The sequence below is a fragment of the Triticum aestivum genome, chromosome 5B, assembly GCF_018294505.1.
Source record: "Triticum aestivum cultivar Chinese Spring chromosome 5B, IWGSC CS RefSeq v2.1, whole genome shotgun sequence".
Classification (NCBI taxonomy): Eukaryota; Viridiplantae; Streptophyta; class Magnoliopsida; order Poales; family Poaceae; genus Triticum; species Triticum aestivum.
Genome location: NC_057807.1, coordinates 11,553,644 through 11,624,956, shown reverse-complemented (window position 1 = coordinate 11,624,956; position 71,313 = coordinate 11,553,644). Strand labels below are relative to the sequence as shown.

Sequence of the window (71,313 nt, the reverse complement as noted above, 5' to 3'; positions counted from 1 at the left end):
AGTGCCATTGGACGGACGTGCAACTGAAAATACCAGTCAAGAGGTTTCGGCACTATATCAATGCAGCACAGCAAGGGACGTTCGTTCCAGACAGGGAGAAGGACGAGCTCACGATGGCCCTCGGGAATCCTGGGCACCCTGGACGGACACGAGGCACTCCAGGCTCCATTCCGTGGAAGGTTGGTTTTCCGGATGCATGGGGTTACAAAACACACGAGAGGAGGAAGAAACTGGAGCAGGGACAACTGCAGGCGCTGCACGAAAGGGTAATGGGGCTAGAGGAACGAGAAGCAGCAGATCGCAGCAAACGGCCTGTCGAAGCTTCCCCGAAGCTACCCCGCCATCTCAGTGGAGAAGCAGCGTGGCTTCCACCGAGCTGCTTCAGCCGGAACATGTCTTGACAGCTCCTGCCAGCTATCCCGTGGATGCTATCACAGAGTCTCAAAATTGCCACATTATGGCGCGATGGATGAATATGAAGGTCAAGGCGGTTGTTGGCTCTGTTTATCCTACTGAACCTGGCGCAACTTTTCACTGTCAGCCGATTCCAGAAGGATATGCTAGGGTGATGGTGGATGAAATAACGGAGGGATTTGAGGACCTCCAGCTTGACCACCCTACCGGTGAAGGGGAGACTAGGCTGGGTTCTACTCTGAAGACTCCATGCCTATGGCGGAAGGAGCTCATCAACCTTCCGAACTGGACGCCTCCGCCTCCTCCTCCTCCTCCGGCGAGTCAGGGCACTCTGCCTGAAGGAAATATGCCCTAGAGGCAATAATAAAGTTATTATTTATTTCCTCATATCATGATAAATGTTTATTATCATGCTAGAATTGTATTAACCGGAAACATGATACATGTGTGAATACATAGACAAACATAAAGTCACTAGTATGCCTCTACTTGACTAGCTCATTAATCAAAGATGGTTATGTTTCCTAACCATAAACATGTGTTGTCATTTGATTAATGGGATCACATCATTATGATAATGATGTGATTGACATGACCCATTCCGTTAGCCTAGCACTTGATCATTTAGTATATTGCTATTGCTTTCTTCATGACTTATACAAAGTTCCTGCAACTATGAGATTGTGCAACTCCCGTTTACCGGAAGAACACTTTGTGTGCTACCAAACGTCACAACGTAACTGGGTGATTATAAAGGTGCTCTACAGGTGTTTCCGAAGGTACATGTTGGGTTGGCATAATTCGAGATTAGGTTTTGTCACTCCGATTGTCGGAGAGGTATCTCTGGGCCCTCTCGGTAATACTCATCACCTAAGCCTTGCAAGCATTGTAACTAATGAGTTAGTTATAAGATGATGTGTTACAGAACGAGTAAAGAGACTTGCCGGTAACGAGATTGAACTAGGTATTGGATACCGACGATCAAATCTCGGGCAAGTAACATACCGATGGCAAAGGGAACAACGTATGTTGTTATGCGGTTTGACCGATAAAGATCTTCGTAGAATATGTAGGAACCAATATGGGCATCCAGGTCCCGCTATTGGTTATTGACCGAGAATGGTTCTAGGTCATGTCTACATAGTTCTCGAACCCGTAGGGTCCGCACGCTTAACGTTACGATGACAGTTTTATTATGAGTTTATAAGTTTTGATGTACCGAAGTTTGTTCGGAGTCCCGGATGTGATCACGGACATGACGAGGAGTCTCGAAATGGTCGAGACATAAAGATTGATATATTGGACGACTATATTCGGACACCGGAAGTGTTCCGGGTGATTTCGGAGAAAACCGGAGTGCCGGGGGGTTACCGGAACCCCCCGGGAGAGTATTGGGCCTTATGGGCCTTAGGGGAAAGGAGAGAGGGGCGGCCAGCATGGGCCGCGCACCCCCTCCCCCCTCTGGTCCTAATTGGACTAGGAGGGGGGAGCGGCGCCCCCCTTTCCTTCCGCCTCTTCCCCTTCCTTCCCCCTCCTAGTAGGAGTAGGAAAGGAGGAGTCCTACTCCTACTAGGAGGAGGATTCCTCCGCCCTTGGCGCGCCCAAGGGGCCGGCCGGCCTCCCCCCGTGCTCCTTTATATACGGGGGCAGGGGGGCACCCCATAGAGACACAAGTTGATCTACGGGTCGTTCCTTAGCCGTGTGCGGTGCCCCCCTCCACCATATTCCACCTCGGTCATATCGTCGTGGAGTTTAGGCGAAGCCCTGCGCCGGTAGAACATCATCATCGTCACCATGCCGTCGTGCTGACGAAACTCATCCCCGAAGCTTTGCTGGATCGGAGCCCGGGGATCGTCATCGAGCTGAACGTGTGCTGAACTCGGAGGTGCCGTACGTTCAGTACTTGGATCGGTCGGATCGTGAAGACATACGACTACATCAACCGTGTTGTCATAACGCTTCCGCTTACGGTCTACGAGGGTACATGGACAACACTCTCCCCTCTCGTTGCTATGCCATCACCATGATCTTGCGTGTGCGTAGGAATTTTTTTGAAATTACTACGTTCCCCAACAGTGGTATCAGAGCCAGGTTTTATGCGTTGATGTTATATGCACGAGTAGAACACAAGTGAGTTGTGGGCGATACAAGTCATACTGCTTACCAGCATGTCATACTTTGGTTCGGCAGTATTGTGAGATGAAGCGGCCCAGACCGACATTACGCGTACGCTTACGCGAGACTGGTTTCACCGTTACGAGCACTCATGCTTAAAGGTGGCTGGCAGGTGTCTGTCTCTCTCACTTTAGCTGAATCGAGTGTGGCTACGCCCGGTCCTTGCGAAGGTTAAAACATCACCAACTTGACAAACTATCGTTGTGGTTTTTGATGCGTAGGTAAGAACGGTTCTTGCTAAGCCCGTAGCAGCCACGTAAAATTTGCAACAACAAAGTAGAGGACGTCTAACTTGTTTTTGCACGGCATGTTGTGATGTGATATGGTCAAGACGTGATGCTATATTTATTGTATGAGATGATCATGTTTTGTAACCGAAGTTATCGGCAACTGGCATGAGCCATATGGTTGTCGCTTTATTGTATGAAATGCAAACGCCCTGTAATTGCTTTACTTTATCACTAAGCGGTAGCGATAGTCGTAGAAGCAATAGATGGCGTAACGACAACGATGCTACGATGGAGATCAAGGTGTCGCGCCGGTGACGATGGTGATCACGACGGTGCTTTGGAGATGGAGATCACAAGCACAAGATGATGATGGCCATATCATATCACTTATATTGATTGCATGTGATGTTTATCCTTTATGTATCTTATCTTGCTTTGATTGACGGTAGCATTTTAAGATGATCTCTCACTAAAATTATCAAGAAGTGTTCTCACTGAGTATGCACCGTTGCCAAAGTTCATCGTGCCCAGACACCACGTGATGATCGGGTGTGATAAGCTCTACGTCCATCTACAATGGGTGCAAGACAGTTTTGCACACGCGGAATACTCAGGTTAAACTTGACGAGCCTAGCATATGCAGATATGGCCTCGGAACACGGAGACCGAAAGGTCGAGCGTGAATCATATAGTAGATATGATCAACATAGTGATGTTCACCATTGAAAACTACTCCATCTCACGTGATGATCGGTTATGGTTTAGTTGATTTGGATCACGTGATCACTTAGATGACTAGAGAGATGTCTGTCTAAGTGGGAGTTCTTAAGTAATATGATTAATTGAACTTAAATTTATCATGAACTTAGTACCTGATAGTATTTCGCTTGTCTATGTTTGTTTGTAGATAGATGGCTCGTGCTGTTGTTCCGTTGAATTTTAATGCGTTCCTTGAGAAAGCAAAGTTGAAAGATGATGGTAGAAATTACACGGACTGGGTCCGTAACCTGAGGATTATCCTCATTGCTGCACAGAAAAGTTACGTCCTGGAAGCACCGCTGGGTGCCAGGCCTGCTGCTGATGCAACTGACGACGTTAAGAACGTCTGGCAGAGCAAAGCTGATGACTACTCTATAGTTCAGTGTGCCATGCTTTACGGCTTAGAACCGGGTCTTCAACGACGTTTTGAACGTCATGGAGCATATGAGATGTTCCAGGAGTTGAAGTTAATATTTCAAGCAAATGCCCGGATTGAGAGATATGAAGTCTCCAATAAGTTCTACAGTTGCAAGATGGAGGAGAATAGTTCTGTCAGTGAGCATATACTCAAAATGTCTGGGTATAATAATCACTTGATTCAACTGGGAGTTAATCTTCCGGATGATAGCGTCATTGACAGAATTCTCCAATCACTGCCACCAAGCTACAAGAGCTTTGTGATGAACTATAATATGCAAGGGATGAACAAGACTATTCCCGAGCTCTTCGCAATGCTAAAAGCTGCGGAGGTAGAAATCAAGAAGGAGCATCAAGTGTTGATGGTCAACAAGACCACCAGTTTCAAGAAAAAGGGCAAAGAGAAGAAGAAGGGGAACTTCAAGAAGAACAGCAAGCAAGTTGCTGCTCAAGAGAAGAAACCCAAGTCTGGACCTAAGCCTGAAACTGAGTGCTTCTACTGCAAGCAGACTGGTCACTGGAAGCGGAACTGCCCCATGTATTTGGCGGATAAGAAGGATGGAAAAATGAACAAAGGTATATGTGATATACATGTTATTGATGTGTACCTAACTAGAGCTCGTAGTAGCACCTGGGTATTTGATACTGGTTCTGTTGCTAATATTTGCAACTCGAAACAGGGACTACGGAATAAGCGAGCACTAGCCAAGGACGAGGTGACGATGCGCGTGGGAAACGGTTCCAAAGTCGATGTGATCGCGGTCGGCACGCTACCTCTACATCTACCTTCGGGATTAGTTTTAGACCTGAATAATTGTTATTTGGTGCCAGCGTTGAGCATGAATATTATATCTGGATCTTGTTTGATGCGAGACGGTTATTCATTTAAATCATAGAATAATGGTTGTTCTATTTATATGAGTAATATCTTTTATGGTCATGCACCCTTGAAGAGTGGTCTATTTTTATTAAATCTCGATAGTAGTGATACACATATTCATAGTGTTGAAACCAAAAGATGCAGAGTTGATAATGATAGTGCAACTTATTTGTGGCACTGCCGTTTGGGTCATATCGGTGTAAAGCGCATGAAGAAACTCCATACTGATGGACTTTTGGAATCACTTGATTATGAATCACTTGGTACTTGTGAACCGTGCCTTATGGGCAAGATGACTAAAACGCCGTTCTCCGGAACTATGGAGCGAGCAACTAATTTGTTGGAAATCATACATACTGATGTTTGTGGCCCAATGAATGTTGAGGCTCGCGGCGGGTATCGTTATTTTCTCACCTTCACAGATGATTTGAGCAGATATGGGTATATCTACTTGATGAAACACAAGTCTGAAACATTTGAAAAGTTCAAAGAATTTCAGAGTGAAGTGGAAAATCATCGTAACAAGAAAATAAAGTTTCTACGATCTGATCGTGGAGGAGAGTATTTGAGTTATGAGTTTGGCCTACACTTGAAACAATGTGGAATAGTTTCGCAACTCACGCCACCTAGAACACCACAACGAAATGGTGTGTCCGAACGTCGTAATCGTACTTTACTTGATATGGTGCGATCTATGATGTCTCTTACTGATTTACCGCTATCGTTTTGGGGTTATCCTTTAGAGACGGCCGCATTCACGTTAAATAGGGCACCATCAAAATCCGTTGAGACAACGCCTTATGAACTGTGGTTTGGCAAGAAACCAAAGTTGTCGTTTCTTAAAGTTTGGGGCTGCGATGCTTATGTGAAGAAACTTCAACCAGAGAAGCTCGAATCTAAATTGGAGAAATGTGTCTTCATAGGATACCCAAAAGAGACTGTTGGGTACACCTTCTATCACAGATCCGAAGGCAAGACATTCGTTGCTAAGAATGGATCCTTTCTAGAGAAGGAGTTTCTCTCGAAAGAAGTGAGTGGGAGGAAAGTAGAACTTGATGAGATAACTGTATCTACTCCCTTATTGGAAAGTAGTTCATCACGAGAACCGGTTCCTGTGACAACTACACCAATTAGTGAGGAAGCTAATGATAATGATCATGAAACTTCAGATCAAGTTTCTACTGAACCTCGTAGGTCTACCAGAGTAAGATCCGCACCAGAGTGGTACGGTAATCCTATTCTGGAAGTCATGTTACTTGACCATGATGAACCTACGAACTATGAGGAAGCGATGATGAGCCCGGATTCCGCAAAATGGCTAGAAGCCATGAAATCTGAGATGGGATCCATGTATGAAAACAAAGTATGGACTTTGGTTGACTTGCCCGATGATCGGCAAGCCATTGAGAATAAATGGATCTTTAAGAAAAAGACTGAGAAGACTGACGCTGATGGTAATATAACTGTCTATAAAGCTCGACTTGTTGCAAAACGTTTTCGACAAGTTCAAGGGGTTGACTACGATGAGACTTTCTCACCCGTAGCGATGCTTAAGTCCATCCAAATCATGTTAGCTATTACTACATTTCATGATTATGAAATTTGGCAAATGGATGTCAAGACTGCATTCTTGAATGGATTTCTAGAAGAAGAGTTGTATATGATGCAGCCTGAAGGTTTTGTTGATCCAAAAGGTGCTGACAAAGTGTGCAAGCTCCAGCGTTCCATTTATGGACTGGTGCAAGCATCTCGGAGTTGGAATAAACGCTTTGATAGTGTGATCAAAGCATATGGTTTTATACAGACTTTTGGAGAAGCCTATATTTACAAGAAAGTGAGTGGGAGCTCTGTAGCATTTCTAATTTTATATGTAAATGACATATTATTAATTGGAAATGATATAGAATTTCTAGATAGCATAAAAGAATACTTGAATAAAAGTTTTTCAATGAAAGACCTCGGTGAAGCTGCTTACATATTGGGGATCAAGATCTATAGAGATAGATCAAGACGCTTAATAGGACTTTCTCAAAGTACATACCTTGACAAAATTTTGAAAAAGTTCAAAATGGATCAGGCAAAGAAAGGATTCTTGCCTGTACTACAAGGTGTGAAGTTGAGTCAAACTCAATGCCCGACCACAGCAGAAGATAGAGAGAAAATGAAAAATGTTCCCTATGCTTCAGCCATAGGCTCTATCATGTATGCAATGATGTGTACCAGACCTGACGTATGCTTAGCAATAAGCTTGGTAGGAAGGTACCAAAGTAATCCAGGAGTGGATCACTGGACAGCGGTCAAGAACATCCTGAAATACCTGAAAAGGACTAAGGATATGTTTCTTGTATATGGAGGTGACAAAGAGCTAGTCGTAAACGGTTATGTCGATGCAAGCTTTGACACTGATCCGGACGATTCTAAATCGCAAACCGGATATGTGTTTTTATTAAATGGTGGAGCTGTAAGTTGGTGTAGTTCTAAACAAAGCGTCGTAGCGGGATCTACATGTGAAGCGGAGTACATAGCTGCTTCGGAAGCAGCAAATGAAGGAGTCTGGATGAAGGAGTTCATTTCCGATCTAGGTGTCATACCTAGTGCATCGGGACCAATGAAGATCTTCTGTGACAATACTGGTGCAATTGCCTTGGCAAAGGAATCCAGATTTCACAAGAGGACCAAGCACATCAAGAGACGCTTCAATTCCATTCGGGACCAAGTCCAAGTGGGAGACATAGAGATTTGCAAGATACATACGGATCTGAATGTTGCAGACCCGTTGACTAAGCATCTCTCACGAGCAAAACATGATCATCACCAAGTCTCCATGGGTGATAGAATCATTACTATGTAATCTATATTATTGACTCTAGTGCAAGTGGGAGACTGAAGGAAATATGCCCTAGAGGCAATAATAAAGTTATTATTTATTTCCTCATATCATGATAAATGTTTATTATTCATGCTAGAATTGTATTAACCGGAAACATGATACATGTGTGAATACATAGACAAACATAAAGTCACTAGTATGCCTCTACTTGACTAGCTCATTAATCAAAGATTGACATGACCCATTCCGTTAGCCTAGCACTTGATCGTTTAGTATATTGCTATTGCTTTCTTCATGACTTATACAAAGTTCCTGCAACTATGAGATTGTGCAACTCCTGTTTATCGGAAGAACACTTTGTGTGCTACCAAACGTCACAACGTAACTGGGTGATTATAAAGGTGCTCTACAGGTGTTTCCGAAGGTACATGTTGGGTTGGCATAATTTGAAATTAGGTTTTGTCACTCCGATTGTCGGAGAGGTATCTCTGGGCCCTCTCGGTAATACTCATCACCTAAGCCTTGCAAGCATTGTAACTAATGAGTTAGTTATAAGATGATGTGTTACAGAACGAGTAAAGAGACTTGCCGGTAACAAGATTGAACTAGGTATTGGATACCGACGCTCAAATCTCGGGCAAGTAACATACCGATGACAAAGGGAACAACGTATGTTGTTATGCGGTTTGACCGATAAAGATCTTCGTAGTATATGTAGGAACCAATATGGGCATCCAGGTCCCGCTATTGGTTATTGACCGAGAATGGTTCTAGGTCATGTCTACATAGTTCTCGAACCCGTAGGGTCCGCACGCTTAACGTTACGATGACAGTTTTATTATGAGTTTATAAGTTTTGATGTACCGAAGTTTTTTCGGAGTCCTGGATGTGATCACGGACATGACGAGGAGTCTCGAAATGGTCGACACATAAGGATTGATATATTGGACGACTATATTCGGACACCGGAAGTGTTCCGGGTGATTTCGGAGAAAACCGGAGTGCCGGGGGGGGGGGGGGGGGTTACCGGAACTCCTCGGGAGAGTATTGGGCCTTATGGGCCTTAGGGGAAAGGAGAGAGGGGCGGCCAGCATGGGCCGCGCGCCCCCTCCCCCCTCTGGTCTGAATTGGACTAGGAGGGGGGAGCGGCGCCCCCCCCCCATTTCCTTCCCCCTCTTCCCCTTCCTTCCCCCTCCTAGTAGGAGTAGGAAAGGAGGAGTCCTACTCCTACTAGGACGAGGATTCCTCCTCCCTTGGCGCGCCCAAGGGGCTGTCCGGCCTCCCCCCTTGCTCCTTTATATACGAGGGAAGGGGGGCACCCCATAGAGACACAAGTTGATCTACGGATCGTTCCTTAGCCGTGTGCGGTGCCCCCTTCCACCATATTCCACCTCGGTCATATCGTCGTGGAGTTTAGGCGAAGCCCTGCGCTGGTAGAACATCATCATCGTCACCATGCTGTCGTGCTGACAAAACTCATCCCCAAAGCTTTGCTGGATCGGACCCCGGGGATCGTCATCGAGCTGAACGTGTGCTGAACTCGGAGGTGCCGTACGTTCGGTACTTGGATCGGTCGGATTGTGAAGACGTACGACTACATCAACCGCGTTGTCATAACGCTTCCGCTTACGGTCTACGAGGGTACATGGACAACACTCTCCCCTCTCGTTGCTATGCCATCACCATGATCTTGCGTGTGTGTAGGAATTTTTTTGAAATTACTACGTTCCCCAACACTGCCTCCTCCACCGCCTCCTCCTCTGGCGAGTGACGATCAGGGCACTGGGCCTCCTTCTCGGGCGCGTGGCAGCACTCCGCCTCCTTCTCCACCTCCGCCGGCGCGCCCGAGCAGCCAGTAGCCTCCTCCTTCTCCACCTCGCGAGCAAGGGCGGAAGAGACCCGCCGCCGCCCCGGCTGCTCCGGCGCGTCATAGTCCTTCTCCTCCACCTCGTAAGCAAGCACGAAAGAAGACAGACGCCGCAGCCGCTCCGTCTGCTCCGGCGTCTAGCAGCACAACCAGAGGCGGGAGGCAATACAAATACGGTCCACCTCTCAAGCCTCTAGAGAAGTTACCGTACAAGAGGACCGAGGAGGAAAACGCGACGATCGTGCGGACCCACGTGAAGGAGTTCTTTGAAGGGGTGAACACAAAGAGACATCCACCTCCGGAGGAGAAGGTAGATCCGGTGAAAGCAAAGCGCACTCTCGATGCCCTGAGCAAAGTCTCCGGCGAGAACCAACTATGAGCGCATTATTGAACAGACATAGCTCCAAGAGAAGCGGTCGGGAAGTACTGTCAGACATCAAAGGTCAAGAGAACGAGGAGCTGCGAAAAAAATTGACCAGCTCGGTGAACAAGCAAACCAATCGTGCCCCCCGCTCAATGTGTCTAGCGGCAATATCGTCGCTAATGCTCCGGGGATGGTGTCCGGATATGGCAATCTACAAGATTACCTGCCTGACGATCAACTTCCTGATTTCATGGAGGTGGACGAACACAGATACGAGTACGGGAAGCCTCTCGTCAAAGATGAAAAATCTCTAGCAACGATGATGCGAAGATTCCATAATTGGTACATGAAAACCTGCAGAGAGTCTGGGGGGACGAATAGTTTGTATCTGAACATTAAAGAGGAGCACGACCTCGTTGGAACTGATCTGTTGTGTGTTCCATTTTAGGAGTTCTTCGCGTTCTTCAATCAAAAGGCCCTCGATAAATTAACGGTCTTTTGCTACTGCTTGTAAGTATTATTTCGGTCATTATGTCTCTATATATAGCTCGGCTCTTTCATTGCATGTATCTATAATTAATTATCCTCAATATATTATGCAGATTGAAGATCGTCGAGTGCAGAAAACAAGAAATTTATGATATTGGGTTCATTAACACAAATATCATAGATGAATTTCTGGTTAAAAAGCACGCCAAAGAGGCCGAGGACAACTTGCTACAATCGTTGATCAAAAGTCAAAACAAAGATACCATACTATTTCCTTACAACTTCGAGTGAGTGTTATTGTCGTGTGCATATTCGGTTTCCCTTATTACTCGAGCGAGGTTATAGTAATGTAATTGATGAGTTATGCATGCGTGCGCAGCTTCCACTATGTTCTTCTGGAGATTAAGCTTGAGTGGGGACTAGTAACCGTCTTAGACTCGAGACGAAAAGATCCCGAAACCTATGCGGACATGACTAAATTGCTCAACAAGTAAGTTCAATCGATATCGCACCATATCGGCAATTTTTTGTTCATTTCCTGATATCTCAAGTAATAATAATTATTTTTTGTCTTGCAGGGTTTGGAAACAGTTCACCGCAGAAGCTCCGGGACTGCCGAAGGAGCTGCGACATACATACCCGAAAGTAAGTACTACTGGCTAGCTAGTTGCGCGCATCTCCCATTGATTCTATAGCTATACTTTCATAAGTGCCATTTATAATGCTTCATTATCAGTTTGATTGACCTCTATTTCTCCTAAACTGCTTGTGGCAGGAACAAGGGAATGATTTCTGTGGATACTACATGTGCGAGTTCATCTACAACGCGACTTTGAAAAATAAGCGGGGCTACTCTAAAAGACAATATGAAGTGCGTAAGCAATAATATTCACAATTTCATTTTATTACACCATCATTTCTGTTGAGTTTCATTCACATGTATGGATTAATTAACCCCCTTCTTCAAATTAGACGTGGCAGATGCGGAATGAACTCCTAGAACCAGATCGCATGAAAGCAATTCAAGAGGAATTGGCGGGATTCTTTCTTGACCACGTCATCAATAAAGCCGGAGAATACCATGTGGAAGTTGATTTCAATTGCTAGGGGATTGTAATTAAGATATCTTACATATTGTATATGTATGTAGCCAGTAGCATCGGATAGATAATACGAAAACTTGTTATTCGACCAATCTCTCGGAGAAGGAGAGGTCGATCGATCACTTCTCTCGGTATGCATGACGAACTTCTATACTTAATGGTTCCCTTCATTTTCTTACTATCTAGCGTGTCAAGGGCCTCTCTATGTATAGTACGCACTAGTAGAAAAGGGGCCAATGGTCCAGGCCGGTCCAGCCCATTAGTCCCGGTTCAACCCAGAACCGGGACCAATGGGGGCATTGGACCCGGTTAGTGAGCCCCGGGGGCCAGCCGGGCCACGTGGGTCATTGGTCCCGGTTCGTCTGGACCTTTTGGTCCCGGTTGGAGGGACGAACCGGGACCAATGGTCCTTGCTCCTGGCCCACCAGCATTGGTCCCGGTTGGTGGCATGAACCGGGATCAAAGGCTGCCCTTTAGTCCCGGTTCATGCCACCAACCGGGACTAAAGGGTTTGTCCTCGTTGCGGCCAGAGTTTAGTCCCACCTCGCCAACCGAATGGGAATCAGACCGATTTATAAGCCCCTCCCTCTCTGCCTTGTTGAGCTCCTCTCAAAATGAAAATAGATGCCCTTATACATGGAATTTAACCTAAATTCATACTGAATTTCTCTCAAGTTAGTAGAAATTTATTATGAATTTAGGTTGAATTTTCTCTATAAGCGCATCTATGCTCATTTCTGAGTAGTTTTTTATATAGTTTTTTTTCTTTTCTGCTATATTTACTTTTTTTTATTTCTGAGTTGTAATAAGTCATTAAAAATAAGCATCTATGCTTATTTTTTAGTAAAGTTAATCACAACTATTTTTTCTTCTATTTATTTCTGAATTGTAATAAGTCATTAAAAATAAGCATCTATGCTCATTTTTTAGTAAAGTTAATCACAACTATTTTTGCTTCTATTTATTTCTGAGTAGTTTTTTATATAGTTTTTTTTCTTTTCTGCTATATTTATTTTTTTCTTTTTATTTCTGAGTTGTAATACGTCATTAAAAATAAGCATCTATGCTCATTTTTTAGTAAGTTAATCACAACTATTTTTTCTTCTATTTATTTCTGAATTGTAATAAGTCATTAAAAATAAGCATCTATGCTCATTTTTTTAGTAAAGTTAATCACAATTATTTTTGCTTCTATTTATTTCTGAGTAGTTTTTTATATTTTTTTCTGCTATATTTATTTTTTCCTTTTTATTTCTGAGTTGTAATAAGTCATTAAAAATAAAAAAGAGGCGCAATGCTCATTAATTTGCTTCAAGCCTTTCGAAATAGTGTCAACTGCACTGCACATAGCTCTGTGCACTCTACCCTATTCCTCAAGGCTTGAAGCTAACCAACATGCAGGTGAGCATTGAGCCTCTTCTTCATTGTCTCTGCACTCAGGGCTTATAAACAGCTGCGAGTGCCTCTCGCTTGGCGAGGTGGGACTAAAAAAACAGCTGCAGAAAGAATCAACTAAAAAACAGCTGAAGAAAATAAAAAATTAGATGGGTCCATTGGTCCCGGTTTATGGCAACAACCGGTACCAATGCCACTCTTTGGTACCGGTTGGTGGCACCAACCAGGACCAATGCCCCTCTTTTGTCCTGGTTGGAGCCACCAACCGGGACCAAAGGTCTTCGTTTCCCGCCCTTTGGGCTGCCGAAAAGAGGCCTTTGGTCCCGGTTGGTGGCTCAAACCGGGACAAAAGAGGGGCATTGGTCCCGGTTTGTGGCACCAACCGGGACCAAAGCCTTTGCTATATAAGTAGCACTGCCGCCCCGCCCCGACTTCGATCTCTCCCGACGCCGCGCGCCGTCCCCTGCCACCATCTCGCCGTCGCCGCCCCGCCCCGACGTCGTCGCCGCCCGCCCTGCCGCCCCGATGCCGTACGTCGCCGTCCCCTGCCGCCACCTCGCCGTCGCCGCCCCGCCCCGACGCCGTCGCCGCCCCGCCCCAACGTCGTCGCCGCCCGCCCTGCCGCCCCGACGTCGTACGTCGCCGCCCCGCCCCGCTCCCGTCGCCGCCCGCCCTGTCGCCCCGACGCCGTCGCCGCCCGCCCTGCCGCCCCGACGCCGTCGCCGCCCCGCCCCGACGTCGTCGGCCACCCTGCTGCACCTCGCCGTCGCCGCCCGCCCTGCTGCACCTCGCCGTCGCCGTCGACGTCGCCGTCGCCGGCCGTGAGCAACTTTCTTTTATTTTTGTTAGATTTTTTTTTAGATTTTTTTGTATAGTTCATAGATTTTTTTTGTATAGTTCATAGATTAGATTTGTAGTAATTTAGATATGTAGTTCATATTGTGTAATTTAGATTGTGTAATTAATTTGTTCATATTATGTTAGATTTTTTTCTGTTCGTAGATTTTTTTGTTAGATTAGATGTGTAGATCTTTTTGTTAGATAAGATGTGGTGTAATTTAGATATGTAGTTCATATTGTGTAATTTAGATTGTGTAATTAATATGTAGTTCATATTTTTAGTAAGTACTATTTTATTTTATTTATAGTAAGTGCTTCATATATATATATATATAGTTGAACTAGCTAGTTGATTTAATAAACTAATTTATTTTACTATATATAGAAGTAGTTTGTTTTTAGTAATTAAGTAGTACTTTATTTATTTATAGTAAGTGCTTAATTAGTAGTTGAACTAGATAGTTTATTTAATTAATAAAACTACTTTATTTAACTATATATAGAAGTAGTTCCCGCATCGACGTCGGCGATGCCTATCCCGCATCCTCGTCGTCGTCCATTCGGCGGTGGAGGCTTGCTTGATCAGGGCCATGTTCGGGATTGGGCTCCGCCGGGCTGGTATTGGGAGGTGCTACCTTCCGGGGGACGTAGGTTGGTGAGGAGGCAGCCCGTTGTTGACCCGATCCTTGTTTGGTGGCGGTCGCGTGGGCCAATGACGGTGCCGAGGCTTCCGGACACCGCGGAGGTGGTACGTCACCATGTCAGCGAGGAGGACGAACACGTCCGTCGCTACATGGTTGCATTAGAGGGCGGGTTCGACAATACCTGGCAGGTTCTTCAGGGATCTCACTGGAGCTATGATCCTGTGATGGTTCCTTATCTTTGGATGTCCACCGCCCACGTCGATACCCGCCGGGCGCTACGGTTCTAGTTGTATTGGTGATAATATTCGACGATGTACGGACACCAAGAGATGATGTACTTTTGCTTATAATTATTGAATGCATGCTAATTTGAATACTACTTTATTTTATGATTTGGCTTTGCTTATTTTATGATTTGGTTTTGCTTATTGAATGCTCATATTGGATAAGTTCTCCTTCATTCCCGTGTGCTAGACAATTTGGTGTAATAATGCACTCGGGAATGAAAGGAGGAGCTACGTACATCACCAATATTCAACCCGTGATTAATAATCTAGTTTAATATTTGAATTATGAACATAGGCCGGAAATGTCGTACTCGGACGACGAAAACCGCCCGGGGGAGTGCGACTGGTGCCACGACGACCGAGGTATCTGCGACAGGTTCATTGAGCTGGATGAAGATCGTCGCTTCAGCATTAAGCTCGAGGAGACCTTCGATGTTCATACGGTACGTAACCGACGACAATAGTTTTTTTCGTAATTAATCATGACTTCAACTATTTTAATCATGACAATATTTTTCATCTTTTCCAATTCGACTAGCTTATCCCATGCTTTGCAAGACGCTATGTCTTGGAGAGGATGGGTTTTGAAGACCATGAAAGTTTTGAAACCAAAAAAATTATCCTAAGTACCCATCATGGTGTGGATTTTCAAGTAAAGTTGTACAATGCTCAGAGTGTAACCCATTTTGGTTGCAAAAATTGGGAAGCACTTTGCAAGATGTATGGTCTTGATGAGGGTATGCTTGTCACCATGGATCTTGGTGATCCTACAATCGAGCAAGAGAGACCTTCGATTTGGGTCCTTGTGGATACACCTCCAATTCTTCCCCCATGTGAGCTTAACATAGTTATTAAGTAATTTATATTGTTTATTTCAAAATAGTTGACAACTTATCTCCATTGACAGCTTATTTTCATTCTTCAAAGAATGTGTGGAAGATGGTAGACAGAACCTACTACACCGAAGGCTCCGAATTAACTTATCAGGAGAAAAATCATCCGGTCGCATTTTGTACTGATCTTGAGAATTACAATATCTACAATCAAACTCCTCAACATTATGGTCAATACGTGCCACTAGTGCACGTGTTGAACTACGGTAACTACCATGGAGATACCCTGGTAAGATTATTTTTTACTATTACAACATCCGTGCATCTTTTTGCACAGTTCTAAAACTAGTACATCATTGCTAACTACGAAGTTATTACTATGTTTTTCAACAGATAATTCCGAATGATTGTGTGCCTCATCTGATGTATACGCATGGTAGCCTTCATGTTTTGAACATACAACCAGGTCGTCCTACGAATCTCAACTGTCCATACCAGGTTTCTAAAAGAAGTGGAGACATAACAATCAAAGAATAGAAAAAATGTATGGACAGTCGTAAGGAGCTTCTTGGAAGCAAAAAGCAGCGAAGGGCAAGAATTGGAGACAGGATGATCGCCATTCTTCATAATGGATAGTCAGGGTCTATATTGTTTTCTGCTATTTTACCTTAAGGGTGTTTAGGTCCTACCTGATACTGATGATCATGTGCTAAGAACAATTACGTAGGGTTGGGTTCGATGACTATGAGGATGATGATCGTATGACTTATTATTAATAACGAGTAGAAGTTGTATGATGATGCATGATTAGTAGGACTTGTTATTATATATGATGATGTATGATGCGAGCATGCATGAGCATGTTATATCAGTGGGTGAAATGAACATAGCAGCAGTGTTGATAAACCAAGGACGAAGATATAAGAGAGGACACTTGTCTCTATTAGATAGCTAATAACAACCTAAAAATAACCCCCAAAACCCCTAAAGCATCCACTTTTGTAAAAAAACATGGACTTTTGGTCCCGGTTGGTGCCACCAACCGGGACCAAAGGCCCCCCTGACTAGGCTCGGCGGACCGGCCACGTGGAGGCACATCTGTCCCGGTTCATGTTTGAACCGGGACTAATGGGTGGAGGTATTTGTAACGACCCATTAGTCCCGGTTCATGAACCGGGACTAAAGGCCCTTACGAACCGGGACTAATTGGTGTTTTTCTATTAGTGACGTAGCGTCGACCAAGCACGGACATAAGAGAGGACACTTCTCTCTATTAATTAGCTAGCTAACACAATATATGAAACACCTAAATTAACCCCCCAAAACCCCCCAACCCCCCCCCCCCCCCTCAAAAAAAACAAAAACCCCAGCCACTGGAATGCTGACGCGTGGATGCCTTTTGGTCCCGGTTGGTGCCACCAACCGGGACCAAAGGCCCCCCTGCCTGGGCTTGGCGCACCGGCCATGTGGAGGACCATCTGTCTCGGTTCGTGTTAGAACCGGGACTAAAGGGGGGAGGTATTAGTAACGACCCATTAGTCCCGGTTCGTGAACCGGGACTAAAGGCCCTTACGAACCGGGACAAATTCCCCCTTTTCTACTAGTGTTCAGGCGCATTGCAGAGAAACTAGCGAGCCATGACCGGTTTTTTCAGCAAAGGAGGAATGCCGCCGGAGAGCTCGGGCATAGGACCTTTCAGAAGGTGACAGCCGCTTTGCGTATGTTGGCATACGGTATCCCGGCTGATCTAGCTGATGATCACTTGGCTATGGGTGAGAGCCAAGCCATCATGTGTGTCAAGCGCTTTGCAGTGGGACTTGTGCAAGTGTTTGGCGAGGAGTATTTGAGATCTTCCAATGCTGAAGACGTCGCAAGGCTATTGGCGATGAACAAAGCTCACAACTTTCCTGGCATGCTTGGCTCAATAGATTGCATGCATTGGAGTTGGAAGAATTGTCCAAAGGCATGGCACGGGCAATTCCACGGCCAAAAAAAGGGTTCCACTATAATCCTTGAAGCGGTGGCCGATCAGAAGACTTGGATTTGGCATGCATTCTTTGGAATGCCTGGATCTTTGAATGACATCAATGTTGTCAACCGGTCACCACTAATGAATAAGATTGCAAATGGTGAGTTGCACCGGTGCAGTTTGTAGCAAATGGTCGTACGTACAACTATGGCTATTATCTAGCGGATGGCATCTATCCAAAGTGGCAAACCTTCGTGAAGCCGTTGAAAAAGCTGGAAGGTAAGAAAAATCTTGATTTCCACAATGCTCAGGCGGCGGCTAGAAAAGATGTGGAGAGAGCTTTTGGGATTTTGCAAGCCCAATTTGCTATTGTGAGAGGACCGGCTAGATTTTGGGATCAAAAAATGCTTTGGTACATCATGCACGCTTGTGTGATCATGCACAACATGATCATCGAGAATGAGCGTGGCCAAGATTTAGACTACTCACAGTATGAGCTCTTGGGACATCCCATGCGAGTGCGGCGGAGGGCTGAAAGGGTAGCCCGTTTTGTTGCCTCCTATCATGTCATTCGCCGTCCCGCAACGCACAATGATCTTCAGAAGGATCTGATTGAAGAGTGGTGGGCATGGCATGGACGACAAAGAGCATGATTTCTGCGTTCGACATTGTATTGTTCATGAACTATTTATTGTGTTTATTGCAGTATTTGTTGTACTGAACGATAAAATATTTGTTTGGGTTGTAATGATAATGAAATTGAACTATTTATTGTTGATTTATTTTATCTAGTTTGATCATTTTTGCTTCTATATGAAATGTATATGTGGTTTGTGCGTGCCGCGCGCGCTGTATTTTTGCGCGCTGCATTTTAGCGCGGCTGTTGGAGCCAGCGCTGGCGGCCGCGCTAAACCAGTCGAAGCACGCGTGGCATACTAGTTTTTAGCGCGCGGCGCGAAGCGCGGCTGTTGGAGATGCTCTAAGGCCCAAACACATCCACGGGAAGCAGATACCTCACGCTGTCTCGAACGATCCCGAGTAGCGCAGTCACCTGATCTGGTGAGCCACCGGTGATTGATGTAGCATGGATGATCATGTCCGTTTCTTCGTGTTGCAGATGCGGATGGGTTATTTTGGGACGCTTTCTGCCGGGGCAAAAATTCTTGCCGAGTGAACCACCTCGCTTGACACCTTCCCTAAATGGATCAAAGGAAGTCATTTACGTTAACCCAGAGGATCTTCTACGGGACTGTATGATTTGATATGACAGCTCTCTGCCGGAAATTATCGTGGACGCAGGGGTTTTAGTGAGTGAGCGAGTGGGGGAAGACTAAGAAGATAAGGGAAGTAAGGGAACCCATTCTCACGGATGCCTGGTTGGGACGAACGCTTTTGAAATCTATCATGTCAACCAGCGTTGCTCCAAGATTTGTGCGCTCCATCTGACGGCCAGCAAGGTGTTCGTTTGTGATTGCCAAAAAAATAACATCAGATTAAGGCATATCGATCACTCATGTTCCAGCCTGGCCTCTTTTCTCATGTAATTAACTGACTTCTTCTTTATCGTAGAATTTATTTATGGTATGAAATAAATTGTTGCCTTTTATACCGAATAGGATATTAACTTTAAGATTTTGTTTCCATTTCTAAAAAGAGATAAATATTGGAATTAGGGGGGGTCTCCTAATGCAATGTATCTTAAGATGTATCATATGCATTAAAATATTTCTTTAGATACAATTAAATATTCCACCACAAAAAAGGATACAATTAAATATTCCCTGCAAAAAAAATTCGTGTAGATGCTCTCATTGGCGAACCCAATGGAGGGAAACCGGCGACACAAGTCTAGCCACAGGAGTGTATAGACACAACAACAGAAAATCATAATAAAATTAGAGGAAAATAAATGATACATTAATTTTTTGAAAACCGCGGTCCCATAGTCCCCCGCGCACGGCCCTATATGAAGGCACCCGTCAGACGCGTCTCCAACAGTCACTCACCGGCGCCACCAGTAGCACCCCCACCCACCCCACACCCTCTGCTCGCTCAGCACCGGAAAGCAGATCGGCTAGGTAGCCATGGCGCGCGCCTCGAGCCTGTCGCTGCTGCTTGTGCTGCTAGTTGCGGCAGTGGCAGGAGCCAGGGTGCCTATGGATGCGGCCAGGAACACAACATTGGGCGAGCTCCGGGTACGGCACGCGCTCCTCGGCAGGAAGCCGCAGATGGGGTATTTTCACGCTGCCATCCAACTCCTCTTGTCTTTTCCTCTCTTTTTTTCCCCGGCTTTAGACGACGAGAAATTTGATGTTAAGATGAGGGATTGAGCCATTGAGGTGAGTAGGATAAATGCTTGGGCACACATGGGTGCTGGGCGTTTTTTCTGCTTCCCTCGTCCAGTCATAGATCTAAAAGAATTTTTTTTCCTTTCCTAGCACTTATATTGGAACGATCATGTATCTACTCCAGATTTCGCATGGATCCAGTATTTATAGTACCACATTGATCCAGCAGTGTTTCTTACTATATCGATCAGTAGACTTCATCAGTAATGCAAAATCTACAGTGATCTTCATCTATATAATTGAAAGCAAAGCAAAACTGCCATATTTTTCTCAAGACGAGCCTCGTCATGAGTCGCGATTTTCCTTTTGACCTATATACTTCGTCATGGGCCGCCATTTTCTCTTCTACTCCAGTTTTATCCAATCTGGTTTATTTAATCCTGACCCATGATGAAACATTTCGTGTGCTAGGTGGAACAGCTGGAACCACTTCTACTGCGGGATCAGCGAGGAAGTCATCAGGGAGACAGGTACGACCGTACGACCGAACGCTACCCTGTAACAGTACTACGCTTTCAAAATTTCATGAAGGCTTTGCCTCGGTGATGCTGACCCAGGGACAACTATATATCAGGAAACAAGTTAGTGCTAGAACCACCGAGTCACTAGAGTTGGGTTGTTGGTGCTGGATCAACGCCAACACCTCTTGATGATCTCGCTGTCTTACTACAACGATAATGTCATGAGTTTGATGTGGTGTCAAATTGCACTATCCTAACAATTGTGTCTTTGTTTTCCTTTCTTTCAGCTGATGCATTGGTCAGCACTGGCCTCGCGAAATTGGGCTACAAATATGTTAACATCGGTATGAGTTGCTCTCTGGACCATATATATTTCCCATGACATGTTGGACAGAACTACTAGATTGTTTTTAGTAGCATATGTTTTACTCCAATATGTTTCCCATCTCTTGTTTCAGATGATTGCTGGGCAGAATTGAACAGGGATTACCAGGTACGGAGATAAACTTGAGCTAACCATCCCTATCATTTTCAATATAGGGCAACTGCGGAATTATGTTTTTAGTACAATTAAAGAAATCAATCTTAACATTAAAAAACAATTGCTTCTGCATCCTATTTTCAAGATATTATTAAACATTTTAGAAGCAGAAGATTAGGCATATGTATACCATTTTTAATATTTTCTTTCAGTACTGATAATGTTGTATCATGATTTTTCTCAGGGTAACCTGGTTCCAAATAAAAGAACATTCCCCTCTGGTATCAAGGCGCTTGCAGATTATGTGCACGCCAAAGGGTTGAAGCTCGGAATCTACAGTGATGCTGGGTATGCTAACTATCCAATTCATCATAAAAATAACACTAATTTGTTCAATCACTGTGTGGAAAAACTGTAGGATGGCTAATATTTGTGTTGTGTATATTGTATTGATCTGACCCTGGTAGGGGTATATATAGAGTACATGAGGGGTAGAGACTTGGAGTGCAAGACAAGTTACATGTGGTTTAAACCAATCCTATCTCTAACTCCTAATCTCTAAATTAAACATAATTATACTTCTAACATTCCCCCTCAGTCGTAGCGGGAGTGAAGCGGACGATGACGACTAAATTTGAACTCTTGTGCTTTCGTCGTCTTCTCCGCCGCACCATCATCAACTGCGTCTCTGATGGGTCGGCACCTAGGGCGGTGACTGCGTCCCCTTCTGGTGCCTTCCTGCCTTCTCCTCTATTCCCTCCCGCAGTCACAGCGGGAGTGTCGTGGACGCAAGTGACGAGGCGGACGCTGTTGACTGGAGTTGTTGCCGATGAGTTGTTGCAGACGTAGCCTTTAATGTCGAGGTAGCCGATCATGATGATGTAGCCGTGGTCGAGGTAGTCATGGTCGATGGTGTGGTCGTCGTGGATGATGAAGCCGCACAAAGCCGGAGGCGCAAAAAAATGCGCTATGACAGAGCTGCAGATGTGGACGATGCACCTTGCTGATGTCAGAGGGTGCCGTCGGCGATGAGTCCACCGATTTTGCCAAGATCGGAGGAAGCCCATCGAGCACACATCGGTTTTGCCAGAACCGTGTGGCCGTGTAGGGTCGTCACTGTAGTGACGCCGTGTCGATGCAGTCGTGTAGTTATGGATGACGCGGTCGATGCCGTCGTCGTGACGCGGTCATTGCCGTCGTCGAGGTCGCGTCTTGCAGACAAGTCTGTCAGAGAACGCTAGGTGCCCATCTTGTGGACGAGGCGGCGGCGGTGTGTTGATGAAGATGTTGGTGAAGACGACGTTGATGAAGACCTTGGCGATGAAGTGTCGGCGATAACATTGCAGCGGCATGTCGACGATGATGCGTCGCTGGAAGGCGTCCCTCCGCGTGACGAAGTGTCGATGTCGCGCCATGCTGAAGAAGTATGTTCGCTCATAGCCCGGCGTAGTCGTACAGGTTGATGTCGTTCGGCTCGGGGTCAATGCAGATGAAGATCGGTTACGTAGATGCATGTCGTTGGTCTGGTTCATGCAGATGTAGATCCATAGCCCGGCGATGCAGAAGTGCTGATGTAGGTGCCTGTGACCCGTTGTTGAAGGCGAGGCGTCGAGTAGCTGAAGCCGAGTCGATGGATGCGCATGGACAGGAGGTGTGCGGTTGCACGTTCCGCCCTCCAGGTCTCGATGGTCTCGCATGAGTCACACATCAGATGCATGCTCGTGGAGTCGACGCAGTTGGCGCCGGTGCGTACCGGCCGGCTAGATCAGTGTAAATTGCTTTGCTCGGCGTAGATCGATCGGTGCAGTTTGCCCGGTGCTTCATGTTGAAACTAGGGCATACTGCCGGTACAGGAGAACTCGATGCAGACCTTATTGAAGCCTCATCTAAGTGCATGGACGTACCTGGGTCTGCTGGTTGCTTCGTGTTTCGCCGGATGGATGCTGATGGAGCCCGGAGTTGTGGTTGGTTCGTGGGTATCAGCCGGGCAGAGATCGGGATGGATCCGGCCAGCGCTCATATGACTCCATGCAGGCGACGCGTGGGATCTGCTCCTGCCGAGAGATCTCGTGCGTGGTAGTATCACCCTCCCGTGATCAGGAGGTACGCGTCTTTGTTGGAGAAGATGGCTATGGCTGATCGGAGCGGCGCCGGCCGGCTGTGTGTCGATGTAGATCCGCTCGAGGCGCACGACGATGGATCTCGCACTGATTATCACCAGATTTGCAGATCGCTGGATTTATTTGGTGGCTAAGAAAAAATCAATCTACTATGAAAATTTGGAAATTGATCTAATCTAAGGAATTGATCTAAACTATGAGCCGATCTTGATTGATCGGGTGCCGCACCCCCGGGAAGAGGAGATTAATCTCCCGGGGGCGGCATGCCGCGGAAGTCGTGGAAGGACCAAGGATCGAGCGACGTTGGTCTAATGGCTCTTATACCATGTGGAAAAACTGTAGGATGGCTAATATTTGTGTTGTGTATATTGTATTGATCTGACCCTCATATGGGGTATATATAGAGTACATGAGGGGTAGAGACTTAGAGTGCAAGACAAGTTACATGTGGTTTAAACCAATCCTATCTCTAACTCCTAATCTCTAACTTAAACATAATTATACTTCTAACACACTGTAGCAAGTAAACTCTTCATTAACCCAAGAAAACTAGAATTTGTAAATACTGGCCATGCACTGAAACTAACTATCACCATGTATTAATTGCAGGACACAAACATGCAGTAAACAAATGCCAGGATCGCTCGATCACGAAGAGCAAGATGTGAGGACGTTCGCGTCTTGGGTATACCCCTTATAATTACTACTTACCTCATGCATGGCTCATGCCAAACCAACACCGACACCATAAATTCTAATGTTCTTGTAATTCTTGCGTTCTCTCCAGGGAGTTGATTATCTGAAGTACGATAACTGCAATGATGCTGGCAGGAGCGTAAGGGAAAGGTCCGGAGAACAATACCTCGAACTTCAGCACGACCAGTGCACTGTGTCTTTATGTGTTCGTTTGTGAAGTAATTTGCCATGGTTGATGCAGATACACTAGGATGAGCAACGCCATGAAGAAATACGGGAAGAACATCTTCTTCTCACTCTGCGAATGGTGAGTCTGCTTGTCATAACATTTTAGGATGGAAAGGGGAAGCATTGGTCATTCACTCTTCTGCGTTTTTGCTGTTTAGGGGAGTCGAAAACCCTGCTACATGGGCACGTGGCATGGGTGGTAATAGTTGGAGGACAACCGGCGACATTGCTGACAACTGGGACAGGTGCTGCCCAATTGAACAACTCTGGGATTTTGGTCAAGTACAGCTATACTAGAATTAGCAGGACTGATCATTGTTATCTTTTTACTTCAGCATGACATCACGCGCAGACCAGAATGACAGATGGGCCTCCTACGCTGGACCTGGTGGATGGAACGGTAAGTGTCCCAGTATTATTGCTGATTGCCTAACGATTTGTTAGCTTGGAAGTTGGAACTGATCGATAGACAATGTTCTCCTCCGATATCAGATCCTGATATGCTTGAAGTTGGAAATGGCGGGATGTCTGAAGCTGAGTACCGCTCGCACTTCAGCATCTGGGCACTTGCAAAGGTACTATCCATTTTGTTTCGATTCTCAAAAAGGAATTTTGCATTTCCTCACCGCAACCTGGTTCTGAGTTGTGTAGGCTCCTCTTCTGATCGGGTGCGACGTGCGCTCGATGAGCCCGCAGACAAAGGCCATAATCAGCAATACGGAGGTCATCGCTGTCAACCAAGGCAAGCACTCTCTTACACGTGTTTGCGCATGATAACTTCTTCATATGGGATTTTCAATGTACTCATACTACTGTTGTATGAACAGATAGACTAGGCGTGCAGGGAAAGAAAGTGCAATCCGATGCTGGTTTGGAGGTATTTGTCAGTTCAAATATCTTACCAGTGGCTTCCATCATGAGATTTCTGTAACTAAAACCGGGGAGATATTTTTCTAGGTTTGGGCCGGACCGCTCAGCGGCAACAGAAAGGCGGTGGTTCTATGGAATAGGCAGGGGTACCAAGCAACCATCACCGCACACTGGTCAAACGTCGGGCTTCCAGCATCTGCCTCCGTTACCGCTCGCGATCTATGGGCGGTAAGCTTGTTTTCTTCAGAGCCCAGTGCTTATCCTTAACAATCCACTACACATTCCAGGATTTCATCATCACAAAAACTTCTGTCTTGTTGTGCAGCACTCGTCATTCTCTGCTCAGGGGCAGCTATCTGCATCAGTGGCGCCTCATGACTGCAAGATGTACATCCTAACAACCAAGTAACTGTACACGCAAGCATAGCAAGTCGATCGATCTAGTTCAGGAGAAGGGTTTGGAAGAAAGGATAGATAGATAGAGCAGAGATGAGGTGAATTGAGGAATGACATTTGGTTATATGACGTTAGACATAAGCTGCAATAGTATGTAAATTGCGGTGAAAATGTCGGTGCGTTTGTTTCTGAAGTTTGCAAGTTGTAATGAAAGTTGCTGCAATAAAAGTGGGTTTCATAGCACTATCTTCTACTCCCTCCGTTCGAAAATACTTGTCATCAAAATGGACAAAAAGAGATATATCTAGAACTAAAATACATCTAGATACATCTCCTTTTATTCATTTTGATGACAAGTATTTCCGGACGGAGGGAGTACATTGAGGTTTCTCCCTGAAATTCTTAGGTTCAGCCAACCGAATCTCTATTACTGCATGACGGCAAAAGGGTCGTTGCTATCTGAACTGAGAAGAATGTTTTTGTTTTTCTCCATGAAATGTTTGGAGCTTTAATTCAACAAAAGCGTTCCTAGGGCAGTCAACCAAGAGGGTGCTGAGTAGGAACGAAGGTTCTGAATCTGGCCAGCTGTCGGTGACCATCAGCGTCCAAGCACGCTTCGCAAAACATGGGCTAGTAAGTTTGCTGATGTAGTTACATGTTGAATTGTAAAGCGGTTAAAACATAGCTACCCAATTTCAGCAAGGGTAGGTGCCACAACAGAGAGATCACTGTGGCGAGAATTCCAGAGGTTGACCAAAGCTAAACAATCGGTCTCCAATATCACATGAGTTGAGCCTCTCATATTTGCAAAAAGAACACCTTCTCGAAGTGACAATGCCTCTATGATGAGGGGGCCAGTCACCCTTAATGTGGTTTGCTTTAAGCACCTAGCAAGCATGTCGATGAGCGAGCAATACCGCAGCCCCTTCCTTCCCAGAATCGTGACTAATGGCACCATCTACATTGATCTTTATGAAAGGTGCATCAAGGGGTTTCCAACCATGTCCGGGTTACACATTCACCTGCTGCTCCGCCGGTATCTCCAGAAGCGCCAGGTCTTATTTGATCCTTCATACCAATGCAGCAGGGTCCAACTTCTCTTCATCATGTGTACATCTATTCCTTGGCGTCCATATCTCACATAACATAGACAATTTTTGCTCTCCCCCGATCATAGAACCGGGGATCACATAAAATATCGCGAGGCCACGTGTTAGGATGCAGTCTTGGTAGCCTGAACTTGAACCAACTCTGAGCTTCATCCCAAAGCCATTTTGCATGTGAGCAATAGAGTGCATGCTTAGGTCTTCCTCCATAGCAAAACAAACATTGCATCTATCACTCTCCATTATATGCCTGCGCTTTAGAGTAGCTTCATCTAGAAAAATACCAATTAGCACACGTCACGACCGAGAAACAGCCCCGCTTCCCCGCGTCGCCTGCACGTGGCGACACGGGGGAAACCTGGACCGCCGGCAGAAGCCCCGCCCTCCATAACCTCCGCGGCTTCGCCGCTGCCGGAGGGCCGGCCGGGGAACCTGCACCGCGCCTGGGGATGGCGGCGGCGGGGAGATTTCTGATCTCCCTGGGGTCGGAGGTCCCTTCCCCGCTGCCCTCCTCCAACAACTGCCCTATTCCCTGCTGGTCCGGCCTGGCGGCACAGTCACGCCCTTGGTGCTCCTCCCCGCCCACACTTGCCTACATCTACAGGTGTGAGGTCACGGGTTATTGGCACCGGTTGAAGCTTCGCGGTGGATCATTGCTGGCTCCGCTTCAGTCCCGGCGGTCCCGGACCTGCATTCTCCGGTGTCCATGGCATGTCGGCGTCCTACCGGCGCGGTTTCAGCACCGACGCTTGGGTTGCTGCGTCCCTTCCAGCTTCTTTGACTCGTCGGTGTTCTGGCTACTCCGTCCTCGGTAGCTTGGAATTATGCTTCCCTTCCGGTTCCTGGCTCGCTGACGTCGCCGGTCGTGACCCCTACCCATCCACGTCGGCTCTCTACCTTGCTGCCTCCCCGGCCCCATCCTCCTACAAGCCATGTCGGCTCCACAACTCGTGTTTTTCGGCGGCAGATGCAGCCCCACCCCTTCCCCCCTAATGACATGGCGATCGATCGGCGGGCGGGCAGCGGCAACACTCATGGGTGTCGTTTTCCTTGTTGGAGGCCCTGCCATGGTCTCTCCCCGTGCCCCTCTTCTAGCTTCGGGGGAAACTCGAGGTCTGACTTGTCGGATCGGATGGTGACGACGTCACAATGTCGTTTCCCTTCTTGAAGGCGTCATCTTGCTTGCTTGCGGTGTCCCCTATGTTGGCTCTGAAGATGATCGATGTTGTGCTCATTCGGTCTGCCTCTCGAGTTTTAGGCTTGGTGGGTTTTGTTGTGTCTTTTCTCTGGTCGGGCCGAGCATCCCTCTCTCTGCTCTAGGTTCCATGCTCTTGTGTGTTCATGCCATGTGTTGTACCCTATATTGTAATCATTTTCTCTTCTTCCATCAACGAAAAGATCTGCAAGCTTTGCGTATTCGCGAAAAAAAGTACATGTCACGACCCTAATTTTTGGCATAACTTTGAGATTACATAGGGATATCCATACCTGTTGTCCACCTGTCGAGGTACTTGTAGCCGTCCCTTCCTCCTAAGCTGATTTCTGCCTATGAGTCACTAGAGCACGGCACACCAACTTAACAATATAGAGACCTAAGTTTTCAAGAGACCGAGCTAGAAAATCATCTCCACCACCAATTTGAAGAGCAATATTCAGAATTGCTTCAACATCCGGTGGCAAGAAACTTCATGAACTAGTTCATGTTTCCAAGCCCAAATGTCCATATCTATCAACTCATTCACATGTGTTAGCACTGTATTTGCTGGTTTGAACATTGACATCACTTCAAGTGATTCCAGAATCCACCGATCATCCCAGATGAGATCGTGGTAACTCCAGCCTTCAGAGCTTCATGAGCAGTTAAAATAGCCCAACAAACTACGGGCAAAGTAAATTATCGTTGGTAAGTTCATGATACAGGTAGCCACGAGGATCGATGCAACCGTCTAGAGACTACGGGCGAAGAGTGCACTACGATTTGCGAGGAGCATGCCCAGAGAGTACTCATACCTAGCCTAGTGAGGGCGGTACGTAGAGATAACAGGACGACATACCCAGGCACAGCGATGGTGGTGCGTGTGACCCATTGGCTGGGGCAAGTTCCCCAAGCTTATATCTTTCATCCTGTTAGTTGTAGTGGTTTGGGCACTAAGAACATCTGGATACAGACTGATGTATTTCCGTTGATTGCGAAATTAATGGAAAGGGGTTTAGAGCCCGATTGAAAAAAAAAAAAGCTCGAAATCATGGCTCGTAAAATTAAAGCGACATGGGTTGAAGGCCGGGAGGAGAGAGAGGCAGAGCAACTTGGGCTCCAGCACTACGGATCGAGCGGTTTTTTTTTGGACGGCACTATTAGTTGAGCAGTCAAGTGTGGACTGTGGAGACACGTAGAGTTAGGTGTTTGAGAGCCCAATAGCTTGTTTGTACTTGACTAGAGTGTGGCGCGCGCCTTGCTGCACGGCTATTCACCTGTGGGTTAAGTAATTTTTGTGTGTACGGGGTCTATTACGCTTAGTTGCGTAGATAACTAGATATGCGTAATTATTAGTCTGAAAAACAAATTGTTGAATGTAAAATTTGTCTATACAACTGAGCTCAATTTTTTGCTCATTGTTAAATGGATGAGAAAATGAGAATGGAAAAACATGAGTAGTATATTTAAACTCATTTCCGTCTTCAGATTATGAAATGCCTTTCCCTAATATGAACATAAAATCGAAATGCATAGCTGAACTAAGATCCATAAATCTACCAGCTCATGAATAATGGCATCAGAAAGGACATATGAGTAGTACTGGGCACAAAACACTCACATGCAGGTTGATATGTCAATTCACATTGACTACAACCAGCTCATGAGGCAAACGGCTAGAGTGCATGAAACATACAAAATTCCCAAGTTTAGAGATGGAAGTGCTTAAACTCTGACACTAATAGAAAAAACCTCATTCGTCCCGGTTGGTTACGGCCTTTTGTCCCGGTTCTTGAAACGGGACTAAAGGGTCGTTACTAATGCCCTAGACCTTTAGTCCCGGTTCTAACACGAACCGGGACAGATGGGCCGCCACGTGGCCGGTGCGCGGAGCCCAGGCAGGAGGGCCTTTGGTCCCGGTTGGTGGCACCAAACGGGACCAAAAGGCATCCACGCGTCAGCATTTCAGGGGCTGGGGTTTTTGTTTTTTTAAGGGGGGTGGGGGTTTTGGGGGGTTAATTTAGGTGTTTCATATATTGTGTTAGCTAGCTAATTAATAGAGAGAAGTGTCCTTTCTTATGTCCGTACTTGTTCGACGCTACGTACTATACATAGAGAGGCCCTCGACACGCTAGCTAGTAATAAAATGAAGAAAACCATTAAGTACAGAAGTTCGTCATGCATACTGAGAGAAGTGATCGGTCGACCTCTCCTTCTCCGAGAGATTGGTCGAACAACAAGTTTTCGTATTATCTATCCGACGCTACTGGCTACATACATATACAATATGTAAGATCTCTTACAATCCCCCTAGCATTTGAAATCAACTTCCACATGGTATTCTCCGGCTTTATTGATGACGTGGTCAAGAAAGAATCCCGCCAATTCCTCTTGAATTGCTTTCATGCGATCTTGTGGTAGGAGTTCATTCCGCATCTGCCACGTCTAATTTGAAGAAGTGGGTTAATACATATATATGAATGAAACTCAACAGAAATGATGGTGTAATAAAATGAAATTGTGAATATTATTTCTTACGCACTGCATATGGTCTTTTAGAGTAGCCCCGCTTATTTTTCAAAGTCGCGTTGTAGATGAACTCGCACACGTAGTATCCACAGTAATAATTCCCTTGTTCCTGCCACAAGCACTTTACGAGAAATAGAGGTCAATCAAACTGATAATGAAGCATTATAAATGGCATTGATGAAAGTATAGCTATAGAATCAACGGGAGATGCGTGTAACTAGCTAGCTAGTAGTACTTACTTTCGGGTATGTATATTGCAGCTCCTTCGGCAGTCCCGGAGTTTCTGCGGTGAACTGTTTCCAAACCCTGCAAGACAAAGAAAATAATAATTATTACTTGAGATATCAGGAAATGAACAAAAAGTTACCGATATGGTGCGATAATGATCGATTGAACTTACTTGTTGAGCATTTTAGTCATGTCCGCATAGGTTTCGGGATCTTTTGTCTCGAGTGTAAGACGGTTACTAGTCCCCGCTCAAGCTTAATCTCCAGAAGAACATAGTGGAAGTTGCGCACGCATGCATAACTCATCAATTACATTACTATAACCTCTCTCGAGTAATAAGGGAAACCGAATATGCACACGAAAGTAACACTCACTCCAAGTTGTAAGGAAAGAGTATTAAATCTTTGTTTTGATTTTTGATCAACGATTGTAGCAAGTTGGCCTCGGCCTCTTCGGCGTTCTTTGTAACCAGAAATTCATCTATGATATTTGTGTTAATGAACCCAATATCATACATTTCTTGTTTCCTACACTCGACGATCTTCAATCTGCATAATATAGTGATAATAACTAATTATAAATACATGCAATGAAAGAGCTGAGCTATATATAGAGACTTAATGACAGAAATAGTACTTACAGACAGTAGCAAAAGACCGTTAATTTATCGAGGGCCTTTTGATTGAAGAACTCGAAGAACTCCTCAAATGGAACAGCCAACAGATCAGTTCCAACGAGGTCGTGCTCCTCTTTAATTCTCTGATACAAAGTATGCGTCCCCCCAGACTCTCTGCAGGTTTTCATGTACCAATTATGGAATTTTTGCATCATCATTGTTAGAGATTTTTCATCTTTGACGAGAGGCTTCCCGTACTCGTATCTGTGTTCGTCCACCTCCAAGAAATCAAAATGTACATCGTCAGGCAGGTAATCTCTAAGATTTCTATAACCGGGCACCTTTCCTGGAGCATTAGCGACGATGTTGCTAGACACATTGAGCGGGGGTCACGATTGCTTTGCTTGTTCACCGAGCTGGGCAATTGTTTTCCCAGCTGCTCGTTCTTTTAACCTTTGATCACTGACAGTACTTCCCGACCACTCCGCTTCGAGATATGCCTTTTCAGTAATGCGCTCATAGTTGGTTTTCGGCGGAGACTTTGGTGGTTTCCTCAGGGTGCGCTTTGCTTTCACCGGATCAACCTTCTCCTTCGGAGGTGGATGTCTGTTTGCTTTCAACCCTTCAAAGAAGTCCTTCACTTCGGTCCGCACGATCTTCGCATTTTCCTCCTCGGTCCTCTCGTACCGTAACTTCTCTAGAGGCTTGAGATGTGGACCGCATCTATATTGCCTCCCGCCTCTGGCTGTATGCTAGACGCCGGAGCAGACGGGGCAGCTGTGGATGTCTTCTTTCGTGCTTGCTTACGAGGCAGAGGAGAAGGACTATGACGCGCCGGAGCAGCCGAGGCGGCGGGTCGTCTCTTCCGCCCTTGCTGGCGAGGCGAAGAAGGAGGAGGCTGCTTGCTGCTCGGGCGCGCCGGCACAGGCGGAGAAGGAGGTGGAGTGCCGCCACGCGCCGGAGAAGGAGGCTAAGTGCCCTAATCGTCACTCGCCGGAGGAGGAGGCGGTGGAGGAGGCGGAGTGCCCTGACTCGCCAGAGGAGGAGGAGGGGGTGAAGGCATCCAGTTCAGAAGGTTGATGAACTCCTTCCGCCATAGGCATGGAGTCTTCAGAGCAGAACCCAGCCGAGTCTCCCCTTCACTGGTAGGATGGTCAAGCTGGAGGTCCTCAAATCCCTCCGTTATTTCGTCCACCGTCACCCTAGCATATCCTTCTAGAATCGGACGACAGTGAAAAGTTGCACCGGGTTCAGAAGGTCGAACAGAGCCGACAGCCGCCTTGACTTTTACGTTCTGCCATTGCATCATAAGGTGGCAATTTTGAGACTCCATGATAGCATCCACGGGGTAGCTAGCAGGAGCCGTCAAGACATGCTCTGGCTGAAGCAGCTCGGTGGAAGCCGTGCTGCTTCTCCGCTGAGATGGCGGGGTAGTTTCGAGGGAAGCTTCGGCAGTTCATTTGCTGCGATTTGCTTCTCGTTCCTCTATCGCTTGTACCCTTGCTGGCAGCGCCTGCGGTTTGGTCTGCTGCACTTTTTCCTCCTCTCCTGGCATTTGTAACCGCCTGCGTCCAGAAACCCAGCCTTCCACGGAACGGAGTCTGGCGTGCCTCGTATCCGTCCAGGGTGCTCAGGATTCCCGAGGGCCATTGTGAGCTCGTCGTTCTCTCTGTCTGGAAAGAACGTCTCTTCCTGTGCTGCATCGATATAGTGTTGAAGCCTCTTGACTGGTATTTTCATTTGCTCGTCCGTCCAAACGCACTTCCCTGATACAGGGTCCAAGGTTCCGCCAGCCCCGAAGAACCAAGTCGGGCAACGGTCTGGCCAGTTCATTGTCTCTGGTTCGATCCCTTTATCAAGAAGATCATTCTCAGCCTTGGCCCACTTAGGCCGGGCTTTGAGGTAACCACCTGACCCTGTGCGATGGTGAAGCTTCTTCTTCGCAGCATTTTGCTTGTTTGTCGCCGACATCTTCTTACTCTTTTCCGATGTCTTGTGGGCCATAAATGCGGGCCAGTGATCTCTGATCTTCTCATATTTGCCGATGAATTCTGGTGTCTTTTCTTTGTCGACAAACCTTTTCAGCTCATTCTTCCACCTCCTGAATAGGTCTGCCATCTTCTTAAGAGCATGAGACTTGATTAATTGCTCTTTAACTGGCTTCTCCAGATCCTCCTTTGGCGGTAGGGTGAAATTCGCCTTCAGCTCAGTCCAAAGATCATTTTTCTGCATATCATTGACATAAGACACCTCAAGGTCTTCGTTCTTAGGCTTATACCATTGGTGGATGCTGATCGGGATCTTATCCCTAACAAGAACCCCGCACTGAGCAGCAAATGCTTCCTTTGTCTGGATGGGTTCAATCGGTTGGACATCGCGCGTGATTGATGTGATCTCAAATCTTTCATCCGAGCGCAACTTTTTCTTCGGGCCTCTCTGTACCGAAGTTGTGCTCGATCCGGAGGGCTAGAAAAAAGAAGAAATATGAGAGTTAATTAATATGTGTACATATGCCAAAACAATGAATGCATCAATTAGCTAGTCAGCACATGCTTAACTAATATATATACCTAGCCGGACTCGGTTCGGTCACCGGAGCCGTCATCACGATCTCCTTCTTGCACCGTCATTGGGTCACCGGAGCCATCATAATCATGTCTTTCCTCCTCCATTCTTCGATCACCGTAGCATGCTTCTTCACCCTGTTCTTCCAGACCATATTGTCGTTAAGATACGACAAGATATCACCTTCGGCTAAGATTATTTCCCCCAACACCTCTCCTACTTCCTCGTCTCGTATGTGCTCCATTGTTTCTGCAAATATTACAACATGGAAATTATAACACAAACATGACAGCAGGTGGATATATTAGTGGCAAACGTAGATCGAGCTTATTCCGGGTTTGGGGTGGCCTCGGCAACGCTTCAAGGGTAGGGGCGCGGCGGCAGGGGTAGGAGATCGACATCATTTTTTTTCTAGGGTTTGGGTATCCTTGAGAGTTTTGGTCGAGCGAGAGGGGGTGGCCTCGAGAGAGTTTGTCGGGTAGGGGCGCGGTGGGAGGGGGTAGGAGACCGACATCATTTTTTCTAGGGTTTGGGTGTCCTCGAGAGTTTTGGTACAAGTTATCACAGTCGAGAGGGGGTAATATCGACAACGACGACATACATACACGGGAAAATAATGTTATCGGGGAGGGGGTATATCGACCCCCCCCCACACGTGTTGAAGTTACGGGAGGGGGTTATATCGACAACAACGACATACGTACATGGGGAAATAATATTATCGGGGACGGGGTTATATCGACCCCCCTCGTGTTGAAGTTATCGGGAGGGGTGTATCGACGACGACAGACCCGATAAAACATAAGAAAACGAAGAAGAAATAAAAAGAGGAGAAGAAGAAAGGAACAGAGGAGAAGATCGAAGAAAAAAAAGAACAAAAAAGAGGAGATTTTTTCTTCTTCTCCTCTTCCTTTTCTTCCTCTCCTCTTCTTCTCCTTTTTCCTCTCCTTCTTTTTCTTCTTCTTCCTTCTTCCTAGCCAGATATATAAAACTTCTCTAAAAATGTAACTTTTGCATATATAAAACTTTTTCTTCTTCTTCCTTCTTCCTTCTCTTCCTTCTTCCTAAATATATAAAACTTATCTAAATATGAAACTAACCTTAAATGTACTACATCAGAGAACATATATAGATAAAACTTTTCTAAAAATGTAACTTTTGCATATAAACTTTTTCTTCTTCTTCCTTCTTCCTTCTCTTCCTTGTTCCTAAATATATAAAACTTTTATAAATATATAAATCTAACTTTTGCATATATGAACATATATACACAGAGAACATACAAATATATATACATTTTTATAAAAAAGCAAAATACAAATCATCATATATATGAACAAAAAATCTGAAAAGAAGGCGTATATCATATATACACAATACATATACTCACATATACATACATATATATATATATATATATATATATATATATATATATATAATCTGAAAAAAAACAAGCATATAATATATGAAAAAAACAAGGACATGGGAGAGGCGCCGGCCGGACCAAGGTGAGGAGGGGTAGGGGCGCGGGTTCGGCGGCGAGGACGGCGATGGGGTAGGGGGCGCGCGCTCAGGACATGGGCGACGGCCGGCGAGGAAGGGGGTGGGGCAGGGCGACGACGACGACAGGGGCGGGCCGGGGCGACGCGCGTCGGGGCAGGGCGGCGAGCGGCAACGGCGTCGGGCGAGGGCACGGGCGACGACATCGGGGCAGGGCTCGGCGGCGACGGCGTCGGGCAAGGGCGTGGGCGACGGCGTCGGGGCAGGACTCGGCGGTGACGGTGACGAGGAGCAGCGCGGGGCGTCGGAGCAAAGAACAAGTGAATTTTGGAGAAACTGCTAAGTGTTTGCTTATATAGAAAAGGCTTTGGTCCCGGTTCGTGGCATCAACCGGGACCAATGCCACCCTTTAGTCCCGGTTGGTGCCACCAACCGGGACCAAAGGTCTCTTTTCAGCAGCCCATAGGGCGGGAAGCGGTGGCCTTTGGTCCCGGTTGGTAGCACCAACCGGGACTAAAGGGTGGGCATTAGTATCGGTTGGTGCCACGAACCGGTACCAATGCACCCCCTTTAGTCCCGGTTGGTGCTATCAACCGGGACCAAAGGCCCCTGTGTTGCCTGCGTCGCGGCCAAAGTTTAGTCCCACCTCGCTAGCTGAGAGAGCTCGAGAGTGGTTTATAAGCGCTGTTGCACCCACCCTCTCGAGCTCCTTTCAATTGTAGGATTTCGGGCCTAACCGTACGCTGTGTGCCTGTGGGCCTACTGGGCCTCCTGCGGGCCTGAATCCTTGCCCATGGTAGGGTTTGTAGTCATATTCAGGCCATGGGGGCCCAGTAGGTGGCACTTTTTTTGTTTTTTTGTTTTCTTTGTTGCTTTATTTATTTTATTTTGTTTCTACTAACAACAAAATACTTACTGTTGCTATTTTTTACTTATTTTATTAAAGTTTATTTTTAATTATTTTTCTTTTAGGTCACAAAAATTATAAACTTTCTGTTAGTGCCATTAGTTTTCAAATTTGAATAGTTAAAATTACTGTGTTTAATATTACTTTGTTTAAAATTCAAAGTTTTTTTTCAGTTTTTTGTTTTGTTTTTTGCATTATTTAGTTTCTTTTGTTTTTTGCTTTATCTTTTAATTATTTTTGCTTTTAGGTCAGCAAAATTATAAACTTTCTGTTAGTGCCATTAGTTTTAGAAAAATTATTTTGTTTTTTTGTTTTCTTTGTTGCTTTATTTATTTTATTTTGTTTCTACTTACAACAAAATACTTATTGTTGCTATTTTTATTTATTTTATTAAAGTTTATTTTTAATTATTTTTGAAGTCACAAAAATTATAAACTTTCTGTTAGTGCCATTAGTTTCAACTTTGAATAGTTAAAATTTGAATTCTTTGAAATTTGTGTGAATCACAAGTTTGTGATTAATTTTACTAAAAAAATGAGCATAGACGCACCTATAGAGAAAAGTCAACCTAAACTCATAATAAATTTCTATGAATTTCAGTGAAATTCAGTTTGAATTTAGGTCAAATTCCCTGTATAAGGGCATCTATTTTCACTTTGAGAGGAGCTCAACAAGGCAGAGAGGGACGGGTTTATAAATCGGTGTGAGCGCCCTTCGGTTGGTGAGGTGGGACTAAACTCAGAGTGCAACAAGGACCAACCCTTTAGTCCCGGTTTCTGGCACAAACCGGGACTAATGGTCATGGGCCAGGGGCGAGGCGCATTGGTCCCGGTTCGTGCGTGGAACCGGGACCAAAAGGTCCAGACGAACCGGGACCAATGACCCACATGGCTGCCCTCTTGAGTGTTCTTGGTGAGAACATAGTTGACAAGGAGCGAACCGGGATTAATGGTATTACGAGGGCCGAACCATAAGACATTAAAGCATTTCAAATGAACTCTGAAAATTTTGAAAGTTGGCATGGTATCATAATTTCACCCACATAGCATGTGCATGTACAAAACGGACAATGGTATCATACTCGTCTGTTACAGAGTTGGCATGGTATCATCATAATAGTTGCGGGAGAAAGTCTTCACTTTTTCTTCGCTTGTGTCATTTGCTTATTGCGCCGTAACCATGGATAATCTTCATCGTTTATCAGGATGCTTGGATCAGCCTTGACTTTGAAGGGAGGAATTTCATGAAACTTTTCATAATCTTCAGACATGTCTGTCTTGCCCTCCACTCCCACGATGTCCCTTTTTCCTGAAAGAACTATGTGGCGCTTTGGCTCATCGTATGATGTATTCGCTTCCTTACCTTTTCTTTTTCTCGGTTTGGTAGACATGTCCTTCACATAGATAACCTGTGCCACATCATTGGCTAGGACGAACGGTTCGTCAGTGTACCCAAGATTTTTCAGATCCACTGTTGTCATTCCGTACTGTGGGTCTACTTGTACCCCGCCTCCTGACAGATTGACCCATTTGCACTTAAACAAAGGGACCTTAAAATCATGTCCGTAGTCAAGTTCCCATATGTCCACTATGTAACCATAATATGTGTCCTTTCCCCTCTCGGTTGCTGCATCAAAGCGGACACCGCTGTTTTGGTTGGTGCTCTTTTGATCTTGTTCAATCGTGTAAAATGTATTCCCATTTATCTCGTATCCTTTGTAAATCAATACAGTCAAAGATGGTCCCCTGGACAACAAGTACAGCTCATCACAAACAGTCTTGTCACCTCTGAGACGTGTTTCCAACCAACTGCTGAAAGTCCTGATGTGTTCACATGTAATCCAGTCGTCGCACTGCTCCGGGTGTTTGGAGCGCAGACTGTTCTTGTGTTCATCGACATACGGGGTCACCAAGGTAGAGTTCTGTAGAACTGTGTAGTGTGCTTGAGACCAAGAATATCCGCCCCAGAATATTATTGAGTCCCCTCCAAGCGTGCCTTTTCCAGTCAGTCTCCCCCATATCGCGATTTAGGGAGACCTATCTTCTTAAGGCCAGGAATGAAGTCAACACAAAACCCAATGACATCCTCTGTTTGATGGCCCATGGAGATGCTTCCTTCTGGCCTAGCGCGGTTACGGACATATTTCTTTAGGACTCCCATGAACCTCTCAAAGGGGAACATATTGTGTAGAAATACGGGCCCCAGAATGACAATCTCGTCGACTAGATGAACTAGGACGTGCGTCATGATATTGAAGAAGGATGGTGGGAACACTAGCTCGAAACTGACAAGACATTGTGCCACATCACTGCTTAGCCTTGGTACGATTTCTGGATCGATCACCTTCTGAGATATTGCATTGAGGAATGCACATAGCTTCACAATGGCTAATCAGACATTTTCCGGTAGAAGCCCCCTCAATGCAACCGGAAGCAGTTGCGTCATAATCACGTGGCAGTCATGAGACTTTAGGTTCTGGAACTTTTTCTCTGGCATATTTATTATTCCCTTTATATTCGACGAGAAGCCAGTCGGGACCTTCATACTGAGCAGGCATTCAAAGAAGATTTCTCTCTCTTCTTTCGTAAGAGCGTAGCTGGCAGGACCTTCATACTGCTTCGGAGGCATGCCGTCTTTTTCGTGCAAGCGTTGCAAGTCCTCCCGTGCCTCAGGTTTATCTTTTGTCTTCCCATACACGCCCAAGAAGCCTAGCAGGTTCACGCAAAGGTTCTTCGTCACGTGCATAACATCGATTGAAGAGCGGACCTCTAGGTCTTTCCAGTAGGGTAGGTCCCAAAATATAGATTTCTTCTTCCAAATGGGTGCGTGTCCCTTAGCGTCATTCGGAACAGCTAGTCCCCCGGGACCCTTTCAAAAGATTACGTGTAAATCATTGACCATGGCAAGTACGTGACCACCGGTACGCATGGCGGGCTTCTTCTGGTGTTTTGCCTCGCCTTTGAAATGCTTGCCTTTCTTTCGACATTGATGGATGGCCCAGGTACACATTCTTCATGCATTTGTCCAGATATATACTTTCAGTGTCATCTAAATAGTGTGTGCATGCGTGGTATCCCTTGTTTGTCTGTCCTGAAAGGTTACTGAGAGCGGGCCAATCGTTGATGGTCACGAACAGCAACGCCTTTAGGTCAAAAATTCCTCCTGTTTGTGCTCATCCCACATACGTACACCATTTCCATTCCACAACTGTAAAAGTTCTTCAACTAATGGCCTTAGATACACATCAATGTCATTGCCGGGTTGCTTAGGGCCTTGGATGAGAACTGGCATCATAATGAACTTCCGCTTCATGCACATCCAAGGAGGAAGGTTATACATACATAGAGTCACGGGTTAGGTGCTGTGATCGCTGCTCTGCTCCCCGAAAGGATTAATGCCACCGCGCTTAAAGCAAACCATACGTTCCTTGGGTCACTTGCAAACTCATCCCAGTACTTTCTCTCGATTTTTATCCACTGCGACCCGTCAGCGGGTACTCTCAACTTCCTTTCTTTCTTATGGTCCTCACCGTGCCATCGCATCAACTTGGCATGCTCTCCATTTCTGAACAGACATTTCAACCGTGGTATTATAGGAGCATACCACATCACCTTCACAGGAACCCACTTCCTGGGGGGCTCGCCGTCAACATCACCAAGGTCATCTCGTCTGATCTTATACCGTAATGCACCGCATACCGGGCATGTGTTCAGATCCTTGTACGCACCGCGGTAGAGGATGCAGTCATTAGGGCATGCATGTATCTTCTGCACCTCCAATCCTAGAGGGCGTACGACCTTCTTTGCTGCGTATGTACTGTCGGGTAATTCGTTATCCTTTGGAAGCTTCTTCTTCAATATTTTCAGTAGCTTCTCAAATCCTTTGTCAGGCACAGCATTCTCTGCCTTCCACTGCAGCAATTCCAGTACGGTACCGAGCTTTGTGTTGCCATCTTCGCAATTGGGGTACAACCCTTTTTTGTGATCCTCTAACATGCGATCGAACTTCAGCTTCTCCTTTTGACTTTCGCATTGCGTCCTTGCATCGACAATGACCCGGCGGAGATCATCATCATCGGGCACATCGTCTGGTTCCTCTTGATCTTCAGCAGCTTCCCCCGTTGCAGCATCATTGGGCACATCATCTGGTTCCTCTTGATCTTCAGCAGCTTCCCCCGTTGCAGCATCACCGTATTCAGGGGGCACATAGTTGTCATCGTCCTCTTCTTCTTCGCCGTCTTCCATCATAACCCCTATTTCTCCGTGCCTCGTCCAAACATTATAGTGTGGCATGAAACCATTGTAAAGCAGGTGGGTGTGAAGGATTTTCCGGTTAGAGTAAGACTTCGTATTCCCACATTTAGGGCATGGATAACACATAAAACCATTCTGCTTGTTTGCCTCAGCCACTTCGAGAAAATCATGCACGCCCTTAATGTACTCGGAGGTGTGTCTGTCACCGTACATCCATTGCCGGTTCATCTGCGTGCATTATATATAATTAAGTGTGTCAAAAACCATTACAGAACATCATGAATAGATAATTAAGTGACTAAATTAATAGAAGTTCATCATCACATTAAAACCAAAGTACATACATAGTTCTCATCTCACAACATAAAGCTCTCCAGAGCATCTAAATTAATTAAACCATACATTGAAACTATGTAAAACATTTCAATGCGAAAACAAATGCGATCATAATCGCAACCAAGGTAACAATTGATCCAACGGCATAATGATACCAAGCCTCGGTATGAATGGCATATTTTCTAATCTTTCTAATCTTCAAGCGCATTGCATCCATCTTGATCTTGTGATCATCGACGACATCCGCAACATGCAACTCCAATATCATCTTCTCCTCCTCAATTTTTTTATTTTTTCCTTCAATAAATTGTTTTCTTCTTCAACTAAATTTAACCTCTCGATAATAGGGTCGGTTGGAATTTCCGGTTCACATACCTCCTAGATAAATAAAATTTGTCACGTTGGTCGGCATAATTTTTGTAAACAATAAATGAAGCAATAGTTATAAAGATAATATATACCACATCTGAATCATAGACAGGACGAGGGCCGACGGGGGCGGATACCAAAACCATCGCACTATATAATAACAAGCACTAAAATAGTAAGAAAATTAGACAAGTATCTATATAAAGCAAGAATTTTTTTCTTTCAGAAAGAAGATAAGAACAAGAGGCTCACCATGGTGGTGCCAGCGACGAGATCGGCGCGGGCGATCGAAGACAGTGAAGACGGGGATGAGGCGTGACGGGCCACTAATATAAACCTAGACAAATCTCGGGAAAAATAGAGTTCGGAGGTCGTGCTTCGAGAGGAGAAAGCTTAACTAGTGTGGCTCAGGCATTTCATCAAACACCTCATGTGCATAGGAGGTGAGCTAGAGCACCACAAAGCCCTCCCCTCCCCTGACAGAGAAAAACAGAGCAGTGGAGTGCTCTGCTCGCGGGCGAGGGATATATATAGGCACCTCAATGGTCCTGGTTCGTGGCACGAACCGGGAATAAAGGGCATCCTGTTGTCCCGGTTCAAGCCACCAACCGGGACCAATGGTGGTGGGCCAGGAGCCAGGCCCATTGGTTCCGGTTCGTCCCACCAACCGGGACCAAAAGGTCCAGACGAACCGGGACCAATGGCCCACGTGGCCCTGCCGGCCCCCTGGGCTCACGAACCGGGACCAATGCCCCCATGGATCCCGGTTCTGGACTGAACCGGGACTAATGGGCCGACCCGGCCTGAACCAAAGCCCTCTTTTCTACCAGTGTGACATGCGAATTAAAGTTGTCACGATTGCACAAGTACTAAACCTCATAGAATCCGATGGAAGCATTGCTTTCAACAGCAGTAAGCCTCACATGTCAGGCAAAATACTCCCTCCATTCTTGTATACAAGGCCACAAACTCATATTACAAGTACCAAGGTAAAATTAATGTCTTGCTTTGTAAACTCACTTTTCTTTTCGTTTAGTGGGATCATTAATACATCACATGCATGCAAGGAAGGGATAGAAAGCTGATTGGAGTGTCATTATGACTGCATGCATGCAAGCATTAAATAGACTACTAGTTCAAAAAAATATCATTAACTTTCGTCTCGATTATTGTTGGTGGCCTTGTATAGATGCAAAGTATATTTTCCATAGTGGCCTTGTATAAGTAAATGGAGGGAGTATTGGAGATATGTGTGGCAGTGGCATGGTCCACTGGAGCCTGTATAGGTCTGCTCGTTTGCGCTGGTCGATTGGGCATATTCGGTTGGGACTACTTCACCAACACACAAGCTGTGGTTCAGTGCAACGCCTCAAACAGACATGAAATTGGAAGGGGAATGCTGTTTTTAGTTTAATAAACAATTGTTTAAGTTGTATAAGCTGTACTGGATATGAAATGACTCACAAATGATTTTTTATGCAAATGCAAAATATATATGGAGCATTCATATATAGCACAATGCAGCGATTTCACACCTCCCAACCATGCAAATTATGATGATCAGTTGTTCTTGGAAAGCTCAAGCTGTTCCTAGCCCAAGCGATGCCGTAACCAAATTCTCCGAAGAGTGCTAATTCTAGTTCACCATGTCACCTAGATCAATACACATAACTTCGTGCCTATAGTACATAAGGTCAAGTCACTGAGCAAAAATATCTGGCTGAAAACAAATTTTTGCCATAGGGGAAATTAATTTTTTCCATTGTGCTTCAACTGATTGAAAAGAAACTGACATATTTTCCCATACCTCTTTCCTGGGAGCAACACCAATCACCACCGTCAAGATACATAATTGCATGAGTGGAATCACCATCATTTACAAATTAGAACGAATCAGCGTCACGATGAGAAAAAGACTTGTCTATTGAAAATCTTACAAAAGCCATAATCGCAATTCTGATTCCAGGACTACCTCCGTAAGATAGAAAGTGACACCACTCTGTTACACAGAAAGGAAGCTCTCAATATTGTGCATGTATTTAAAGGGAGTATGCTAAACATTACAGCTCAAGATTATTTCTGAGTTTGTTCAACAGAAAAATCCTTACTTGAAAAACGCATACACCCGATGGTGCAAATTTGAAAATAAGAGGACAACTGAGATCCGAAGTGTCAAGCATCGAACATACAAACCGAGAGAAAATGTAAAGACACTTGAATGTCTTTGTCACCAAGTCTGGCCTGGTAAGTTACTTAAAAACTTGATCCAGTACATATATAACTGAAATATCAGTTATGCACATTCACTAAGAAAACTCAGTTTCTAACATTCGCAAGTTAATTTCAACGATAGTAACTTGACAAATTGAGCAAAAGGGTCATCATTTTTTATATTCAACGGAAAATAGAGCAAAAGGGCTTCATGACTGGAGGTACACAAATGGTCTTGCATCTAAGCTATATAATTTCAAATATTGTACTGAACCATTGATGTCCCTATGAATAGAACATTTATTGAGTCAATATGTTAGAATATTATCCAAGAAACCAATTCCGGGAGTACTAAAAAACTGATAAAACCTATACAAACTACATATATCGTGTACTATAGAGGTAAGTGCAAACTTGCCAAATTTCACTGTAGTAGCAATATCTTGCGCAAGTACATATGTTGCAATCTAGAAATGGTAGCATCAATCCAATACAACAACTGAATAAGCAAGAATCACCCGGACATGAAGAGAAGCGAAAGAAGCAGGAAATATGAATGGATTAACTATATACCACAATCGTCGTCACCGCATTTTCCACCCAGAGCTCGCCGTGCTCATCCATTTCCTCTTGGCATTGCCCTCAGACACTTACATGGGAGGACCGACACCGCTGCCTAATGCCCTAATCAACCAGGAGGCCTCCTTTCAAGGGACATTAGAGTTTTAGGAGATACTCAGAGAACACTGATGGAACATGGGGGCAGTCGGGACTTTTTTCGGAGCCAGGGTAAGGAGCCAATGATATCACTGTCTTGTTCCTTAAGTCAATAGCGACGACCCATGCTTGGTGGGTATTGGTCTTCACCAAGGAGTTCATGTAGACAACATCATCACCAAAGATGCTCAGGGTGGGAAAATTTGGTAACAAGTTGATCAATGCTGCGGAGTCATGAACGACATTGCCGTCTCCTAGGTGGGCCAGTAGAGCAAGATGGTCCGGATTCTCGACCAATATGTCGCGAACGTGAGCCTCGCACCCTTTGCGCCAAAACTTCTCGGAAAGAGCCTTGTTCCATATGACAGCCCGCCAACCAGTCCAGGTCGGTCGAGTGGGCATACTATCGGCCAAATCGTCCGTGTCGGAATCCAGACCTTCATAGAATATGTCAGGATTAGATGGCACAGCAGGAGCACAATCCTCCTGTGTATACAAATCTTCGACTTCAACGAACTTGAGCGACCCCCCGCTACAAATGACATCCCTGATCTTCCATGGGCTTATATATTCAGATTGGTTTCCTGTCATCCGGTCAGGAAGACGGATGAAAGAAACTGAAGCAACATTACCCTCAGTGGCAACATTGCATGTGAGAACACCCTTGAGAAGATCGATCCATGCCATCATGGTGCCTCCCAGAGACACCACCTTGTGCGCTGAAGCTGGGAGAAGCTCCTCCCTTTTCGGTGGTTTCTCCAACCGAGCGGGTTTGACAGTCCAATCAACCGACTTGGATGTGAAGGTGTGGAGTTCATATCCGTCACCAATACGAGGAACGGAGAGAGCAGCTAGGATATAGTCATCGGCGTCAAGGCAGCAAATTCCGATCTTAGAAGGGCTTAGGCCTCGAGGCTTGGGAGCCAGAATCCATCGGAGCGACGGCTTCGCCGCTGCGTGTAGAGAAAGTACTCATTGCGCTCATCCTCCCACGGTGTAAATCGGGGGCCGAAGGTGAGCGGCAGATGCAGCAGGAGGAACTGCTTCTCCGAGCGGACAACACGGGGCTCCTCCGCGAAATTGGCCTTCTTGAGCTCGGGGCAGTGGACGCAGACGTAGGAGAGGTCCGGCGGGGCGGCAAAGCGGATCGAGATCTCTACTTTCTGACCTTTGCTGGTCGCCGCCTCGGCCCTGGTGCACTCGTCGCCGCGGTCGAAGTAGACCCTCGTCGCCACCAGGATACGGCCGGGAAGGTCGCCGGCGGAGGCGTGCAGCTCCGGTATGGAGGGTGGCCAAAAGGAATCAACAAGCATCGGATTGGATTCACTCATCATCTTGCGAAGCTCGGCTGAGGCGCAGATCTGCCGGCGATCTGGGTTGGCTGCGCGAGATCTCTATTCCTAATGGAGCAGTTGGTAGTCTCGCTTCCAGATTTTTTTTCGTCCCACCTCACATGGTTTTTTTTGGTACCTCCTCCCACCTCTAACTTATCCACCAGAAACCGAAAAAACCTTCTCCTGAGGCCCCAACCCGCACCCATCCACGTACAAAAAAATAGACCTACGAAGGTTAACCAGCGACGAAAAAACCTAAACCTATCGCCCGCTCCCTCGCGCCCCTGTTGCTCCCTCCTCAATCCCGATCTGGATCGAGGGGACGAGGAGCTCCTGCCTCCCCGACGGCCGGCCTCCTCCTCGCCCCGCCGCTGCATCCGGCGCCGCCACGGGCTCTCGAGCCAGGGAAGCCATGGCCTGAGCTCGGCCTCGAGGTCCCCCCGCCGTCTCCTGCAGCTTCTGCCCCGCCGCCTCAACGCCCGAGCTCGCCATCACACCAACCTCGGCGCCGCGCCGCCGCCGGCTCTGGTCGCCTCCACCTCCGCTCCAGGCAACCCTCGGTCGCCGGCTCGCTGGAGCACGACGGCAGACGATGGATGCCCTGGTTGTGTGCGACGGTTGCAGTTCTTACGCGCAAGCTAGGGTTGGAGCCGCCAGCTCTTCATCCTGCCCGCCGGCGGCGAGTCTTCCCGTCCCGCACTGCCGCCTCCCTGTTATCACAGGTATCTCCACCCCTTCCTCTTTCCCCCTCTTCTCTCCTCTCCCTTCTCCCTCCTCCTTCTCTGTTCCCTTCCTCCTCCCACCCCATTATCTGTTCATGTTGTTGGCACCTGAAGAAGTTGGTGGCATGGTGAAGCCCCTGAGCAAAAGTTGCAGGAGTCTTTGAAGGAGTTGGAGAAGTCTTCCTTGACAAGATTAGATTAATTTCCCCACTCTGTGATTTGGATTGATTTCTTGAATTTAGCCAAACACCTTTGCTTGTGCTCCTAATTTCCCATCACTCTTTTTGTCACAGCATGGTCAAAACAATGGTGCCTTCACCCTTTCTCGTGCCTCAACCCACATGGTCATCTTTGAGACGTGGTATTCAGTCACATGACAGAGTTCTCTTTGTAAGTGATTAGATGATTTGGAACTCGCTCACTTGATGCACGTTCTGGAAGCTGCATCCACCACTGATTCTTGATATCACTCGTGTGGGACTCTCTGTCATTTACTGATTTGAGCATATGTTGTGGGTTGATGTGTTGCAGATCCTTGAGGTCAGGTGCTGCAACTAGTGACATGTGCTGGAACTTCTGGCTTCGCTGGCGGCGGCATCACCTGCATCGACCTCTCCCTGGTCTCCTTCGAGAGTGTGTGCGGCCGACCATCAAGCTTGTTATGACGCACTTTGAATTTCCGAGCAAGTCGCAGCCTTTTCAGATTCATCAACACAGGTTACATCAGTAGTCAATATGGTTCAGATGCATAATAGTACGTACTTCATTTCCTTTTTGTTGTGTACGGTGTCCTACAACATGGATCATATATATCGGTTATCTTTCAGGTTCAGTTTGCTGTGGCGAATTCTTCTTGAATTTGTTGCAGCAAACTTGTGGTCATGTATGGTTTTTAGTTTTGCAAGCATGCATAGTTTAGAAGTTAGAAAGCTCGTTCATGTATTGTTCTAAACTGAAAGTTTAAGTGGCTTTTCCACCCATGGTATTGTGGTGGTCATAATAGCACACCTCACAATTATTATGGCCAGATCTACAAGCACTGAGCGTTGTGTTTTTTAGCCCCCTCTGTTTCTCCTGGGCATCAATCTATGCGCAACAAGCTCTTCAGTGCTTGATGACAAATAAAGGTTGCATCTTAGATATTTGCTTGATTTGAATGAGCCATTTTGCTGTCAGCTAAACTGTTAAAAGCCAGATGTAAGATTATGTTTCTTGGCACATGAGTTATTTTTCAGTCAATGCGTGGCGATTCCACTTCGAACTGATATATGCACTTTTTATTTGAAACTGAACCACCATGGTTTAATTTTATTTTCATTTGGACAAGTTACCCCAAGTATCATCAGTTCATGATGACTGGTTTGGTGTGATGAATTGATCCTGGTGCTGATTTAAGAGTTTTTTATGACGCTGTCTTGTAAGGGAGTAAGGTCTGGTATCTATATGGCTGTTATTTTAGCTCTTACAGATTGCCATATATGACATGCTAATTGTTTTTAGCTCTTGATATAGTTAAACTTTTTTTTTCGAAACGGAGGCAAAAGATTTGCCTCATCCATTAAATGGGAGGAGAATAGAGTTAAACTTTGGATGCACCAGTGCCTGATGCATATGTTTGTTTACTTGGTTTGAACTCTGAATGATATGTTGTTATCCTGCACGCATGCCTGATGAGTTGGTGCTGCTGGTATTTTGAGGAGGCAAGTTGTGGTTTTACTCCTGGCCCTGAGAAGGGTGAACTAGGCCATAGCGAGGGCGCCTTCAGGAACATCGAGTCAGGGTGCCTCACTTTCTATTTCAGTCTGCGAGGTAATGAAGGCAAAAAAAAGTTTCTACTTGCCCTGTTCTTGCAACTAAACAGAGAAAAACTGTGTGGTTACTGAAGCATTATGGTCTATAGTTACCGAAGCATTGCATTTGTTGAGAAAGTGTTCCTTATACCATGTAAGTAGGGACAATTACTATTTAACTAGGTACAATTAATATTTAACAAGCCACAGTTGATCAAGTAGTCAATGCTTAAATATGCCCGCACTCTGTCGTATCCAGGATGGAGCTTTGCTAGCTTTTGAGTTGGATTCTTTTGACTGCACCTAAATATGACAAGCCGACAGTAAATGAGCTCATTTTAAAAAACTGCAGTTTAAAGGAAATTATTACAATATGTATATCAATTCCAACATTGCTATCTGAAGGATGATTTAAGGACTATTTGTCTCTGATGGCTTTCCCTGTTTGGCTCCCTTTTATGTGAGTTGACTCTACAGTTCTAGGATCTTCTCTGTAACCATAAATTCACAGCTTAGCAAAAGTATATATATACTTGCTAGACCTTCTCATTACACTCTTTCACTTTTTTGGACTAATACTATCCTGTATAGACCTAATAACAGAAGACATGGGAAATGCTTTCGTAACATGATGTTTTTTTTTGTTAGATGCTCTGTTTATTTAGTGTCGTTGATCCAAAAACCTGAAAGTGTAGAAATGTTCATGCATGGGACTATAGAACCAAGTATTTCTCGATTTGGTGATGCTTAATTCAGAGTTCTTATGCATCAGATTGGAGTGTTAACACAAACCTGTTATTTATTTCACTTCATATGAGTTAATGCCAAGGCCTTTTTTGTGTCCCCTCTAATCATTGCATCTGTATCTTGATCATTGTATTACGAGAAGCAAAATATTTCTCATGTTTTGCTCAGTGTGTCTACTTATCTTATTTATTATATTAACTATTTTTTGATGATATTTCACAAGAATGACATTGTTAGATTTAGATTCGTTAGGTTTCAACACATTTGATGGTAGGCCATTTCAATAATTCTATTTGTTTCAGGCATTGGTAGATTGTGTTACAACTGAAGAGTTTCTTGTGCTAATACTTGCAGATCTCGACACACCCTGAACAATGAGCACATGTTACCAGCCACATTCCACACAGGATGTGTTCTTTTCAAAACAAAGATACCCTGATACATGATTATTCCTCTTTCAAGTTCTTGATCCTTGAAGATACTTGCTAGGTTTCTAGCTGATTTTTTGGTAGTATAAGGCTATAAGCTCGATGTATATGGCCTGAATATGATCTGATTCAGAGTACATTGTGTTCTGAAGCTTTTTGCTGTATGGTTCTCTCTTGAAAGAATTCAAGCCATTGTTCAATGGGAGAGAATAGTTGTAATCCTCAAATAACTGTCGTACCTATTCATCAGCTGACACAATTGCCACCGAGATCATTATTTTCCTTTTTTTTCAGGTTTTCAACATCACGAATTTCATACTTATGGAGTGGAGCTACCAAAATATCTATTGAGGTAAAATCACTATATACATATTGTTTTCCCCACATTGCATCAGGCGACACACATCTGTTGCAAAGAAATAGGCATCACCTGTGTGCTTGCTTTTGTTCGCTTCTAGACGGAGGGAGTACTACTAGATAGACACATACTTCTTTATGCAATTCTTAATTTATAGAAGCAGACGAACTGATTATGTGGATTGAATATATAATCCCATGTGTAGGTGCTATCCAAGTGTTGTGATTATTTAGCACACACAACTTGCAGGGAGATAACTCTATACTATGAAGACTCTAAAATACGAGTGCGTGTCGTTGGTGTTTTTGAAACCATCTTCCATCACGTCTAATATTGTTCTATTTCATAATAGTAATTGTTCAGCCTTTGACTGACATATGGATGATTTTTGTAATATATTTCTTTCTTCCATATTACCAGGAAATATGTCGAAGCACAGAATATATTCCATATGCAGTGGACTAACAGAACGACACAACACATAAAAAGAGGAGCATAAGTGGAAACCTTTCTTTCTCTTTAAATTCTTGAGGACTGTAACATTATGATGAAGGTGGAACCATAGAGAGATGTGTATTTTTAATTGAGATATTTTCAGGAGTACCTTTGCAAAGCTGATATATCTTTCTTTTACAAGATATGGTTGCACTTGCTTCATCTACATAGGCCGTCTGGAATGCCATGAGGCCGGGATTTGTGTAGGAAATTTTCAAAGCTATTATATTGGTCTCAAGAAACTTGCAATACATCAATGCATTTTTATTTTTATTTTTTTGCTGACACCACAGCTACCACCTCTTCACTAAATGACAGAGGTTGCCAGCAGCTGCACATGGAAAGATTGAATGTTATATTCTGTCTACTAATCAATAAGGAGGGAGATCAAAATTAATGCTCTCAAATATTCGCCTGATCATTTGTATGTTTCTGCAATTTTCCTGCTTGTTGGAACATGTTTGATGTACTTACACATTAACAAAAATGATCTGTAACATTCATGAAAATATTTGGGTTTGGTCCTCTGCTTTTTTACTGTTTATTTACTCATGAAGATAGCAGATGTCCCTGTTTTTAAATATAGTTATCTGTGCTTCCAGTTGGTAGAGATCAAAGTATTAACTCGCCGATGTAGGGGAAAAGAGCTCTTTTATAGACACTACTAGCAGTGGATACAGGGTGAGCCGTTTTGAAATTGTTTCATAGAATAACTCCCGTATAAGGTCTGGTCTTTTGGGTATACAATCCTTTCTTGAGATGAGCATTGGCGGCTCACATAAGTATACAGTAGTATATTTGACAGATGATGATCATCATTGGCAGCTCACATAAGTATACAGTAGCATATTTGACAGATGTGCATTGGCAACTCTTCTAAATCTGTGTTTTACCATTTAACAATGAACTATGTAATTTAATCAATAGACTCACTTCACTTGCCATGCTAACTGAAAATCTATATGTCAAATGATGCGACTGTCAAGTGGGAGTTACTTATATTTTCTTACGTCACCTGAGAAGTTTCTTTTTAGCAAGCTTGTTTAAGTGCAGCCAAAGTGTACTCTGTTTTTTAGACGATCTCCATGTTTTCTATTGAGATCAGAGAGCAGCTGAAGTAGTGATGGGACTATACCATTTTTAGGTTCTGAAGGCAAAGCTTCTTACAGAGTTAGTCACATTTGTCAGTTCTGTGAGTAGAAAAAATCTTGATAGCTTGTTGCTTCTGCTCAGTGTGCTTGGTGCATAAATTGATTGCTTGCTGCAAATGTTGTTTAGTGTCCTATTTCATGGTAGCTTCGGATGCTATATATTTGGAGATTTTGTTGCCGGTATTTGGAGTGCTAGGAGAGTTTCTAAACTACTGTCACGACATCATAGATAGGATAGTGAACCAATGTGACATATGTATAACATTTCATGTGAGATTCTTTGCAGCAAACTGCATGAGCGAGCGGTCCATAAGTATCGTGTGAAAGAGAGAGGGCACCATGGCGAAGATGAGGTGAGCGTTATCCGGTTTTAAAGGAGAAGACCCCAGCGAGAAATCACCTGCTAAGATGGGAAACTGAGCGGTAAGGCAGGAAAGGGAAGTGTGCGTCGTGGGGTGGGGTTTTCGTGTTGGGACCGCATATTGGGATAACATATGGGTTGGGATTTGGGGGCATCCGGAGTATCCATACGGTTAAATTTTGGGGAGCTCGCTTAATGTCCTAACATGTTAGGACATATGAGGGGGAAATAAGATTTGACATTGGATATGACCATTTGTGTGATTTATTTGTATGGATCGTAGCCCGTAGTAACGCACGGGCGTTCTACTAGTCGTTCGTAATTATTGAAGATCTTTGCCTCTCCTCGTCGACTAATTAGGCCCAGCTTCCATGTGGGAAACCGGGCCGGGCAAGTCTTTTCCTTATGACCCCTAAATAAAGTCCGTTAAGTTAATTAATTAAGCCCTACCTTAGGTAGCAAAATCGCTAGCCTTTTATATCTTCCCTGGAAACGCAGTGGTATGTTTTCCGTCTCCGATACTAAAAGGACAAGGATTGACTGCCACGAGGGGCGAGCTGCTTCATCAGATCTTGGTGCTACACATAGACAATCACTACTGGAATCGCACATTTTGCCGAGTGCCAGAAACACTCGGCAAAGGGCCTAAAACCCTCGACAAAGGCTTTGCCGAGAGTTGCATTCGGCGAAGGTCTCCCTACGTACACCTCTCAGATAAACAGTAATTTGCCGAGAGTCAGAACACGGGCACTCGACAAAGAGTTTACTGAGAGTAAAATAGTACCTCATGGCAAAAAAAATGTGACTTCACGGTGGTTGGTTCCATCAGTTCTTTGACGAGAGCCACGCTCGGCAAAACTGTCACAGCCAACTGCTAGCTACTCCCAGCACATGCCACTTTGCCAAGAGCTACACTCGGTAAAGATTCGTTCCAAGTTTTTTTTTCTTCCGCTTTTCCCTCGGTTCGCTGCAGCAATAACAGATATACAATTCACAAACATGCATTTGTAGTCACAAAGTCCAACAACGAACTCACATAAACATTATATCAATAGTTCACAAAAGCTTCATTTGAAATCACATAGTAACTCTTCAATACAAGTGCCTACTTACTAAAAAATAAAGTGATCATTGCATGTCTACATGCGACCACATGATAAAAACAACACCACAATTATGACGAACTGAAGGAGAATTATGGAGTTCGTCCATCCAATGAACCCGATAAGTTGTTTCTGTCTTGCACCATTGCCTAAGCCTAATTCAGATTTTCTCTTCTGGTTAAGCACATACTGATTGTAATGATACTCTGCATTCTCTCTGCTATTCAATGAGTCGTGGGAGCTGCCTTCGTAGTGAAGCACTTGTTCATTGCATTCAGACCATGAATCGTAGACTCCTGGACAACTACCTATGTACACCGCATACCACTTCATCTACAAAGAAAGAGAAAAAGAGGCAGAGAAGAAATGCAAGGTTAAAATATCACATCATACATAATCCACATAAGTATTCATCACCCATCCAATCAGAAGCATCACAAGTGGAATCCAAGTCCTTCTCAGCAGCTACATGACCATATCACTAAATCAACGCCAAACTATCTAGGTGGACTACTCCGAGGTGTAGTCGGTGAAACCGGTGATCGTGGAGTCAGAGAACGTGGGGGCATCCCCCACAATGGAGGATCAAGCGTCGTCAGGAATGAAGGTATGTGGAATCAATGGCACTGGGTCGTCATACTCTTTATGTGGTGGGGCCTTCCTCTCCATAGCTGGCGGATTCTTCTTGGCCGGATGCTCAAAATACTTTATTAGGGTCAGCTGCGGGTTCTTCTCAATGAGCGTCACCAAAAGGTCCTTGGCGCGCTTCTACTTGACCGGGGAGTCGATGCTAATGGAAGTTACGTCTCCGGAGGAAGCCATAGCCGCGAAATCAATCAGTGCTAACACCTTTCATCACACAAGGAAAATAGCATAAGAATCAAACATCAAAGATTACTTCTAAGCAAATTAATCACGATGGACACTCTCTCACGGATATTTTGACTTTCGGTGATGGTCGAGTTGGGCGAGTCCATCGTGCATGAAAAATGTATATCATAGGACTAGGGATGAAAACGGTGCGGAAACGGACAGAACTGGGTGCTACCATATTTGTTTTCACATTTTTTTGCAGATGCGGAAACGAATACAGAAACCCCAAAAACGAATACAGAAACAAATACTACTGGAAACAAACACAGAGCGAATACACAAAGAACATGGAAACAAAACTATTTGTTGACCGGAACTTAAAACCCCCTTGAATCATAAAGAAATATAGACAAAAAACAAACAAATTGATGGAATTGTTAACATGGCTACAAAATAATATGGTTGTGTTGGCATAATAGGGTAGTATTGTAGTAGTACATGACAATTCCGTATAGGGTCTAGTTGAGTATGTGTGCGGTAGTGAAACTTGGTACTCAAATAATACATTCTACTCATTTTACTCATTGTGTCATTGTGTATTGTTTGGTAGTTGGGCTACAAAGCATATCGTAGAAACGAAAATTCCATATTAATGGAAACGGAAAGTTCCGTTTCCACGTGTGTTCCACCAGAAAACACCATTCCGTTTTTTTTCCGTTTCTGCATAAAAAATCCATTTCCATTTCCGTTTTGTAAATTTCCGTTTCCGTTTTCATATTTCCTCTCCGTTTCCATTTTTCCTCTGGAAAAGCGGAAACTTTCCACTCCATTTTCAACCCTACATAGGACGAACTCGCCCAGATCGAATCCCATCGGTAGACGTTGATTTTCTTCTTCCAAGAACAAATCTCATCGACACTCTCACGTATATATGGTCGACACACTCTCTGGTGGTAGTATATACGGTGGAGACTCTCTCACGGGTATTCTGAATTTCGGTGATGGTCAAGCTGGGCGAGTCCATCGTGCGTGACAAATGTATATCATAGGACGAATTCGCCCAAATTGACCACGATCAGCAAAAAGCAAATTTTCTTCCTTCAAGAACAACTCTCATCGACACTCTCTATATATGGTGGACACTCTCTCTGGTGCTGGTATATATGGTGGACACTCTTTCACGGGTATTTCGACTTTTGGTGATGGTCAAGTTGGGGGAGTCCATTGTGCATGACAAATGTATATCACAAGAAGAACTTGCCTAGATTGACCGCCATCGGCAAAAGTCGATTTTCTTCCGCCAAGAACAACTCTCATCGACTGTCGGTGATGGTCGCTCTTCCTCCGTTCCTCGCGCTTTCAAAAGATCACAGAGGAGGAACAAAGGAAGCGTGACCCCCTACGACAACAATCGGTACCATTCCTCTGAAAACATCTCTCGCATCTGTCAAACATGGTCGTTACTCGCTCATGATAAAAACTAGTGCATAAAAACTACTACAAAAAACTACTACGAAAACCACTAGTCCCACTACTAGATAAAACTACTACATAAAACATCATAAAATTTATCTACATAGATGCAAACAACAAAAAATCCATTCATACTTGCACACATAGCATCCATGCATACAACATCATAAAAAATTGTCTATATAGCATCCATACAAACAACATAAACTCCAAGATAATCATGTACTCCTATATATATGCCCACGAGGCTCAAGCAATAATCAATGATTCCACCAATCCCTCTTTATTCCTTCTAACACTCGGCGAAGAGCCTGGCACCTGGCGTATACGAAAATCACAATAGTGAATGGAAAAACATTGTGGAAAACCAAGGTTCCGGGAGTGATAATTTTTTGCATAGAGGCTTGCTCGAAGCTCAGTTCCTACTGATACGTCAAGCGGAAGAGGAATATGGTGTTTTCACAAAAGAAATAGGGATATTGTGGGCATAGACATTTATGTGATATGTAACGGGGAGAAAGATGCACGGCGTACCACATGGAACACGTTGATTTGCAATCCAAACTTTTATTAAAAAAAGATACATGACATCATTTCTTTATGAAAAGGACGTTGAACCCCCGGGTTATCAAGTGAGTGATGCACACTATAATTTTTATTATCTTATTCAATAATGTCTTACAAGATAAGACAATAATCCTTCTGAATTCACCTTCTAGGTGACAAATGTCGCTCCGCCTACAATTTGATAGTTGTTGTCATGATCAAGGCCGCTTGCACTGTCTTTACCCCTACGCACATCTGACGGTGCAGAAAACAGTCAGATCCTTCGATAGGGTACCTTGCGTAGCTAGAAGTCACAGACAGGTGGTTACACGGGTATTTTAGCCAGGTTCAGGCCTCCATGATGGAGCAGTACCCTATGTTCTGCTTGTCATTGTTTATTCATGGTGGGTATACCTAGTGCGAGGGGTTACAGAGAGATGTATGAGTCTATCCATAGTTGTTTTCTGCGGGAATATATGGGAATGGGAGTCCCCTAGTCCCCCTTATATACATGGTGGGTCCTAGGGTTTTACAAAGAGAAGTGCTATCTAGGTCGCCGCGCCGTGATCATCTTGGGGACCAAGATGATCCAGATATATGTATCCCTTTCTCCGGGCTCCCTTGTTTCGTTGAGTAGATGGTTAGCCTTGTGGGCCTACCGTCAGTCCTTCTGTCGGGCTCCTTGCTGGCGAGCCACCCTCGGTGTATGACCCAATCAGTAGCCCTTCTCTTCATAGTGCTGGGTCTTCAATATGCCCTTCGGCGAGTCTGGCCACTGTCAAAGCCCTGTGATGGGCAACCCGTGGCGAGGGCTTTGTTGGTAGGCTTCCTGAGGATTGGAGCATCGCAGATGCGTCCTTCCCAACTTAGCCGATGCCTTTTGGGAAACCGTTGGGCGGACAACGATGATGGTGCTTCATCATAATGATAACTCTGGAATTTGCGTGTTCTCACTTTGCGGAGCGGGAAACCGCAGGACGCATGGAGCACGTGTCACTTCGTGATCTCCGCCCGTTTGGTTTCAGGACGTTTTATAAGAAGGGGGAAATGGGGAAGGGTTTTCCTCTTCCCTTGCCTCCTCCGTTTCAGCCTTCCACCTCTTGTTTCTTTGCTTGTGCCGCCGTCGCCATTTTCCCACTATTCACCCAAGCAATCCTCGATCCTTTAGCGCCGCTATCATCATGATCAAGACCAATAGCAAGGAGAAAGCTCGTTCCTCGAGCCAAGATCTGCCCACCGCCGCGACAAAGAAGAAACGCAAGAGTGCTGCCACCGGAGATGGGAAGAAGAAGCCGCCACTGTGTACTAATTGGTATTTTGCCCATATGAAGCTCTAAAAAGCAGGCACATAAAGGAGAGTGATAGATGCAACGTTTGTCTTTTTATGGAGGAAGACCTGATAAATGCACTAGCCCACTGCTCACTTGCAAAAATGTTTTGGGATGAAGCTCAGAATTGGTTCAATTTCAAGCTACCAAGACTGCATCCTAACACGTGTGGGCTTGCAATATTTTATGTTATCCCCAGTTCTCAGATCGGGAGAGAGCAAATAATTACTATGTTATGTGGGTGATATGGAGGTCAAGGAATAGATGTACACATCATCAAGAGAAGTTGGACCCTGCTGCATCTGCAAGAAGGATCAAAGAAGAACTGCGGCTTCTGGACATACCGAAGCAGCAGGGGAATGTGTTACCCGAACATGGTTGGAGCACCCTGATGCACCTTTCATAAAGATCAATGTAGATGGTGCTATTAGTAACGGTTCTGAGGAGGGACTGGCTGTGTTCCTTGCTCATCGAGAGGCTTGCTGGGTGGTTGCAGCAAACCGCAAGCAGGGGTGACTGATCCCCTCATCATGGCGACATTGTCACTTCAAGAATGTGTTCTTTTTACAAATCTGAGAGATCAACTCATTTCATAATGGAGACCGACTATTTAGCTTTGGTCAACCTTTGGAATTCTCGCCACAATGAACCCTCTATTGTGGCACCCAGCCTTGCTGAAAATTTGGGAGCTATCTTTATACCCACTTTGTAATTCAACATGTAACTAGATCCGCAAATTTACCAACCCATTTTTGTGCAGAGCATTTTGGACACTGATGGTCACCGGCAGTTGGCTAGATTTACAACTTCCATTCCTGCAGCACCCTCTTGGTTGACTTCCCTAGGAACACTTTTGTTGAATAAAAGGCAAAAGCTCCAAAGGGTTTCACGCAAGAAAAATGATGTTTTTTCTCAGTTCATATAACGACGGCCCTTTTGCTGTCATGCAAATAGTAAAAGGTCTCATAATATACATTTGGTTGGCTGAACCCAAGAATTTCAAGGAGAAACCCCATTGTAGAAGATAGTGCTACGAAACCCATTTTTTATTGCAGCAACTTCCATTACAACTTGCAATTTCAGAAACAAACGCACCGACATTTTCACAGCACTTTACATACTGTTGCAGCTTATTTCTAACGTCATATAACCAAATCGATCGAGTTGCTATGCTTTTGTCTACATTTACTTTGGTGTCAGGATGTACATCTTGCAGTCATGAGGCGCCACTGATGCAGATAGCTGCCCCTGAGCGGAGAACGACGAGTGCTGCGCAACAAGACGGGAGTTTTTGTGATGATGAAACACTGGAATGTGTAATGGATTGTTAAGGATAAGCACTGAGTTCTGAAGAAAGCAAGCTTACCGCCCATAGATCGCGAGCGGTGACGGCCGCAGATACCGGAAGCCCGACTTTTGACCAGTGTGCGGTGATGGTTGCTTGGTGCCCCTGCCTATTCCATAGAACCACCACCTTTCTGTTGCCGCTGAGCGGTCCGGCCCAAACCTAGAAAATTATATCCCCAGTTTCAGTTTCAGAAATCTCATCGTGGAAGTCACTACTAAGATATTTGAATTGACCAATACCTCCAAACCACCATCAGATTGCACCTTCTTTCCCTGCACGCCTAGTCTATCTGTTCATACAACTGTAGTATGAGTACACTGAAAATCCCATATGAAGAAGGGATCATTCGCAAGTATGTGTAAAAGAATGCTTGCCTTGGTTGACAGCGATGACCTCCATATTGCTGACTATGTTCTTTGTTTGCGGGCTCATCGAGCGCACATCGCACCCGAGAAGAAGAGGAGCCTACACAACTCAGAGCCAGGTTGCGGTGAGGAAATGTAGAATTCATTTTTGAGAATCGAAACAACATTATTAAATATACATGGGACAAAATGGGTAGTACCTTTGCAAGTGCCCAGATGCTGAAATGCGAGCGGTACTCAGCTTCAGACATCCCACCATTTCCAACTTCAAGCATATCAGGATCTGATATCAGAGGAGAACATTGTCTACCGATCAGTTCCAAGCTAACAAATCGTTAGGCAATCAACAATAATACTGGGACAGATTCCTCTGAGACACTTACCATTCCATCCACCAGGTCCAGCGTAGGAGGCCCATCTGTCATTCTGGTCTGCGCGTGATGTCATGCTGAAGTAAAAAAGATAACAATGATCAGTCCTGCTAATTCTAGTATAGCTGTACTTGACCAAAATCCCAGAGTTGATCAATTGGGCAGCACCTGTCCCAGTTGTCAGCAATGTCGCCGGTTGTCCTCCAACTATTACCACCCATGCCACGTGCCCATGTAGCAGGGTTTTCGACTCCCCTAAACAGCAAAAACGCAGAAGAGTGAATGACCAATGCTTCCCCTTTCCATCCTAAAATGTTATGACAAGCAGACTCACCATTCGCAGAGTGAGAAGAAGATGTTCTTCCCGTATTTCTTCATGGCGTTGCTCATCCTAGTGTATCTGCATCAACCATGGAAAATTACTTCACGAACGAACACATAAAGACACATTGCACTGTTCATGACGCATGCAGTTCGAGGTATTGTCTCCGTACCTTTCCCTAACGTTCCTGCCAGCATCATTGCAGTTGTCGTACTTCAGATAATCAACTCCCTGGAGGCGAGAAGGCAAGAATACAAGAACATCAGGATTTATGGTGTCAGTGTTGGTTTGGCATGAGCCATTAGGTAAGTAATTATTCTAAGGGGTAATACCCAAGACGCAAACGTCTTGACATCTTGCTCTTCGTGATCGAGCGATCCTGGCATTTTGTTACTGCATGTTCGTGTCCTGCAATACATGGTATGGTGCTAGTTAGTTTCAGTGCATTGCCATTTTATCATATTTACAAATTCTAGTTTTCTTGGGCCAAGAAGAGTTTAGTTGCTACAGTATGAGAACAAAATAGTGTTATTTTTATGATGAATTGGATAGCTAGCATACCCAGCATCACTGTAGATGCCAAGCTTCAACCCTTTCGCGTGCACATAATCTGCAAGCGCCTTGATGCCAGAGGGGAATGTTCTTTTATTTGGAACCATGTTACCCTGAGAAATCAGGACTCCACGTTATCAGTACTCGCAGAAATAAAATAAAAAATGGTATACACATAACTAATCTTCTGGTTCTAAGATGTTTAATAATATCTTCAAACTAGTATGCACAAGCAATTGTTTTTTTTACTAATGTTTAGATGGTTTTCTTGAATTGTATTAAAAACATAATTCCGCAATACGTTGCACTATACTGAAAATGATAGGGATGGTTAGAAATGCTCAAGTTTATCTCCTTAATTACCTTGTAATCCCTGTTTAATTCTGCCCAGCAATCATCTGAAACAAGAGACGGGAAACATATTTGAGTAAAACATACTCTGCTAAAAATAGTCTAGTACTTCTGTCCAACATGTCATGGGAAATATGGTCCAGAGAGCAATCCATACCGATGTTAACATATTTGTAGCCCAATTTCGCCAGACCAGTGTTGATCAATGCATCAGCTGAAGGAAAGCACCGCAAAATTAGCTAGTGATTCGGCCGAATGTACATTGAAGAAGTGAAAGGGAGGTCCAGAATTGCAGGCATAAGGAGATCCATATACATGCATGACATAGGATTTGAGGCTTGAAATGGGGGTTGGGTTCAACTGTTTGGAGATGGTTGCACAGGCATTATTCAACCGGTTTGGCTGGCATGTCACTAATAGATTATGTTATTAAGTCATGTAATATTTCTATTATACACACCGTTTGTGATGTTTTCTTTTAGTTTTTGCCGTGTTAGTTGAGAGGATCTACTTTTAAGACCTTTTTTTATTTAATAAAGATGGTTGTGTGCGTCATGATGATGCAGAGGCCGGGGTTTTCCCGTTTGGAAACAAAATAGTACAAGGAAGGAAGGAGGCAGTGTCCAGGCCTTACCTGTCTCCCTGATGATTCCCTCGCTGATCCCGCAGTAGAAGTGGTTCCAGCTGTTCCACCTGACACACAAAATGTTTCATCATGAGTCAGGATTAGATCAGATAAACTGGAGTAGAAGAGAAAATGGCGACCTATGACGAAGTATAGCTGTATACATCAAAAGGAAAATCACGACTTATGACGAGGCTCGTCTTCAGAAAAAAAAATTGCAGTTTTCTTTTGCTTTCAAGATCACTGTAGATCTTGCACTATTGATTAAGTCACTGATCGATATAGTAATGAACACTGAACACTGCTGAATCAATGTGTTAATATAAACACTAGCAGCCAGCTGTTTGGTAACCATTGGGTAGGGGAAATTATATCAAGATTAGACATGGGAAGTAGATTTTTACTCCTATTTTTTTGTTTGGTATAAGTTGAGAATTAGTTGGGGTCGAGCTCTACCCACGAATTAACAGGTACCCCGTGGGAACAAAACGGTGGGAATTGTCCCTCTCAACTCCCATTCCCCTTCCCAATTAAATTCGCATTTCTTCTAATCAACCAATAGAATTTAAATCTCCTCACCCCTCAACAACTCCCATTCTCCACCTCTAAATCCCATGAACCAAACACGTTGCAGATCTATGCAAACTCTGGAGTAAACACATGATGGTTCCAATATAGATGCTGGGAACGGAAAAAAGTCTTTAGATCTACGAATGGACGAGGGAAGAAGAATAAACAAAGAGTAGACAAGAGCAGTTGGAGGGCAGCATGAAAGTACCCCATCTGCGGGGTCCTGCCGAGGCTGTTCTTGACGCGGAATTCACCCAACGTTGCGTTCCCGGCCGCATCCACGGGCAATCTGGCTCCTGCCATCGCCGCCGCCACGACGAGCAGCACGAGCAACAACGACGGGCTCGAGGCGCGCGCCATGGCTACCTAGCTGCTTTGCTTCTGGTGCCGAGCGAGCCAAGGAGGTGGGGTGGGGGGAGGGGGTACTGGTGGTGCCGGCGAGTGACTACTTGAGATACGTGTGACGGGCGCCTTTATATAGGGCCGCGCACAGGGGACTGCGGGACCGCAATTTTCAAAAAATTAATGTAGTACCATTTATTTTTCTTCCAATTTTAATTTGATTTTTTGTTGTTGTGTCTATACACTCCTGTGGCTAGATTTGTGTCGTCAGGTTTGCCTCCATTGGGTTTGTCAATGAGAGGATCTACAAGATTTGTTTTCCGTACCTTCTTTTTTCGGTGGAATATTTAATTGTATCTAAAGCAATATTTTAATGCATATGATACATCTTAAGATACATTGCACTGGAGACCCCTAATTCCAAGATATCTATCTTTTACAAATGGAAACAAAATCTTAGAGTGAATATCCTATTGTGCGTAAAGGCAACAATTTATTTCATACCATAAATAATTCCGCGGGAAATAAGAAGTCAATCAATTACACGAGAAAGAGGCCAGTCTGCAACAATAGTGACCGATTCGCCTTAATCCGAGGTTAGCTTTTTGGCAAGCTCAAACGAACGCTTTGTTGGCCGTCAGATGGAGCGCACGAATCTTGAAGCAACGCTGGTTGCCTTGATTCTTTTCAAAAGCGTTCGTTCCAACCGCACATCTATGCGAACAGGTTCCCTTACTTCCCCTTATCTTCTTAGTATCTCCCCCCCCCCCCCCCCCCCCCCCCCCCCCCCCCCCCACACACACACACACGACAATTTCCTGCAAATGTCTCATGCGAAATCCTACAATCCCGTAGAAGATCCTCTGGAAAAATGTAAATGACTTTGTTTGCTCGGCTCAAGGAAGGCGTCAAGCGAGGTGGTTCACTCCGCGAGAATTTTTCCCAGGAAGAAACCATCCCAAAACAACCCAGCCGCATCCACAACATGAAGAAATCGACATGATCATACATGCTACATCATTCACTGGTGGACCACTAGATCAAGGGGCTGCGCCACTCAGGATCGTTCGAAAAAGGGTGAGTTTGGTGCTTCCCCGTGGATCCGTTTGAACCTTCACTAGGATTCAAAGCATCAAATTCATAAGTTTGGATTAAGAGTTTGGTGTTTCTCCAGGATAATGATTGGCATCTTTAGGAGAGAATCAGCCCTTGCGCTAAATTCATCACTCAAATGTTATGATACATCCCCTACTCGGATTATTAGTCAGCCCCTTCTGATAGATATGGTTGAGTATCACCAAACTTTTCCGAATTAACGAACCCACACCAAAAACAGAAATCACAAACGTCTATATCTAAGAATCCATCAGGATCTTTCCTTTGAGTAGATTCATGGGACTACAAATCAGTAAACAACCGTAATACTTTTCCATGAATGTTTAGTCAGATTCAATGGATTACCAGACTTGGTTCTGAAGATCCTGATGAATTCAGGGGACAACGACGAGGTTATTTCCTACCGAGTAGGCCCACGGTAACTAGAACCAAGGAAAGCCCATGGGGCCAGGCCCACATTCACCAAGTAACAGAGTACTAGTCAGCATGTGGGAGTTCATTCACTCGGCAGCCACCCGTACAGAGATCCACTAGGATGCAGAAGACATGAATCCGCTCCAGTGATTATTCACTCGGATAGAAGCTCGATGACAAGGAGCATTGATTAGGACGTTACCATAATCATAGGAGCATGGCGTTACAAGTGTTTTAAGGTGCACATTAGTCCTGTAGTGGCCATGAATAATAGCTATCTTAACCCCTTTGTAACGTAGTAGGTGAGGGGTAGAGCACAGTACTCTATATAAGCCACCACTCAGAACTTCGATATGGGTTCACATCATTTGTAATCAGATACCATATGCAAAGTAACACTCCTCGGTGTACATGATGTAGGGCTTCTACTATGATGACGTAGGGATGCCATCACACTGCCTGACTAGCTAGATCAAGGGTCATCGCTGAGCTGCCCGCATGGCGTATCGGGCGCACATATCTAGTCCAGCAGACAATAAGCGCGCATCACACGCACACACTCTAGAAGCCACCACCACCATCAAACTGTTGACCCATCTTCAGGGTCGGCCGAGATCCGCATGATCCTTGCGAGGCCAGCCATCAACCTCACCATGGCGCCAAACACTACCAGCGGCATGTGCTTGCCAATCAACATGGGTCCGCCACAGAGACCCCGTTGTGCCAAGCCGCTGCGACCCTCCGTTACCGATGCAGAAGATGGTGTGCCACCTCCTCGAGCACCATCATCTGTGACTGGTAGTACAAGCCAGGTTCAACTCCCACATGTTGCCCCAAGGGGGAGGACGTTGCTAGGCACTGCCAACGCAGGACTCAGAACAAATATAGGGTTTCCCCCATAGTTATTTGGACGGGATTACAAACTACGTTGCCGACGCCTTCAACAAGGTTATGACAACCACGACTCCTGTCGTCAATGGCTCCAACCGCCCCTAGAGCTTGATGGCAGTCCCACTCACCCACCTTGATCTGGACAGGCTTCTCCACCTAGCAGTCCACTCTGGGACCACTCTGCCACAAGGGGCCAGGCCTCCATATGCTCGCAACCAAAGTATTTGAAGATCCAGATACATGGCGTCAAAGATCCCTGGAGCTGATCCACAAGGATGTCCCGACCGCCATCGAGCCCGCCTCGTTCGACGTCGTGTCACACTGACCAGACACAGGGAGGAGCAACCTGCCATAGTGCCGCAGAACCCTGAGGGGAAGCCATCGATGGGGGATTGTCGTCCTTGCCAAAAGGCCACTGGGAGGAAATGCATGGGCGCTCGCTACGAGATTACGCTGCGGCCGCACCCTAGAGACGGATGGAGGAAGGCCGCTCCGCCTCCATCATCCCTCACCCCGGCTTTGTCCAGCGGCACTCCAGCGGTGGCGGCTAGGGTTAGGAGCGGGTTAGGATTTGATGATGGTACATTTCCATCAAATCCACGGGCAAAGGACTTGGTAGGGCGAGGTCTGAATATGATCATTGAAAATATGCACCTAAGTGAGTCAGCTTGTCCCATTCGGCGTGGCAATTTATGCATTTACACAAATATTTAGGATTTATGCATCAACGATCGTTTAAATGCTACTAACAAGAAAACATAAGCTTTATCCTATGTTCATCCTTGGACCCCCTTCTTTCATGCTAATGGTCACAATCAGTGCAAAAAATATCCATGTTACATAAAATAAAAACGTACTTGGTAGATATATATGAACATGGGAAATATTCTCCTAGGTGAACCAGAGCATGTCCCACTTGTTGTGGCTCAGTCTGCTCTGGCTACGTATTATGTTTAAAATAGCGTTCGGACTCATGTGCCTTCCTGAACCAAGGGAGTTCCCTTGCTCCTGCTGCGTACCATTAGCCTTGGTCATTTATTGTTTTTTAGCCTCTTTGACAAAGTTAGTAAGAAGAAAAACCTCGATCTTCAGTACACTTGACACCCACACAATCTCTATTTGAAACTAACACTCCATTTCCTGATAGCAAGGGATCGCTCAGCAATGATACCGCGCCGGACGAAGTGCCTATCCCTGGGAACCACGCTTTTTTTACTTGTTTCCTTTTTTTCTATACGAAATTCAGACGACTTCGTTTGTGTTCATGTTGGCGATTTCAGATGTGAATGAGGCTGATCGTCTCCCCTTCCTACGGGTTCCCCAGTGACACATCAACCACGCCCCTTCCTTTTCTCCGATCATAAATAACCTGATCTCTTTCTTTCTAATTCATCCCCTTCTTTCTAATTCAAAAAAGAAAGGGGGGCGGTAAGGCAGGCTCGCAACTTACAAAGGGCACTCGCTGCTCGCAGGCCTGCTCTTTCCATAATGATTTCTATGTCTATGAAAGCTCCTTTGACTCCAGCCCCATAAGCTATTCTTTCACCTGCACCAGCTCTTGGTCTTTGTCCAGGACAAAGATATCGCAATAGTGGAATAAAGGAAGTGCAAGTTGGCGGTCGAAGCAAAGGAAAGATCAAGCCGAAGAGGATACCTGGGGCCATCTAAGACGACTGTAGTAAATAACTTACACGACTGATCAGGCTCATCAACCTATGGAACCTCACACTATGTTGCTATGGTTCTTTTATCACGAAAGCATGTCAGGTGAAGGAATAAAATGCGTACAACACTAGCAAGAAGAGACTTGCCGAAGAATTCGATGCCTCACAGGATCCTGCAAAAGCGGAGTCCAAAAAAGCACGAGTCGGGTCGGTGATTTCAGATTCAGATAGTTCACTTCAATCATCATCTGACACCTTTCGGTGCCATTCCTTTTGAAACTGGCATTTCTTTTGTAAAAGAATTCGATGCCCCTGTGAAAAACCGAGTCAAGAAGGAGGTAAGGGCCGGGTCAGAGGCGGAATAGACATTAAAAGCAACCGAACGACAGATCCAGCTTTGCAGGACAAGCATAACGAAAGTAGGCATTTGGCCAGACATTCAAATAAACCCTATATCTAGAAATCCATCATCCCTGTCTGAACGGTCTAAGCATCATATCTTTTTCTTTTCCCTTCCGCTGCATCGTCCGAACATCAGAAATAGCTGCATTAGCAGCATCTCGCTGCAACTCCCTTGGCAACCCTAGCACCAAAAGGAACAACTCAGTTCAAGCTAGCAACAACTAACAATTTCTACTTCCTCGAACAAGAGCTTGCTTTTAGTTCACGTTAGCTACATTCATTTTAATAGAAAGATGGGAAAGGCTAGGTTAGCAGAAGACTATGCTTGTGCCACAAAATTATTGCTTCGGAGAAGCATTTCTTTAATGAATCTTACTCAATACAGTATTCATAAGGGACCTGTATCTAAATATTTTGTTCTAACATTCCTATTTTGGTTGGAAGTTTCTCAAATGAAAGAGCACAACCCTTTCCATCACTTCTCTACATACTGGCATTCGGAGCTAGGAGCAGAGAAGAGAAGTCAATCGGAAGAATTGTAAAAGCCTGGAGCTCAAACATTGCGTTCTACACTTTACTTTTCTTTTGTATCTCTGAAACAGGAGTGAAAAGAAATCAGCTCATCCACCGCTAACTAAACAGGGTGAAACTAGCTCTTCTTTGGTTTCCCTGGGTCCAAGTTGGGGCAAAACCTGCTCTTTTCCCGCAAAAAGTCTATCATACTAAGTGGCGCGACACGCGACATAGGTAGTAAAGTAGTGATTTTGGGCCCAATTTTCATACTTCTTCGTTGATTGGAATTCTTATCCTAGCTCGGCCTACTCGCGAGATATTAGCCTTCAGCCTAATTACATAAAGCATAGCACTTCTGATCGATTTGAATATTCCATTCCCTATTTCCTTGAACGCTTTCACCATTAACCAATGGGTGCCAAGACCATCCCCCTTTGCTCTTTCTTCTTCTACTTCATATAATAGAACACAAGGATTGAACCTACTTTGCTTTAAGTCTGTTTACTTTTTAACGCCGTCTACGGAGAGACAAGATGAGAGAGGAGAGAGGAAGCTGAACGACAAGAGCTGATGAAGTCCAATCAAGCTGGGGCCTGGAAAGAGTTAAGAAAAAACACTTTCTACCTGCATTCATGGGTGCTCAACGATAGATTCCACATCATGATAGGCAAAGCGGGATACAGCTCATTTATTACCTCAAAGAAAACAAGAAACATGTCTTTTCTAATCACGGAACACGAGAATAGCATGCACGGGAGAAGGATTTAGGGAAAGGTACACGCTGCTTTTTCGGAGTGTATAGGGGAAAGGTACATGATGATTTTTCGGAGTCTATAGGGGAAGATTCCAGCAGCCCCAATTGCTTTGGGTGAGAGATCGAACCTCCATTCATTTTTGGGTTCTGCTTTCTCCCAAGGGAAAGAAGATATGGTACTTTTCAAAGAATGCAATCCCCGTATTCCGGCCCTGCTCTGCAAATCAACATCTGAAGATCTACGGGTCACCATAGTCTTTTGATCCACTAATAAGATTCCGTGCTCGAGATGATGTGATCTGAACGAAAAGATAGATACATCCGAGCTGCCCAAGGATATGGTATGGGTACCGATCTGCTAGGATCAGAGGGAGACTATGGTGAGCTTAGATATAATACGTAGAGCTTAGATATAATGGCTTGATAGTGAAATCCATTGTAATATCATAACTTTTATTTGTGTTGCCCAGCTTAAGTCGTTAAATCGGCTGCAGTGTGCCCATTTACGGTCTTGTATTCAAGGAAGTGAGGTTTCTTCAGTGGCATAAATGGAAAACATATAATAAGTTTATGCCACTAAACATATCAAGCATTCAGCTGAGAAGTGAAGAAGGGTCATGCAAACACTAGAGTCTTCAACATACGTTCAGTACTACTCCCTACGTTCCTAAATATTTGTCTTTCTAGAGATTCCAACAAGTGACTACATACGGAGAAAAATGAGTGAATCTACACTCTAAAATATGTCGACATACATCCGTATGATGTAGTCCATTTGAAATGTCTAAAAAGACAAATATTTAGGAACGGAGGGAGTAGTTGCTGTATACCTGAACACACATCAAATATTCAGTTGCAGATCATCTCATCTCAATGCAAACAGGGAAGACATGAAAAATACCTCTGCCACTGATAGACGCAATTGTACTATACAATCAGAAATTTTGTGCACTACTGAAAATACAGCGGAAAATATAAATATCTGAATAGAATCTACAGCAGAAAATCATACACAAATTCAAATACTAGGAAAGCAAGAAAAAATGAGAACCATATAGAAATCAGACAACCTATATAGCAAGTATCAGATAAATACTTCACAATTTCATAGATGAAATGAGTTCAAAAAATGCCTTCAAATTAAGCACATACAGCAAACAGGATACAGAAGTTTCAGTTACAACGATAACCACATCAACGATGTAGAAAGTATATACCGCTATAAAACCCATCAAACAATCAGCTGAGAAGTCAACAAGGGTCATCTATAAACACTAGAATCTTCAACATACAATCAGTACTAGTTGATATCTCTACACCTGAACAGACATTAAATATTCAGTTGCAGATCATCTCATCAGATATTTTGTTCATACTAACGGAAACAGGGGAAACTTGAAAAACACCTATGCGCCGCAGACTGCAACTACTGAAAATACGGCAGAAAACATGAAAATCTGAAGTCGAATTTACACTAGAAATTCATACACATAATTTAAACAAGATATATGGCTGGTAGCAGTATAAATAGTTTACAATTTCATATAGATCGATGAAATGAGTTCCAAAACAGCCTCTGGATATGGATTTTCCAGTTTCCCATAATATAAGAACCACATCGACGACTACAACAACAAGAAACACTGACAAGGAGCAAACACAAACAACAAAGACTCTAATTAAACAAAAATCTCTATGATTCCTCAAACTCAACCTGCTGGGTAATTAATGGTGGTACCAAATCCACGTCGAGGTGTCTGAGGGGGGTGACCATGGCAGGCAGCGTTGGATCTCAAATTCTGTACACTACTGCCTGCCGACAGAAGCAATCATAGAATACAATTGGAAATTCTGTACACTACTGAAGATACTATTTCAGCAGCTAAATGGATCTCAAATTCTCAAGTTGAATTTACGCCATTTAATCTTAAACATAATTGAAGTACTATAGGAGGCAGAAAAATGAGAGGCATATCTAGAAATAAAACAAATATGTATAGGCAGGTAGAGTCTAATGAGATCACAGTTTCATACATGAAATGAGTTCAAAAACAGTCTTCAAATCAAGTACAAACAACAAGCTGGACATGGAACTTTCAGTTTCCCATCTAACCTTATTACAACAACATCTACTACTACTGCTACTACTATTTCAATTCCTGAGTTTTTATTATTTCCATGTTAACATAACTTTCAAACAAAAAAAGAACAAATCCCAACAGTACGGCCACTACTTGCAACACCAAAGCTCGAACCAAAACCAAGGGTACCAGCTGCCAAACCCTACGCTTGGTTCTTTGCAATCTGAGTTTCCAAAATACAACGGGTCAATGGCACAGAAGCTTTTGCGAGATCGCAAAGTTCCTGAACTGTCACAGTGTCACCGATACCATAACAGTTCTAGCATAGCGTCCTCTTGTATTCAAGGAAGTGAAGTTTCTTCAGTGGCACAAATGGAAAAAAATTCCTGACAAGTGAAGAAGGATCATCTATAAAGACTTAAAGAGACTAAAGTCTTCAACATATCAGCAGTTCAATACTACTTGATCCCTACACCTGAACATATATGAAATATTCAGTTGCAGTCTTACAGATCTCTAAAACAGGGGAGACCCTCTCTGCCACTGACTGATGCACTCATACGATACAATCAGAAATAGTGCGGAAAATATCACACCAGAAAATCATACACATAACAACATATATAGGTAGCTGGTAGCAGTCCAAATAGTCGACAATTTCATATATATGAAATGAGTTCGAAAACAGCCTGCAAATTAACTGACTAAAACAACAAATACAACAAATACAGACCTGGAGCACACAACAAACTGGATATGCAGTTTCCCATCGAACCACAACAAAGAAACACTGACCAGGAGCAAACACAAACAACAAACACGTACTCTAATAAACTGATCGAAATCTCAATGGTGCCTCAAACTGAACCTCGTGCTGGGTAGTTGGATTAATTAATGGTGGTACCGTTCTCAAAAAAAATATTTAATGGTGGTACCAAATGCACGGTGAGGTGTCCGAGGGTGGAGCAGATTGCAGGCAGCGCTGGATCTCACCGGGGATTGAGTAACACCACCCGCCGGCATCAGCACAAGGATACTCGTTCTGCTGGTGCGGACCACCAGTGTAGACGTCGTCGAGGAAGTAGATGTAGCCCGGGTTGCCGGCGTGTCCCATATCGAAGGCCTTGGAGCAGGCCCGGCCGACGAAGAGCAGCTGCCGGGTCATCTTGTAAACGCGCCAGGAAGCCGGCCGGCCCTCCTGTGGCTTCTGTAACCTGAAGACTTGGAACCGGGACGTGCGGCCTGTCGCCGGCGAGATGAATCTCCTCACCATCAGCAGATCGGCGCCAGAGGCGGAGGGCAGGAGGTAGCGGGACACGATCTCGCCGTGTGTCATGTCCGTCAGGTGAGCACCGATCCCGTAGGCAAGATGTAGAATGGTTTGCCTAGATGTCGAAAGTTCGGCCTTGTAGCAGAAGAGGTCGTCATCTTCGTCGACGGCCCAGAACCATCCGTCGTGGTAAGTCAGGTCTTGGGCGTCGGGCTGGGCCGTCATCTTCGCCGGCAGCGATGTCCAGCACTCCATGCCAGGCCGGCAGAAGGCCATGGTTGTCCTGGTGGACGTTATGGCAGCGACCACGCAGGCACCAGAAGACGGGGCGGCAGACATGGCGGCTGCGCGGATCATCATGGGGCACCTGATGTCGCCGGAGTTGATGGGGATGCATACGCGATCCGGGAGAGCGACCCGCTCGCCCGTGCCGAGGCTGAGCAGGGCGTGGCCGCGCCCGTGCGGGGATGCGACCACGAACCAGCCGCCTGGAGCCGAGCCGCAGAAACGCTCTGCGCGGCCCTCGGCGGAGAGGTATGGGCGCGGATCGGCGAAGCGACCGAAGATCCGGTAGCTCTCGGTCCGGGCGGTGGACGGCCTGACGATGTATGGCAGCGGGGACGGGTTCTGCAGCGCGACCTGGCGCCAGTGCTTGCTGACGGCGGACGCCCTAACGCGGTCGGCGATGCACGTTAGCAGGAGGAGGATACGGCGGAGAAGGTCTTCATGGAGGCTGGACCATGGTCGCGCCGCCGCCATGGCAAGACCGCGATTCAAAGGGGTAGGATGTTTGGACAATTGGACTGGAAAAGAGAGGGGTGTGACGTGTGAGTGAAGGGGATTGACCCCTAGCTTCGGTTTTTAAGGTCACGCCTGCGAGTCTGCGCCTACCCAAGTGAGAACTGTGCCCTAGCAGTTTGGTCCCTGGAAATCGTTTTAATTGTACACAAGTTTTTTCTGTGACTATTTTCCAATGCTCGAGCAAGAAGCGCGCCGCAAAAATTTATTTCGGTCATTTAGGGGTAGGCCCCAAGCTAGCCCTAGATTTCTTTTTGCATGACCACATACATATTCCTTATGCC

The 71,313-nt window shown here is 45.0% G+C and overlaps 4 protein-coding genes across 6 annotated transcripts; 2 read left to right on the top strand and 2 right to left on the bottom strand.

Moving 5' to 3' along the window:
• Nucleotides 1–19,580: 19,580 nt before the first annotated feature.
• On the top strand, nt 19,581–25,329 carry LOC123115441 (alpha-galactosidase-like). Its single transcript, XM_044536600.1, has 15 exons — nt 19,581–19,729; nt 20,256–20,314; nt 20,593–20,649; nt 20,764–20,798; nt 21,031–21,134; nt 23,516–23,591; nt 23,694–23,752; nt 23,844–23,909; nt 23,989–24,075; nt 24,166–24,230; nt 24,323–24,405; nt 24,482–24,572; nt 24,658–24,707; nt 24,788–24,928; nt 25,026–25,329. The coding sequence occupies exons 1-15, from the start codon at nt 19,581–19,583 to the stop codon at nt 25,107–25,109; spliced, it is 1,206 nt and encodes a 401-aa protein (XP_044392535.1). The 3' UTR covers nt 25,110–25,329.
• Nucleotides 25,330–45,336: 20,007 nt separating this feature from the next.
• LOC123110111 (uncharacterized) lies at nt 45,337–50,252 on the top strand. 3 transcript variants are annotated; one of them, XM_044530555.1, is made up of 5 exons: nt 45,337–45,687; nt 45,981–46,077; nt 46,219–46,404; nt 48,947–49,004; nt 49,431–49,667. In XM_044530555.1, exons 2-5 carry the CDS (start codon nt 46,061–46,063, stop codon nt 49,473–49,475), a joined length of 306 nt encoding a protein of 101 aa, XP_044386490.1. In that variant the 5' UTR covers nt 45,337–45,687; nt 45,981–46,060; the 3' UTR covers nt 49,476–49,667. The 3 variants fall into 3 exon arrangements, 1 of the variants encoding a protein (XP_044386490.1); XR_006453167.1 differs by lacking the exons at nt 45,337–45,687; nt 45,981–46,077; nt 46,219–46,404 and adding exons at nt 47,505–48,713; nt 49,799–50,252 and having other exon boundaries at nt 49,431–49,708; XR_006453166.1 differs by lacking the exons at nt 45,337–45,687; nt 45,981–46,077; nt 46,219–46,404 and adding an exon at nt 49,799–50,241 and having other exon boundaries at nt 47,505–49,004; nt 49,431–49,708.
• A 7,053-nt stretch (nt 50,253–57,305) lies between these two features.
• On the bottom strand, nt 57,306–61,231 carry LOC123115440 (alpha-galactosidase-like). The gene is made up of 15 exons (XM_044536599.1): nt 60,993–61,231; nt 60,224–60,282; nt 59,747–59,803; nt 59,602–59,636; nt 59,248–59,351; nt 59,019–59,094; nt 58,859–58,917; nt 58,699–58,764; nt 58,533–58,619; nt 58,377–58,441; nt 58,194–58,276; nt 58,003–58,093; nt 57,868–57,917; nt 57,647–57,787; nt 57,306–57,549 (listed from the first exon to the last, which is right to left on the bottom strand). Exons 1-15 carry the CDS (start codon nt 61,142–61,144, stop codon nt 57,466–57,468), a joined length of 1,209 nt encoding a protein of 402 aa, XP_044392534.1. The 5' UTR covers nt 61,145–61,231; the 3' UTR covers nt 57,306–57,465.
• Nucleotides 61,232–69,765: 8,534 nt separating this feature from the next.
• On the bottom strand, nt 69,766–70,990 carry LOC123115439 (uncharacterized). The gene has a single exon (XM_044536597.1). It carries the CDS (start codon nt 70,988–70,990, stop codon nt 69,884–69,886), a length of 1,107 nt encoding a protein of 368 aa, XP_044392532.1. The 3' UTR covers nt 69,766–69,883.
• Between the last annotated feature and the right edge of the window lie 323 nt (nt 70,991–71,313).

Bases quoted from the DNA above. Each gene is read 5' to 3' on its own strand.
- LOC123110111 (XM_044530555.1), top strand. The intron at 46,405-48,946 runs GTTACATCAGTA...CTTTTTTTTCAG, and splicing joins TTTCAGATTCATCAACACAG to GTTTTCAACATCACGAATTT. The intron at 49,005-49,430 runs GTAAAATCACTA...CCATATTACCAG, and splicing joins CTACCAAAATATCTATTGAG to GAAATATGTCGAAGCACAGA.
- LOC123115440 (XM_044536599.1), bottom strand. From the start codon at position 61,144: ATGGCGCGCGCCTCGAGCCCGTCGTTGTTGCTCGTGCTGCTCGTCGTG. The intron at 59,804-60,223 runs GTAAGGCCTGGA...GCTTTCCTTCAG, and splicing joins GGGAATCATCAGGGAGACAG to CTGATGCATTGATCAACACT. The intron at 58,277-58,376 runs GTAAGTGTCTCA...CTCTGATATCAG, and splicing joins TGGACCTGGTGGATGGAATG to ATCCTGATATGCTTGAAGTT.
- LOC123115441 (XM_044536600.1), top strand. From the start codon at position 19,581: ATGGCGCGCGCCTCGAGCCTGTCGCTGCTGCTTGTGCTGCTAGTTGCG. The intron at 20,315-20,592 runs GTACGACCGTAC...CCTTTCTTTCAG, and splicing joins GGAAGTCATCAGGGAGACAG to CTGATGCATTGGTCAGCACT. The intron at 24,231-24,322 runs GTAAGTGTCCCA...CTCCGATATCAG, and splicing joins TGGACCTGGTGGATGGAACG to ATCCTGATATGCTTGAAGTT.
- LOC123115439 (XM_044536597.1), bottom strand. From the start codon at position 70,990: ATGGCGGCGGCGCGACCATGGTCCAGCCTCCATGAAGACCTTCTCCGC.